General features: G+C 35.3%; 1 protein-coding gene across 1 annotated transcript; it reads right to left on the reverse strand.

Annotated features, from left to right (window-relative positions):
* Window positions 1–40528: 40528 nt before the first annotated feature.
* LOC110925984 lies at window positions 40529–42292 on the reverse strand. The gene is made up of 4 exons (XM_022169768.2): window positions 41770–42292; window positions 41330–41659; window positions 41059–41253; window positions 40529–40977 (listed from the first exon to the last, which is right to left on the reverse strand). The coding sequence occupies exons 1-4, from the start codon at window positions 41893–41895 to the stop codon at window positions 40774–40776; spliced, it is 855 nt and encodes a 284-aa protein (XP_022025460.1). The 5' UTR covers window positions 41896–42292; the 3' UTR covers window positions 40529–40773.
* Window positions 42293–72089: the final 29797 nt, after the last annotated feature.

Consider the following 72089-nt stretch of genomic DNA (forward strand, 5'->3'; position numbering starts at 1 on the left):
ATTGGGGTCGGGCAAACACATCTTGTAGCCATTTCGGTAATCGAGTTAATAACAACATCAAATCAAATTGTTAAACTGTTTTACACATGTATCTGGTAACTAAACTCGGTAACAAAACCTTGAACTCACTAGCGTTGTCTGACACACTTGTTTACATGCTTGTAGGTTGTTAGCTGTTTGCATTGGAACTTGCTATCTGGAGCAGCTGGAGAGGTTATGGGTCGACTGGGGGAATTAATGCTACTGATTTCTTGATACTATATATTGGGTTTTAAACTATTTAACTTCGTTTAATTTTGCTTCCGTTGAATACTTTGGTTTCCTTTGAACTTGGATGGTGTTTTATTAATAAACAAGAACTTTTCTTTAGAAACCTGTATGGGTTCTATGTATTTAGTGGCTCATTGCTGACACGTCACACGCCTATCAGGGACACTCCTTATGTGGTATTTTGGGGGTGTGACAGTTTGGCATCAGAGCCACTGGTTATAGTGAACTTGGTTTTAAAACATTTTTATAAAACCAGACTATAACCGAACAGTTCCGAAATCGACCATGACACTCAGCTCCAGACTGCAAGGTTCGTTTCTCGTTTACTATTGCATAGTATATCTAGTGTTTGCTTATGAATAACATCACACGTGAATGCACACTTAGCACTGCAATATGAACTTCTATGTTACCTATCCATTTTACGTGTTTTAAGAGTGCGACTCTTCTTGAACTTTCATGATCTATGTTGTGGTGTCATCTGTCTTATTGCTCGGATTCGGGGAAACTTTTAGCGCGGGTTAAGAGGCACTGAGATAAGCATGCAAATTGCCTTATTATTATGGGTGCACACATAATAATAATGTGGGGTGCATGCGAGTCCCAGTGAGGCTTAACAGGTGAAAAAGGGGTTCCGTTCCGTTATTTAATCGATGTGAAACATAACAGTCTATAGGAGTCATAGCCGTGATTGTCTCTTACTCGAACATGATCTTTTCACTCATTTCTGAACCCTTACGAATCTCGATGCTATCGAGTATTACTTGAACACATATCTGAACGCCTAGCGAAACGTGTAGAATGTTAGGTGCTTGCACGAACGCCCTTGAGCTGGTTTATACCTTTATCGCTTCTCTTCGTTTGATGAAACTCTGTGTATGACGCCTTAGATTCCGTAAGTGCGATCGTTTCTGCAACACCCTAGCAACGTACTGTGTATTACTCGACCAATTTGCAAGAACGATGGACAAGCGGATGAGCGCAGTACTTTACCGACTTTGGTAATTGGACGACCCTGACTATCAGCAACGAACATCAGCAATTTGACGCCAATCGAATCTTTAACTTTGGTAAGCGACTTATGGGAGTCGACTCGTACGAATCAATCGGGACATAAACGATGACAATTGACCACGATGTGGAATATGTAACTACCAGCGCAATGGGTAGCGCCTTAGAACGTGGCACAGAATGTGAAAGGATGGACATTTTTTGTGAAAGATCACAGGACTCCGTTTCGAGCAACGACATTAGAAGCAACAGCCACGATGACAACAAGGTACTCGCAAATCATGACTTTCGGTATGGAGAAGATGGTGGCCTCAACAGGGAATGGCCGATGTTAAGGCAAGTCGCCAACAACCCAGGGAGCAATGACAATTTTGGGCATTTAGGTATGGCGTGGGCGACGCCGGATTGTAACAACATGGTGGCCTACACGTTCTTAGTAACTAATCGCTTCGTCACTGTTTTGCTTAACCCTGATGCTTCTTGAAACCGAACCTGCTGTGGAATCTGTTGTTGGCAAGTCAACTGAAACCTCATATGATTGTTGGGATGCAAACTCAACCCTGTGGGACAAGTGTTCGACATCGACCTTCCTTCTACTACCCTTGATAGTTTTGATGCAGTGGTTAGGGTAGATTGGTTATTCAGATATCGCGCAGATATACCCGGTAAGAAGGTAGTTTTGCGTATCCTTCCCCCTAGCGGAGGACCGTTGTCTGTTCTAAAGCGTCAGAGTGGCACAAGGGTTAGCGCCATTTCAGCTATGAAGGCCCGGAAGTGTCTACGGAGGGATCACCCTGCTAGGTTAGCAACCGTTACTGATGTTAAGGCTAAGGGAAAGAAGATCGAGGATCCACCAATTGTTCGTGATTCCTCTTGGTGTGCTACCCGAGAAACTCTCAGGTTTACTTCTACAACTGATTGGGTAAAATCTCAATTTGTCACGCCAGAAGCATCCATGGTTACTCGTACTCATACCGTCTTGCACCAGGATGGTTGCAAGAATTGTCTAATTATGCTTCGGGAACTATTGGACAGGAGTTTTATCGGACCTAGTTTTTCGCTTTGGGGAGCCCCAGTTATATCCGTGAAGATAAGCCTTTTCGTATATTTACTGATTATCGAGAACTTAACAAGGTGAAAGTTAAGAACCGCTTGACTCGACCATGTAGTGACAACCTGTCGACCAGTTGCGAGGGACAAGCTCCCATTTGAGGATTGACTATCGAACAAACTATCATCAACTGAGAGTCCAAGGGGAGAATGCTCTTAGAACGACATATTGAACGCAATGCGGCCATTGCAACCTTGTACACCATGATCATTGAGATAATCAAAACACCAGCAGCTTATTGGACCACAAGAATCGACCGTGTTTGTTGATGACGTTTTGGACCATTTTCAGGAGAAAGGAGCAATATGGGCGGCGTATGTATCTTAGTTTAGAGCTCCTGAGGGAGGAGCCACTCCACGCGAAGTCTTGTTAAAGGTAACTTCTGGATTCGAGAGGTACCTTTTGGGCATATAAACAACGAAATGTGAATACGTGTGGATCTCGCCAAGATCCATTTTGTTAGAAACCGATCAACACCAAAGATCCCTTCGAGGATACAACAATCTCTTTAGAAAAGCATGGTGCAGTGTTCGTGGAACACAAAACAGGAGGACGTTTTTCAGCTTTCAAATCCCAACTCTGCAATGCACTGAGCATCGTCTTTACCTAAGAGTACGGGCGATCTAGTGGTATACCATGATGGTTCGAATCAGAGTGCCAGTTACACACTGATGCAAACACGAGAAAGTGATGGCGTACGTAATGGAGTTAGAACGAGGGACTGCACAACACACAACCTGCGATGGAAACCGTGGGCCTTGGATTTAAGTTGGAGGCATTACTTGAACGATACCGAATGCACTATTTAGACCGATCATAAGGGCCTCCCGTGTACCCTTGTTTCGAAAGAGCTAAAACACGTGATCGCATTGCTGGATGGAACTCTTGAGCGATTACGACTATGGAACTTAAACGCGTATGAGCGTGCGGCTCATCACCGACTCTAGCTTACCCAATCAGATTCACCATGTTCAAACTGAAGCGCTGAAGGAAGAAGATTTTTGAGTTAGGTCCATGCGGGGCATGGAGGAACAACTTTTGGCAAGGCAGACGGTACTCGCTACTTCATGGAAAAAAAATAAATATGGATTTTATTGTACAGCAATCCGAGGGAACTTGTGTTGAGCGAAGCACACCAGCCCCGATATGCTGGTCATCTGGATTTGATGGAATATTTTAGGATCAGAGGATCTTGTACTGGCAACTGGGCTTGAAGGCCTACACAACGAAGTATGCGAATGACGTTTGACTTGTGCGAAAGTCAAGATGGAACATTAGAAATCTTCTGGTTTGTGTCAGTAATCAGAAACACCTATTTGGAGATTGGAACGGACAACCATGGAGTTGTCACTGGTTTACCCAAGAACTCAGAACGGAAACAATATCACTTGGGCGATCGTTGACTGTCTCACGTAACCAGCACAACCTCTTGCAATCAAGGAAACTGACGAGTCTTCACAGCTTGTGGCTATTCCTCTGAAAGAGCCGGCCAGTTAGGAACGAGGTGCCAACTCCTTTTACCTTTGATTTTGAGCAATGCCTGATTTATGACAGGCACTACACAACACCCTCGACTCACCTCTAGACCTGAGCATTACTTGTCACTGTAGGACAACCGGGCAGAGTAATGAACCATCCTGACATGCGAAGACATGCTGCGGGCATGCGTGTGATTGACTTGGTAAAATTGGAAGGACGCATACCTTTGGTTGAGTTCTACAGCGGCAGTTACCTTTCTAGTATTCAGACAGCTCTGTTTGAGGCATTGCATGTCCAGTGACACCAACCTCTTTATTGGATTAAGGTGGGTGACAACCTAATCACAGATCCAGGATTTGTACTCGAACCCTTGGGAAGATTGTTTAGTTCGGAAATCGTTTGGCAGCAACGCATGACCGTCAGGAAAGCTGATAAGCTTAGGAAACACTGGGCGTTCGCTGTAAGCGAACGTGTCATAATCGAAAGGCTCACCCTGGGAGGGTGCGGTACGCTATAGGAAACGTGGAAAGTTTAGTTTACGATGCGTGGGGCATTCAGATTTCTGGAACGAATCAGTGGCACAGCTCACAAACTCGAGCTAACTGACGAATTAGGTAACGTTCACGATGTCTTTGGTGTCTCGAATCGAAAAGAAGCGGTTGTTCAATGTAACACTTGTGATACCCTAAGATTAACGACAAATTGCAGTTGGTTCAAGAACCATTGAAAACATGGATCAGGAAGTCAAGGTTCATTATCACAGTCGAATTTCAGTCGTGAGAGCTTGTTGGAACACAAGGCGTGAACCGGAGTTCACGTGGGAACGCAATGACCAGAGTAAGCTCTACTATCCTCAGTTTTTCAAACGGTTGTATCAACTTCTGATACCACTAGCGAATTTCGGGACGAAATTCCCTTTCAAGTTGGGGATGATGTGGCACCATGGAAAATATACAGTCTTCGTGATCTGGCGCCGTGCTATTTTTCCGTGCCATTTTGGTTTGCTTATCAAATTTCGGGACGAAATTTCTTTCAAGTTGGGGATGATGTGACAACCCGTGCTTTAGAGCCTTTCACCGCACCCTGATGTAACCTATACGAACTTTACATGACAAGTTAACGTATAATTTATATTGAGTATTTAGGAGTGGTTTATGAAATGTTTTATGAGTTGTTTATGAAATGTTAAATTTTGTACGAGATACATGAAATGTTAAATGTTTGTACGTGATACGTGAATGCCGTTGGTAATATAAATTGGTTGCATAAAGGTTCGGGTCACACACCTTATTCTTAATCGCACATCTATAACTTGGGCCTAATACTCTCTCCTTGTAAACTAAGCTATCCTCGGCCCCAGTTTCCCTTGGCCCAAAGCCAAGCCCAATCCTTTTTAATTAAAGGGAATGTACGTACACATGGGGGGGGGGGTACACGGCTTCATTGTTTTAATATCACACAAGAATAACAAACCCTAGCTCCCTCGAGTCGACGATCAACCTCCCCTTTCCGAAGTCTCTTGTGTTCGAACACCCCTCTCCTCCTCTCGGTTAGTGATGTTATATCTGTTTTGATTCTGTTAGTAGTGTTTGATTACTTGTTAATGGCTTGTATATGTAATCATAAATTGTGTAGGGCAAGGAAACCAAAATACACATGTTGTGATGTAAACAGACTAGATGTAATCTGCTAGGGATCTCGGTGTTGATTGATGTCGATAATTAGGGTTATATATGAAGTAAGGATTTAGTTGCTACTGTTCAACGCTGCTGTTCATGATTGTGATTTTTAATTGGTTAATGGCATAATGGTCATGATTATCTTGTTAGAAACATGTGTTATTATGAGGAGCATGCGAATGATTGCTAGTTTTGTTATCGTAGGATGTTAAACAAAAAAATATATATATACGAACTAGGATTGTGTTATACCTTCTGTTGAATGATTGATGATATGGTGTATTCAATTTTATAAGCGTGCAATGAATTGTTTGAGCATGTTCATGTTATTAATTTATAGTTAGGGTGATATGCAAATCATAATAGCCTAACCTAACAAATTAACTCTTGAAATAAATCACATGGACCACGTGAATGTTCAGAGAATAAATCAACTTGATTGGGCCGAGATGTTTTAGTGTATAGACAATTATCACCACATGCAATCTATTAAAAATTCTCACATTCAGATTATTAATGGCCGGTTCAAATTTCATTACGTTTTATAATCTATTGGACCACTCAAGTAACGATCCTCAAAGGGATTCACGTGATTACATATATTCATGTGACAAATCTGACAAACATCTTTGATTCCACATTGTAAATGGGCCGCTAATTTGTACTTTGAATTTTAAATTTCATCGATAGGGTCAGTCATTTAAAATACAATGTTGAATGAACATGCAAGGTATATAAAAGGAAAGCACTTGATGGCTAAGGAAATGGTTATAATATGTAAAAGTTGATGATGAAACTGATGAGAGGATTGAGTTAAATGAACGGATGTAAATGCTGTAATTGATTTCGTGATTTATGATTTAGAGAAACCGATTGCACACTTTCAGCTGGTCGCACAGTCCTTCGTGGGCCGCTGGATTGATTTGGGCCATGTATGATAACAGGTCGCACACCTAGGCCGGACCATTGGCATGGTGCCGTACACACACCTTACAATTTAATCAGTAACGTTGGACCGCACACTACGAAGAACAATAAGATAAATGCTTTGTGTGTTTGTGAAACATGAACCTGTGATGTGAATTACACATGACCTAAATACTTGCTAAGTGATTGTTACGACGCATGTTTTGGCCTCGTATTGTAAACTCGTGTGAGACACAAACACCTGTTACGTGAATGCATGATGACAATAGACTGATTAGCTACCTGTTACGTGAATGCATGTGAATTACACATGACCTAAATACTTGTGTAATGTGTGCGATGAATACGTGATTTGGATATATGTTTGCGAAACTGATAAATTTTGGTAACCACGGTAGGGTTTGGTTGACCAACTTGGAACGGGTAACGTAATGTAACATACCGAGCAAACCTAAGATGAGTTCACTGCTCTTTTCCAAGCATGCATCCCCGGAAGGGATATTGGGTAACGTTCCAGGGAGGAATGCAGGTTATTGGGATGTTGGTTATTACTCAGTTTCTATCATATAAGACCCCTTACATCTACCGACAGTTGCCGGGAAGGCAACGAGGTTATTAGTTGATAGCGCTATTAAGTTTGGCACCCTCACACCGTCCCAGGAAGGTCGGACGTGAACTAATTTCCTTAAAGCATGACCAATGTTTTGATAGAGACATTGGGGTCGGGCAAACACATCTTGTAGCCATTTCGGTAATCGAGTTAATAACAACATCAAATCAAATTGTTAAACTGTTTTACACATGTATCTGGTAACTAAACTCGGTAACAAAACCTTGAACTCACCAGCGTTGTCTGACACACTTGTTTGCATGCTTGTAGGTCGTTAGTTGTTTGCATTGGAACTTGCTATCTGGAGCAGCTGGAGAGGTCATGGGTCGACTGGGGGAATTAATGCTATTGACTTCTTGATACTATATATTGGGTTTTAAACTATTTAACTTCGTTTAATTTTGCTTCTGCTGAATACTTTGGTTTTCTTTGAACTTGGATGGTGTTTTATTAATAAACAAGAACTTTTCTTTAGAAACCTGTATGGGTTCTATGTATTTAGTGGCTCATTGCTGACACGTCACACGCCTATCAGGGACACTCCCTATGTGGTATTTCGGGGGTGTGACAAAAAAAGAAAGTACCATTTCCACAATTTAGAGCATTCACCTTCCTTCCATGCTTCCCCCATTTTTTATTGAATATCATTTTTTTTTACAAAATTTAACTCTTATTTTAAAAAAACTCTCATATTCCATCCATTATTGCACATCGTACATACCTTAACCTTTATATCTTTTTGGGCAAATGTTATAAAAAAAACTAACATAATTTCTGTTTTTTTTTTCTTATAAAAGGCCCTTAATTTTTTTTTTCACACAAAAAACCAATCAATATACTTCTTTTTTTTATCTCATGAAAATCACTTAACAACTTTTTACATATAAAAGTCACGCCAAATGTTAAATTTAAATAAAATTGTGAAAAACTTTTTTATCACGTCAGAAAAGAATTGAGATAAATTAATGTTTTACATTTGATATTTAGCAAACCAAAGTCTCTTCAATGTTTGTGTCTTCGTTTACATTTTGAATTCAATAAATTCATAACAATAAATATTATTCGGAACACAATATATGGATCGCATAACTCAACAAAATAGAATAAAAAACCAAATATATATATATATATATATATATATATAGGGGAAGGTTCATTTGAGAAGAAAATTTTATTAAGAACAAAAAGAACAAAAGGGTACAATTGTAAAACATTAAATAGTTTTTTTCTCATCTCATTTATTATTATGTTTGACTAATTAATTAGTCCTTAAGACCATCATCCTCCACACTAAAAAATTTTGCCTACACACATCAAAAGTTATCCTACACATTTCGAAATTTATCCTACACATATTGAAATTTATCCTACACAACTCGTAATTTGTCCTACACGCCTCGTATTTATCCTACACTATAAATGAATTTTTATTTTTATTTTTTGAGAAAAATATATATCTTAAAAATAAGTTACAAATTTAATATAGTTGGTTATTAAAGATGAAACTACCAATTAATGATATATGTAAGTTTACCAATATACCCTTATAGTTACATTAAGTACAAATATTAAATGAAGTCTAATGAAGCATTCCTATTGGTTGAATTTTCTTCTTTTTTCTTCTTACAAAGAATTTATTCTCATTTGAACTCTCCACTATATATAAGTGGGATTATTACAGGCCAATTCCCCTTTAAAATTTATGTATACCATTATATATATATATATATATGTATATATATATATATGTATATATATATATATATATATATATATATATATATATATATATATATATATATATATATATATATATATATATATATATATATATATATATATATATATATATATACATATATATATATATACATATATATATATATATATAATGGTATACATAAATTTTAAAGGGGAATTGGCCTGTAATAATCCCACTTAGACCTTATTGGCCATTAATAATCCCACCTCAGAATATTCCCCTTACGAGTCCCACCTTTCATCTATTTTTCCTACAATGGTCCTCCGTTAAAAAAACTTAACAGAGTTAAGCTTTTTTCAAAATTACAAACAGATTTTTAGGGCTTTTGATTAGAACGATGATGATACGAGTCCATTGATGTAAAACTTACTTCGAAATGGTGCTCCAAGTGACTTGATTTTGGTTAATTGGAAATTTAAACACCCGAATTGAAGCGTCGTTTTCATCGTTTGGAGCACCGTTTCGAGGCAAGTTTTACATCAATGGACTAGTATTGTCATTCTAATCAAAAGCCCTAAAATCTGTTTGTAATTTGGAAAAAAAAGCTTAACTCCGTTAAGGTTTTTTAACAGGGGACCATTGTAGGAAAAATAGGTGAAATGTGGGACTGGTGGGGGGAATATTCTGAGGTGGGATTATTAATGGCCAATAAGGTCTGGGTGGGATTATTACAGGCCAATTTCCCAATTTTAAAACGTTAAAAATTTAATTAATAAAAATCCTTCTTCGCAAGTATAAACAAATCATTTTTCACAAGTATAATATAATTCATAAAATGTTGTTAAAGGGAACTTTATGACACAAAAAAGAAATTAGGCTAGTATTTTTTATGTGCAAAAAATGTTGAGAGACTTTTATTAAACAAAAAAGAAAGTATTTTGTTTTTTTATGTGTAAAAAAAAATTAAGTGACTTATAAGAAAAAAAGAAAGTACCATTACCACAATTTAGAGCATTCACCTTCCTTCCTTGCTTCCACCATCTTTTTATTGAATATCATTTTTTTTACAAAATTTAACTCTTATTTTAAAAAAACTCTCATATTCAATCCATCATTGCACATCGTACATACCTTAACCCTTATATTTTTTTGGACAAATGTTATAAAAAAAAAAACTAACATAATTTCTGTTTTTTTTTTCTTATAAAAGTCCCTTAATTTTTTTTTTTCACACAAAAAACCAATCAATATACTTCTTTTTTTTTTGTCTCCTGAAAATCACATAACAACTTTTTACATATAAAAGTCATGCCAAATGTTATATTTAAATAAAATTGTGAATTTTTTTTTTACTTACTCGTATCACATCAGAAAAGAATTGAGATAAATTAATGTTTTACATTTGATATTTAGCAAACCAAAGTCTCTTTAATGTTTGTTTTTCCTTTTACATTTTGAATTCAATAAATTCATAACAATAAATATTATTCGGAAAATAATACAATAAAATATATGAATGTGGGTCACATAACTCAACAAAATAGAATAAAAAACAAAAAAAAAAACATATAAAATGGTATACACAAATTTCAAATCGTTAAAAATTTAATTAACAAAAATCCTTCTTCGCAAGTATAAACAAATAATTTTTCGCAAGTATAATATAATTCATAAAAAGTTGTTAAAGGGAACTTTATGACACAAACAAGAAATTAGGCTAGTATTTTTTATGTGAAAAAAATGTTGAGAGACTTTTATTAAACAAAAAAGAAAGTATTTTGTTTTTTTATGTGTAAAAAAAATTAAGTGACTTATAAGAAAAAAAGAAAGTACCATTACCACAATTTAGAGCATTCACCTTCCTTCCATGCTTCCCCCATTTTTTATTGAATATCATTTTTTTTTTACAAAATTTAACTCTTATTTTAAAAAAACTCTCATATTCCATCCATCATTGCACATCGTACATTCCTTAACCCTTATATCTTTTTGGGCAAATGTTATAAAAAAAACTAACATAATTTCTGTTTTTTTTTTTCTTATAAAAGTCCCTTAATTTTTTTTTTCACACAAAAAACCAATCAATATACTTCTTTTTTTTGTCTCATGAAAATCACTTAACAACTTTTTACATATAAAAGTCACGCCAAATGTTAAATTTAAATAAAATTGTGAAAAACTTTTTTACTTACTCGTATCACGTCAGAAAAGAATTGAGATAAATTAATGTTTTACATTTGATATTTAGCAAACCAAAGTCTCTTCAATGTTTGTGTCACACCCCCAAAATACCATCTAGGCGATGTCCTTGGTAGGCGTGTGACATACCAATAACAGGCCACTAATTACATTGAACCCATACAAGTTTCCAAATGAAATCATCACTTATTAAATAAAAGTTTCAACAATAAGTTTAATTAACACCCAACATGTTCAGCGGAAGCAAATAGTAACCAAAGTTAAACCGTTTCAAAACCAATGTAAGCTATTCATAATTCGATCACATGAATCCATCCAGTACGACCCATGACCACTCCTGCTACTCCAGACAACAAGTTCCCAAATCCAAGATACCTAACGACCTGCGAGCATGCAACAAGTGTATTAGACAACGCTGGTGAGTTCATAGTTTTACGAACACGTTGGTTACCAAGTGTTTAGTTAATCCATTGAAGTTAATTCCGAAAGTAATGTTGATAATACCCCGAATACAAGACGGCTTCTGATTATTTTGCCCTTTCTCCAATGCTCCTATCAAAGCATTGGTCATGACTAGGTCATTAGTTCAACACCCGTCCTCCCAGGTACGGGGTGAGGTTGCCAAACCTAAGTAGAGCTACTAACTAATACCATGTTACCTCCCAGGTAACCAAACAACACGGAGGGACTTTAAAGGTGATAGGAAGAGTATATTATCCAACATTCCCGTTTTTACCCAAAAGACTTATCCCTCCCTGGGATACCCACTGACTGTCCCAACCACCGGGACGCATGCTCAAGAGAGATGAACTCACCTTAGATTGCTCGGTATGTTACATCGCATTACCCATTCCAGGTTGGTCAACCAAACCCTACCGTGGTTACCAAAGACTGTCAGTTTTGTATACACATAATTTACATATTCTTTACACAATACACAAGTGGCGTACACATAAATCACATATCATTATGCAGGTCGTAATAAGGGATCATGTAATGCAACAATCCATTGTAGCATACGTACGTCATCATACAGTTTGTGACAGTTAATCATACAATCCAAGTAGTAACATACTTCATGATATCACCTAGTTGGTGTTCTAAATCTTTCAGTATCCGTTAGTTTGTAAGACCACCTTTAGAAATCATAAGTCTTATCAGTGTGTGATCCCTAGAGTATGTCTACGGCCCAATTGAAACTACAATGCTTGAATGAAGTGTGCGGCCAGTCAATAAGTAAAGCCCATCCAGTGGCTAGTGCATAGAGCGTGTGATTGGGTTAAGTTTGTGCGACACGTGAACATTACAGGCCCAAACACCCCTTTACAGCCCAAGTATTGTGCGTTTGAAGTGAAAGTGTGTGACCAATCCATCCCTTGTGCGACCCAGTTAAGTCACTCGTGTAATTCAACATGACCGGCACACTTGCATTTATGCGATCAGGTTTTGAGTTGTGTGATTGACATGTGCGGCCCAACAGACTTCACGGCCCAGCTAACCTATGCGAGCACACCCCTTTATGCTAGCAGTTAGTGCAGCCCAATCCAGTTAGCCCATTGTATCCCTTATTTTTTTTCTTAATTACCGCAAGCAATAATCATCAGCAAACCAATGCTCGGTTCGGATTAATCAACACGAAAGTTTTCAAGACAAAATAATAGTTCATCTAATACCCACCTAATATCACTGTTAGTTTCAATAAAAATCACAGTTAACAAGTTGAGTGATTAATCGCACCCACACATCAGGTTCTTGCACAACAACATAAAAAAATCCATTTATCCTACCATCACATGACCGTCTACCTGCATGAGCATATTATATATCATCACCGACGAAATACACAGTAACCTAAACAATCAGCAAGACCCATTTAATAGTGTATGTCATTTTTTTGTGTTGGCCCAATTAAAATATTAGAATCAATATTAATGGTCCAATGACCTTTGAATGTGATTAATTGTGTCAGCCAAGTTCATGTGATTGTTCAGTCATTCACATGAACTTTTCAGATCATATGTCAAACATTGTAATCATGCACACATACCTATAGCACCTCTCATACAATCATTACTAGCCAAACAAGATTGAAATCATTATGATCATTCATAAACTTCATTCAGTAATTCATCATTCAAACCGTTTATAACAATACTCAAGGTCCAGATTTCTTAACTCATATACATAATATAACACACATAAATCAAGAATACTAAGTAATGCACATCGAGTAAGGAGGGAATATACTAACTGGAGAAAATTACGATGGAGTTGAGTAAATCACACGAGATGGGGGAGGGTTTAGTCGTCGGTTTCCAAGAGATGAGAGAAGATGAGACTATGTTAGGGTTTGTGAAACTTGATTCCTGATTGTACGTAACATAATGTTCCCTAATATGAAAGCATAATTCACACGGGTTCAAGGGATTTAATTCGGGCCAGGTTTGAGGTGTGTGGGCCATGATGTGGATGGGAGGCCCACTTTGCTAAGGAGTTTGTAAAACGACCAAGTCTGCGGCCCAAACTTAGTTAACATAGTCTTTTAAACTAACTAACCCACACATATAAACACTTAACTATTTCATGTATGAATAACCAATATACACCCATAGGTATTTAGTGGTGCACGAGTGTAATCCCACATGTTTCACATGGTCGCACAAAATAAGCAATCAACGTAAAGGCATACACCAAAGGTTGTGGAATTTAAGTAATGCGAACCTTAAATATTCAGGTTGTCACATCATCCCTAACTTGAAAGAAATTTCGTCCCGAAATTTGTCAAGTAAGCACAGAGGAGTGACGTGAAAAAAAAATCAAGATTGCTGCAGATTTTCCCCATGTGCCACATCATCCCCAACTTGAAAGGAATTTCGTCCCGAAATTCACCAGTAGTACCAGAATTAGATTGGTCATCAGGAAAAGTTGAGGATACTTGAGTTTCATCTGATCCTCGCGCTCCCACGTGAACTCCGGTCCACGTCTTGAGTTCCAACGAACTCTCACAGTCGGGATACGACTATGTTTACGCACCTTGACTTCCTGGTCCATGTTTTCGATTGATTCCTCAACATCTGCAACTTGTCTTTAACCTCAGACGCTAATAAAGGTATCACAAGCGTTCCATCGAACAAGCACCGCCTTAGATTCGAGGCATAAATGATATCATGTACGTTACCCAATTCGTCGGGTAACTCGAGTTTGTAGGCGACGTGAACGATTCTTGCCAGAATTCTGAATAACCCAGTGTAACATAAATTAGGCTTGCCACACTTCCCAAGCGTACCAATCAATATACTTCTTTTTATTGTCTCATGAAAATCACTTAACAAATTTTTACATATAAAATTCACGCCAAATGTTAAATTTAAATAAAATTGTGAAAACCTTTATTACTTACTCATATCACGTCAGACTAGAATTGGGATAAATTAATGTTTTACATTTGATATTTAGCAAACCAAAGTCTCTTCAATGTTTGTTTTTTCTTTTACATTTTGAATTCAATAAATTCATAACAATCAATATTATTCTGAAAATAATACAATAAAATACATGAATGTGGGTCACATAACTCAACAAAATAGAATAAAAAACCAAAAAAAAACATATAAAATGTATACACAAATTTCAAATCCTTAAAAATTTAATTAACAAAAATCCTTCTTCGCAAGTATAAACAAATAATTTTTCGCAAGTATAATATAATTCATAAAAAGTTGTTAAAGGGAACTTTATGACACAAACAAGAAATTAGGCTAGTATTTTTTATGTGCAAAAAATGTTGAGAGACTTTTATTAAACAAAAAAGAAAGTATTTTGTTTTTTTATGTGTAAAAAAATTTAAGTGACTTATAAGAAAAAAAGAAAGTACCATTACTACAATTTAGAGCATTCACCTTCCTTCCATGCTTCCACCATTTTTTATTGAATATCATTTTTTTTTTACAAAATTTAACTCTTATTTTAAAAAAAACTCTCATATTCCATCCATCATTGCACATCGTACATACCTTAACCCTTATATCTTTTTGGGCAAATGTTATAAAAAAAACTAACATAATTTCTGTTTTTTTTTTTCTTATAAAAGTCCCTTAATTTTTTTTTAAACAAAAAACCAATCAATATACTTCTTTTTTTTTGTCTCCTGAAAATCAATTAACAACTTTTTACATATAAAAGTCACGCCAAATGTTAAATTTAAATAAAATTGTGAAAATATTTTTTACTTACTCGTATCACATCAGAAAAGAATTGAGATAAATTAATGTTTTACATTTGATATTTAGCAAACCAAAGTCTCTTCAATGTTTGTTTTTTCTTTTACATTTTGAATTCAATAAATTCATAACAATAAATATTATTCGGAAAATAATACAATAAAATACATGAATGTAGGTCACATAACTCAACAAAATAGAATAAAAAACAAAAAAAACATATAAAATGGTATACACATATTTCAAATCGGTTAAGAATTTAATTAACAAAAATCCTTCTTCGCAAGTATAAACAAGTAATTTTTCGCAAGTATAATATAATTCATAAAAAGTTGTTAAAGGGAACTTTATGACACAGACAAGAAATTAGGCTAGTATTTTTTATGCGAAAAAAATGTTGAGAGACTTTTATTAAACAAAAAAGAAAGTATTTTGTTTTTTTATGTGTAAAAAAAATAAAGTGACTTATAAGAAAAATAGAAAGTACCATTACCACAATTTAGAGCATTCACATTCCTTCCATGCTTCCCCCATTTTTATTGAATATCATTTTGTTTTTACAAAATTTAACTCTTATTTTAAAAAAACTCTCATATTCCATCCATCATTGCACATCGTACATACCTTAACCCTTATATCTTTTTGGGCGAATGTTATAAAAAAAACTAACATAATTTCTGTTTTTTTTTTCTTATAAAAGTCCCTTAATTTTTTTTTTCACACAAAAAACCAATCAATATACTTCTTTTTTTTTTGTCTCATGAAAATCACTTAACAACTTTTTACATATAAAAGTCACGCCAAATGTTAAATTTAAATAAAATTGTGAAAAACTTTCTTACTTACTCATATCACGTTAGAAAAGAATTTAGATAAATTAGTGTTTTACATTTGATATTTAGCAAACCAAAGTCTCTTCAATGTTTGTGTCTTCGTTTACATATTGAATTCAATAAATTCATAACAATAAATATTATTCGGAACACAATATATGGATCACATAACTCAACAAAATAGAATAAAAAACCAAATATATATATATATATATATATATATAAAATGGTATACATAAATTTTAAAACGTTAAAAATTTAATTAATAAAAATCCTTCTTCGCAAGTATAAACAAATCATTTTTCACATGTATAATATAATTCATAAAAAGTTGTTAAAGGGAACTTTATGACACAAACAAGAAATTAGGCTAGTATTTTTTATGTGCAAAAAATGTTGAGAGACTTTTATGAAACAAAAAAGAAAGTATTTTATTTTTTTATGTGTAAAAAAATTAAGTGACTTATAAGAAAAAAGAAAATACCATTATCACAATTTAGAGCATTCACCTACCTTCCATGCTTCCACCATTTTTTATTGAATATCATTTTTCCTTTTACAAAATTTAACTCTTATTTTAAAAAACTCTCATATTCCTTCCATCATTTTACATCGTACATACCTTAACCCTTATATCTCTTTGGGCAAATGTTATAAAAAAACTAACATAATTTCTGGGTTTTTTTTTCTTATAAAAGTCCCTTAATTTTTTTTTTTCACTCAAAAAACCAATCAATACACTTCTTTTTTTTTTTGTATCATGAAAATCACTTAACAACTTTTTACATATAAAATCACGCCAAATGTTAAATTTGAATAAAATTGTGAAAAACTTTTTTACTTACTCATATCACGTCAGACTAGAATTGAGATAAATTAATGTTTTACATTTGATATTTAGCAAACCAAAGTCTCTTCAACGTTTATTTTTTCTTTTACATTTTGAATTCAATAAATTCATAACAATAAATATTATTCGGAAAATAATAAAATAAAATACATGAATGTGGGTCAGATAACTCAACAAAATAAAATAAAAAACCAAAAAAAAACATATAAAATGGTATACATAAATTTCAAATCGTTAAAAATTTAATTAACAAAAATCCTTCTTCGCAAGTATAAACAAATAATTTTTCGCAAGTATAATATAATTCATAAAAAGTTGTTAAAGGGAACTTTATGACACAAACAAGAAATTAGGCTAGTATTTTTTATGTGCAAAAAATGTTGAGAGACTTTTATTAAACAAAAAAGAAAGTTTTTTGTTTTTTTATGTGTAAAAAAAATTAAGTGACTTATAAGAAAAAAAGAAAATACCATTACCACAATTTAGAGCATTCAACTTCCTTCCATGTTTCCACCGTTTTTTATTGAATATCATATTTTTTTTTTATAAAATTTAACTCTTATTTTAAAAAAACTCTCATATTCCATCCATCATTGCACATCGTACATACCTTAACCCTTATAACTTTTTGGGCAAATGTTATATAAAAAAAACTAACATAATTTCTGTTTTTTTTTTTCTTATAAAAGTCCCTTAATTTTTTTTTTCACACAAAAAACCAATCAATATACTTCTTTTTTTTGTCTCATGAAAATCACTTAACAACGTTTTACATGTAAAAGTCACGCCAAATGTTAAATTTGAATAAAATTGTGTAAAACTTTTTAATTTACTCGTATCACGTCAGAAAAGAATTTAGATAAATTAATGTTTTATATTTGATATTTAACAAACCAAAGTCTCTTCAATGTTAGTGTTTTCTTTTACATTTTGAATTCAATAAATTCATAACAATAAATATTATTCGGAAAACAATACAATAAAATACATGAATGTGGGTCACATAACTCAACAAAATAGAATAAAAAACCAAAAAAAAAATATAAAATGGTATACATAAATTTCAAACCGTTAAAAATTTAATAAACAAAAATCCTTCTTCACAACTATAAACAAATCATTTTTCACAAGTATAATATAATTCATAAAAAGTTGTTAAAGGGAACTTTATGACACAAACAAGAAATTTGGCTAGTATTTTTTATGTGCAAAAAATGTTGAGAGACTTTTATTAAACAAAAAAGAAAGTATTTTGATTTTTTATGTGTAAAAAAAATTAAGTGACTTATAAGAAAAAAGAAAGTACCATTACCACAATTTAGAGCATTCACCTTGCTTCCATGCTTCCATACTTTTTTATTGAATATCATTTTTCTTTTTACAAAATTTAACTCTTATTTAAAAAAACTCTCATGTTCCATCCATCATTTTACATCGTACATACCTTAACCCTTATATCTTTTTGGGTAAATGTTATAAAAAAACTAACATTATTTCTTTTTTTTTTCTTATAAAAGTCCCTTAATTTTTTTTTTCACACAAAAAACCAATCAATATACTTCTTTTTTTTCTATCTCATGAAAATCACTTAATAACTTTTTACATATAAAAGTCACGCCAAATGTTAAATTTAAATAAAATTGTGAAAAACTTTTTTACTTACTCGTATCACGTCAGAAAAGACATGAGATAAATTAATGTTTTACATTTGATATTTAGCAAACCAAAGTCTCTTCAATGTTTGTGTTTTTTTTTTTTTTTTTTTTTACATTTTGAACTCAATAAATTCATAACAATAAATATTATTCGAAAAACAATACAATAAAAAACATAAATGTGGGTCACATAACTCAACAAAATAGAATAAAAAACCAAACAAAAACATATAAAATGGTATACATAAATTTCAAACCGTTAAAAATTTAATTAACAAAAATCCTTCTTCGCAAGTATAATATAATTCATAAAAAGTTGTTAAAGGGAACTTTATGACACAAACAAGAAATTAGGCTAGTATTTTTTATGTTCAAAAAATGTTGAGAGACTTTTATTAAACAAAAAAGAAAGTATTTTGTTTTTTTATGTGTAAAAAATTAAGTGACTTATAAGAAAAAAGAAAGTACCATTACCACAATTTAGTGCATTCACCTTCCTTCCATGCTTCCACCATTTTTTATCGAATATCATTTTTTTACAAAATTTAACTCTTATTTTAAAAAACTCTCATATTCCATCCATCATTTCACATCGTACATACCTTAACCCTTATATCTTTTTGGGCAAATGTTATAAAAAAAACTAACATAATTTCTGTTTTTTTTTTCTTATCAAGGTCCCTTAATTTTTTTTCACACAAAAAATCAATTAATATACTTCTTTTTTTTTTGTCTCATGAAAATCACTTAACAACTTTTTAGATATAAAAGTCACGCCAAATGTTAAATTTAAATAAAATTGTGAAAAACTTTTTTACTTACTCTTATCACGTCAGAAAAGAATTGAGATAATTAATGTTTTACATTTGATATTTAACGAACTAAAGTCTCTTCAATGTTTGTGTTTTCTTTTACATTTGAATTCAATAAATTCATAACAATAAATATTATTCGGAAAACAATACAATAAAAAACCAAAAAAAAAACATATAAAATGGTATACACAAATTTCAAATCGTTAAATATTTAATTAACAAAAATCCTTCTTCCCAAGTATAAACAAATAATTTTTCGCAAGTATAATATAATCCATAAAAAGTTGTTAAAGGGAACTTTATGACATAAACAAGAAATTAGGCTAGTATTTTTTATGTGCAAAAAATGTTGAGAGACTTTTATTAAACAAAAAAGAAGTGTTTTGTTTTTTTATGTGTAAAAAAATTTAAGTGACTTATAAGAAAAAAAGAAAGTACCATTACCACAATTTAGAGCATTCACCTTCCTTCCATGCTTCCACCATTTTTTATTGAATATCATTTTTTTTTACAAAATTTAACTCTTATTTTAAAAACCTCTCATATTCCATCCATCATTGCACATCGTACATACCTTAACCCTTATATCTTTTTGGGCAAATGTTATAAAAAAAAACTAACATAATTTCTTTTTTTTTTCTTATAAAAGTCCCTTAATTTTTTTTTCACACAAAAAACCAATCAATATACTTCTTTTTTTTTTGTCTCCTGAAAATCACTTAACAACTTTTTACATATAAAAGTCACGCCAAATGTTAAATTTAAATAAAATTGTGAAAATTTTTTTTACTTACTCGTATCACATCAGAAAAGAATTGAGATAAATTAATGTTTTACATTTGATATTTAGCAAACCAAAGTCTCTTCAATGTTTGTTTTTCCTTTTTATATTTTGAATTCAATAAATGCATAACAATAAATATTATTCGGAAAATAATACAATAAAATACATGAATGTGGGTCACATAACTCAACAAAATAGAATAAAAAACAAAAAAAAAAAACCATATAAAATGGTATACACAAATTTCAAATCGTTAAGAATTTAATTAACAAAAATCCTTCTTCGCAAGTATAAACAAATATTTTTTCGCAAGTATAATATAATTCATAAAAAGTTGTTAAACGGAACTTTATGACACAAACAAGAAATTAGGCTAGTATTTTTTATGTGAAAAAAATGTTGAGAGACTTTTATTAAACAAAAAAGAAAGTATTTTGTTTTTTTATGTGTAAAAAAAATTATGTGACTTATATGAAAAAAAGAAAGTACCATTACCACAATTTAGAGCATTCACCTTCCTTCCATGCTTCCCCCATTTTTATTGAATATCATTTTTTTTACAAAATTTAACTCTTATTTTAAAAAAACTCTCATATTCCATCCATCATTGCACATCGTACATACCTTAACCCTTATATCTTTTTGGGCAAATGTTATAAAAAAAACTAACATAATTTCTGTTTTTTTTCTTATAAAAGTCCCTTATTTTTTTTTCACACAAAAAACCAATCAATATACTTCTTTTTTTTTTGTCTCATGAAAATCACTTAACAACTTTTTACATATAAAAGTCACGCCAAATGTTAAATTTAAATAAAATTGTGAAAAACTTTTTTACTTACTCGTATCACGTCAGAAAAGAATTGAGATAAATTAATGTTTTACATTTGATATTTAGCAAACCAAAGTCTCTTCAATGTTTGTGTCTTGGTTTACATTTTGAATTCAATAAATTCATAACAATAAATATTATTCGGAACACAATATATGGATCACATAACTCAACAAAATAGAATAAAAAACCAAAAAAAAGTGTATATATATATATATATATAATGGTATACATAAATTTTAAAACGTTAAAAATTTAATTAATAAAAATCCTTCTTCGCAAGTATAAACAAATCATTTTTCACAAGTATAATATAATTCATAAAAAGTTGTTAAAGGGAACTTTATGACACAAACAAGAAATTAGGCTAGTATTTTTTATGTGCAAAAAATGTTGAGAGACTTTTATGAAACAAAAAAGAATGTATTTTATTTTTTTATGTGTAAAAAAAATTAAGTGACTTATAAGAAAAAAGAAAATACCATTATCACAATTTAGAGCATTCACCTACCTTCCATGCTTCCACCATTTTTTATTGAATATCATTTTTCCTTTTACAAAATTTAACTCTTATTTTAAAAAATCAAATATTCGTTCCATCATTTTACATCGTACATACCTTAACCCTTATATCTCTTTGGGCAAATGTTATAAAAAAACTAACATAATTTCTGGTTTTTTTTTTCTTATAAAAGTCCCTTAATTTTTTTTTTCACACAAAAAACCAATCAATACACTTTTTTTTTTTTTTGTATCATGAAAATCGCTTAACAACTTTTTACATATAAAATCACGCCAAATGTTAAATTTAAATAAAATTGTGAAAAACCTTTTTAATTACTCATATCACGTCAGACTAGAATTGAGATAAATTAATGTTTTACATTTGATATTTAGCAAACCAAAGTCGCTTCAACGTTTGTTTTTTCCTTTACATTTTGTTTTTCAATAAATTCATAACAAATAATATTATTCGGAAAATAATACAATAAAATACATGAATGTGGGTCAGATAACTCAACAAAATAAAATAAAAAACCAAAAAAATACATATAAAATGGTATACATAAATTTCAAATCGTTAAAAATTTAATTAACAAAAATCCTTCTTCGCAAGTATAATATAATTCATAAAAAGTTGTTAAAGGGAACTTTATGACACAAACAAGAAATTAGGCTAGTATTTTTTATGTGCAAAAAATGTTGAGAGACTTTTATTAAACAAAAAAGAAAGTATTTGTTTTTTTATGTGTAGAAAAAATTAAATGACTTATAAGAAAAAAGAAAGTACCATCACCACAATTTAGAGCATTCACCTTCCTTCCATGCTTCCTCCATTTTTTATTGAATATCAATTTTTTTACAAAATTTAACTCTTATTTTAAAAAAACTCTCATATTCCATCCATCATTGCACATCGTACATACCTTAACGCTTATATCTTTTTGGGCAAATGTTATATAAAAAAAAACTAACATAATTTCTGTTTTTTTTTTCTTATAAAAGTCCCTTAATTTTTTTTTCACACAAAAAACCAATCAATATACTTCTTTTTTTTTTGTCTCCTGAAAATCACTTAACAACGCTTTACATATAAAAGTCACGCCAAATGTTAAATTTGAATAAAATTTTGAAAAACTTTTTAATTTACTCGTATCACGTCAGAAAAGAATTTAGATAAATTAATGTTTTATATTTGATATTTAACAAACCAAAGACTCTTCAATGTTAGTGTTTTCTTTTACATTTTGAATTCAATAAATTCATAACAATAAATATTATTTGGAAAACAATACAATAAAATACATGAATGTGGGTCACATAACTCAACAAAATAGAATAAAAAACCAAAAAAAATATAAAATGGTATACATAAATTTCAAACCGTTAAAAATTTAATAAACAAAAATCCTTCTTCACAACTATAAACAAATCATTTTTCACAAGTATAATATAATTCATAAAAAGTTGTTAAAGGGAACTTTATGACACAAACAAGAAATTAGGCTAGTATTTTTTATGTGCAAAAAATGTTGAGAGAATTTTATTAAACAAAAAAGAAAATATTTTGATTTTTATATGTAAAAAAAATTAAGTGACTTATAAGAAAAAAGAAAGTACCATTACCACAATTTAGAGCATTCACCTTGCTTCCATCATTTTTTATTGAATATCATTATTCTTTTCACAAAACTTAACTCTTATTTAAAAAAAACACTCATATTCCATCCATCATTTTACATCCTACATACCTTAACCCTTATATCTTTTTGGGCAAATGTTATAAAAAAAAACTAACATAATTTGTTTCTTTTTCTTATAAAAGTCCCTTAATTTTTTTCACACAAAAAACCAATCAATATACTTCTTTTTTTTTATGTCTCATGAAAATCACTTAACAACTTTTTACAAATAAAAGTCACGCCAAATGTTAAATTTAAATAAAATTGTGAAAAACTTTTTTACTTACTCGTATCACGTCAGAAAAGAATTGAGATAATTTAATGTTTTACATTTGATATTTAGCAAACCAATGTCTCTTCAATGTTTGTGTTTTTTTTTTTTTTTACATTTTGAATTCAATAAATTCATAACAATAAATATTATTCGAAAAACAATACAATAAAATACATGAATGTGGGTCACATAACTCAACAAAATAGAATAAAAAACCAAACAAAAACATATAAAATGGTATACATAAATTTCAAACCGTTAAAAATTTAATTAACAAAAATCCTTCTTCGCAAGTATAAACATATATTATTCGCAAGTATAATATAATTCATAAAAAGTTGTTAAAGGGAACTTTATGACACAAACAAGAAATTAGGCTAGTATTTTTTATGTGAAAAAAATGTTGAGAGACTTTTATTAAACAAAAAAGAAAGTATTTTGTTTTTTTATGTGTAAAAAAAATTAAGTGACTTATAAGAAAAAAGAAAGTACCATTACCACAATTTAGTGCATTCACCTTCCTTCCTTGCTTCCACCATTTTTTATCGAATATCATTTTTTTTTACAAAATTTAACTCTTATTTTAAAAAACTCTCATATTCCATCCATCATTTCACATCGTACATACCTTAACCCTTATATCTTTTTGGGCAAATGTTATAAAAAAAACTAACATAATTTCTGTTTTTTTTCTTATCAAAGTCCCTTATTTTTTTTTCACACAAAAAACCAATCAATATACTTCTTTTTTTTTGTCTCATGAAAATCACTTAACAACTTTTTAAAAGTCACGCCAAATGTTAAATTTAAATAAAATTGTGAAAAACTTTTTTACTTACTCTTATCACATCAGAAAAGTATTGAGATAAATTAATGTTTTACATTTGATATTTAACAAACCAAAGTCTCTTCAATGTTTGTGTTTTCTTTTACATTTGAATTCAATAAATTCATAACAATAAATATTATTCGGAAAACAAAACAATAAAATACATGAATGTGGGTCACATAACTCAACAAAATAGAATAAAAAACCAAAAAAAAAAAACATATAAAATGGTATACATAAATTTCAAACCGTTAAAAATTTAATTAACAAAAATCCTTCTTCGCAAGTATAAACAAATCATTTTTCGCAAGTATAATATAATTCATAAAAAGTTGTTAAAGGGAAATTTATGACACAAACAAGAAGTAGGCGAGTTTTTTTTTTATGTGAAAAAAATGTTGAGAGACTTTTATTAAACAAAAAAGAAAGTATTTTGTTTTTTATGTGTAAAAAAAGTTAAGTGACTTGTAAGAAAAAAGAAAGTACCATTACCACAATTTAGAGCATTCACATTCCTTCCATGCTTCCACCATTTTTTATGGAATATCATTTTTTTTTTACAAAATTTGACTCTTATTTTAAAAAAGTCTCATATTCCATCCATCATTTTTATCTTTATCTTACTCATAAGCACTTATTTATTGTATTGCTCGTTTTTATTCATTGACAATAAATTAATGCATGATGAATAGTAGTTTTTTGTGATAAAAAGTTAATGTAGCATATTTTTATAATTTAGGGTTGGGGTAGAAAAATGCTAGTTGAGACGGCGTGAGTTGGTACATTTTTTTTAAATTCAAACATGGGTGACGTGATGATAGATGGAATGAGAATGCTCTTAGATGTTGTATTTAACATAAGGTGTGGAGATAAAATGATGTTTTTGATTACTGAGTTCATACTTGAATACAAATACATATACCTAATTTATAATAAACTGACAACAAAAATAAAAGGAAAGACAATAAATGGTTGAGCTGGAGCCTTGACTGTAAAACAGCTGTGATTGGGCTAGAAATCCTCCTAATATTCTTCACTTATTATCTTCTTTCCGACACTCCCCCTCAAGTTGAGTAGTGGGGTCACCAATACTTAACTTGCTCAAGCAGCTACTAAAAGCGTTTCCGTTTACGGCCTTTGCAAGAATATCTGCTAGTTGATCTTTTGACGATACATATGGGAGCTCTATGATTTTTTCCTCTAGTTTCTCTTTGATGAAATGCAGGTCTACCTCAACGTGTTTTGTTCGATCATGTTGTACTGGGTTTTGTGAGATTTGTATTGCAGCCATATTGTTACACATAACTTTATTGGGTTCCTTTTGGAAAAAACAATGTCTTCTAGTAGCTTCCTGATCCAAAGAACTTCGCTTAACCCTCGAGCTATACCCCTAAATTCTGCTTCTGCACTTGACAGAGCAACCACCTTCTATTTCTTACTTCTCCAGGTAACAAGGTTTCCACCGACCAAGGAGAAGTACCCTGATGTTGACCCTCGATTTACCTTATCTCCTGCCCAGTCTGCATCAGTGTAGAGCTCAACATTCAAATGTCCATTTGTTTTGAACAACACTCCAAGGCCTACGGTCCCCTTGAGATACCTTAAAATTCTCTGAGCAGCTTCCATGTGGGTAACTTGTGGTTGGTGCATGAACTGACTTACTACTCCAACCGCATATGTTATATTAGGACGAGTGTGAGAGAGATAAATTAGCTTGCGCACGAGCCGTTGATACCTTTCTTTGTCCGCAAGCTCCCCATTAAGTTCCATGTGAAGGTTGTGGTTCACCACCATTGGAGTATCTGCGGGTTTACAATCAATCAACCCGGTTTCCGCCAGAAGATCAAGGACATACATTCTTTGACAAATGAAGATACCCCAATTAGACCTGAGAACTTCAATCCCAAGGAAATACTTGAGATTCCCTAGATCTTTCATTTCAAATTTTGAAAACAGATTCTCTTTCAGCTTTGCTATTTCTTCTACATCATTTCCGGTAATAATCATGTTGTCTACATATATGATCAAGCAAGTTACAAGGTCGTTTCTTCTCTTGAGGAACATAGTATGATCAGCATTATTTTGGTGAAACCCGTATTCTTTTATGGCCAAAGTGAACGTTCCAAACCATGCCCGAGGAGATTGTTTTAACCCGTATAATGACTTTTTCAACCGACATACTTCCCTTTCTTTAAAACTCCCTGAAAAACCTGTAGGTGCTTCCATGTAGAACTCTTCCGTTAGGTCTCCATGGAGAAATGCGTTTGTAACATCAAACTGGTGGAGAGGCCACTCCTTATTGGCTGCCACAGAGAATAGGACTCTGATGGTGTCCATTTTTGCAACCGGAGAGAATGTTTCAGAGTAATCGATCCCACAAGTCTGAGTGTAACCCTTGGCTACGAGCCAAGCTTTGTATCTTCCAATGGAACCATCTGGTTTATATTTGATTGAATACACCCACCGACATCCAACAATTTTCTTTCCTTTAGGAAGAACGCACTTCTCCCACGTTTTGTTTTTCATAAGAGCACGCATCTTCATTTCCATTGCTTCCTTGTAGTTCTTTTTACCTTAGGCTCCCTTTACGAAACTCGTATTTTGTTTGGAGTATAGTGAGGTAACAAATGCTTTCGTACTGTTAGATAAGTTCCTGTCAACCATATTGGCTGTAGGATACCTTGAATTTCCGGTTTCCTTTTCTGGGGAGTACTGTTTTAGAGGAACCCCTCTATTGGCTCTAGGAGGTAAAATGTGTTGGTGCACTTCATCTGTCGACTTCGTCTTGGATCGAGTCATATGTTGTATTGTATAGATTAGGGCTCAATTTACGAGAAAATGGGCGAGTGTATGTTGTTAGTGAAATACTTTCACTTATGTGGTCATTTGTAAAAGTTTCGCTTATATGGTCCAAGGTAGTTTCGCTTATACGTACACAAGAGGTTCCGCTCTTGTGGACATGTACGTATAAGCGGAACCTTCATCTCTATATAAGCCACATAAGCGAACTCATTTGTAACGTTGATGATTTCCATACCGAGGTGCTGCCGGTGTGACGTTTGAACTGTTATCATTGTCAAATCAATAAAACAGTAGATTAAGTGAAGAACAAGCTATTTGTACCTACGTTTCTTGTTATTCCGCACCTGAAACATAGAAGAACACCTCTGAACGACTCGTTCGGGTCAATTCTCGATCCTACAAGTGGTATCAGAGATTGGGAGGAGGTTTTCTACAGAAATTAGCTGGATTTCATCATTGTTTCTTTCTTCTACACCTTCTATTTTCAATTCAGAAAGTTGTAACAGTCAGAACTGCCTCAAAATTTCTCAGACTGTGTGCAATAGAACAAAGATAAACCCTGGACAGTTTCATGCCAAAATATGGACTAAAAATGGACCAAATGACCTTCGAACTTAGTTCTGCTTATTTGGACATCTGATAGTTTCGCTTATCTGAATATCATAGGTCCGCTTATTTGGTAAACAATCAATAGTTCCGCTCCAAATTACTTGATAGTTCCGCTTCTGTGTCATCTTAAGAAAGGTTTCGCTTCAAAATCATCACGGTTCCGCTTGAAAGGTTCCACTTCAAGGGACATATTTGGAGTTTCGCTTATTCAAACATCAATCAGTTTCGCTTATAAACACATCAGAAGGTTTCGCTTTTCTGAACATCCTGGTTTCGCTTCAAAGGTTGCTTAAGGAATAGTTTCGCTTTTCTGGTCATCTGAGTTTCGTTTTTAGTGCACAGAACACTTAGTTTCGCTTATTTGTCACAGATATTGAAAAACGTGTCAAGTCATTATGGATACTGAGTTTTAAAACGCGTTTGCAACACCGTCTACTCCAGCTGCAATTGCTCAGGCCATGAACTTAGAAAATGAGACGGGAACCACCCAGAAACCCCCAAAATTGATGAGTATTGAAGAATACTGCGGGTGGAAAGACAGATTCGAGAACTGGGTTCAGGCAAACCATCTTAGGTCATGGGAATGTATTTTGAAGAAATACGTGTTGCCTCGAACAGAATTGCGGGTTATCAAAGAGTTATCAGAATTCACAGATCAAGAACGAGTTATGTACAAAGCAGAGAAAATGATGATCAGTCTTCTTCAACAAGCAATCAAAGAAGACATATTCATACTGCTTCAGCATGACAAAACTGCTAAATCAATCTGGGATGCAATTAAAGTCAAGTTTGAAGGTAGCGAGAATATGATTAAAAGCAAAAAAGGCATTGCTAAAAAAGGAGTTTGATCTGTTCAGCAGTCTACAGGGTGAAGACACAAAGAAGCTGATTGAGAGATACTGCCACTTGGTGCGATCTATGTCTTTGTTGAGCATTACTAAAGATCGTGAAGAGTGGGTGGATAAGTTGGCTAATGCACTACCGCAGAAAGAGTGGGGAACTTATCTGATGATTCTGAAAAACACGGGTGTTTATGATGGGTTGACAATCTCACAGTTCATCGAAAAGATCGAGAGTCAGGATCTGGAACAGTAGAAGATCGCTAGGATGAACAGTCCGAGTGGTCAACAGGACGTGAAGATGTACTATAAAGGTAGCATTCCAGATCCTGAAGCTGAGAGAAGTCCGAAAATCCAAACTGTTTTCAGTGCTGATGATTCAACGGAAAAAGCTGATCAGAGTTCAACCAAAAGCAGCAGCGGATTCTCATCATATCCAAGTGTCAATCCTAATGAATCAAACACAAGCTTTCAGTCTCAAAGCACGAAAACTGGAAATGGCTACGTGATTCAGTGTAACATAGCTCTAAATCTTCCAGAAGGTCAAAGCTTCTCAGTAGACACTGCTAAAGACCACATGGCTCTTCTTGGTTTAGTGTTGTTATCATATGAGGGTCTAGTCGCTGGTCAGATTGGAAATCCCATGCTTACCAATGAAGATTACGACCAAATAGACGCCGAAGAGATGGAATTAATGGATATCAAATGGTGTCTTGCAAGTGTTCTTCGACGTGCTGAAAAGTTCAAAACAATCACCGGGAGAAATGACTTTCTTGATGCTCATGTATCTACTTTAGGTTTTGATAAATCTAAAGTTACTTGTTTTCGTTGCAGGGAGAAATGCCATTTCAAACGGGAGTGCAAGGGTAGAGAAGCTAGTGGAGCTCAGAATCCGTTCGGAAAAGATGATTACTACCGGAAAGCCATTTATCAGCAGGTTGGTCAATCACAAGATTCACAGATGGCTCATGGTAGAAAGATTGAAGATTCTAAGAGAGCGTGTTTAGTGGACTTCAGCTGGGACAAATACATATCTCTTGACAGCAAAGCCTGTATAGTTAATCAAGATGATGAGAGATTACCTGAAGGTTTCAGCTGGGATATGTTCGTTGATGAAAAAGGAGAGTTCAAAGCATTCATTGCCAAGATTGTCAGAGAGCCAGACATGTTTGCTATATGGATGAAATCTATCGGAGTGAATGTGACGAGTGAGGATGAAAAATCTATTACGTCTGATGAAAATTCAGAAAGTGTTGATGAACTTTCGGAAAGTGTTGAGGAAAGTTTAGAGAGTTCAGATGAGAGTGTTCAAAATGTTGCTAGTTCTGAAAAAGAATTTGTATTTGATCAAACACCATCTGATTCTAGTTTGTCAGATGCTGATTCTGAAAAGTCAGTACAATTTGATCAGTCACCAGTTGATAGTAGCAGTGATGATGAGGAAGAGAAACATATAAATGTAGCAAAATCTCATCTTTCTCCTGAAAGTTTTCATTTCTATTTTGCAGATCGCTTGGAGAAACTGAAGGAGAAAAGAGCTGCTAAAGAACAACAAAAGAAATCTGAAGATGATGTTCAGAATGTTGAAAGTGTTGCTGAGAAGATTACTGAAGTTGAGAATGTAATTGAAGGAGAGAAGGTGAAAGAAGAAGAAAAGGTGATTGAAGTTGTGAAAACAATCGAGGTTGAGAAGATTGTTGGAGTAGTCAAGCCTTGCATGAAATGTTTGGAAAGTTGCAAGGAATGTGCAGCAAAAGATGACATCATTGCTGAGTATGAGAAGAAGAAGGAGCAGTTACTGTTCAACCTCAACTACGTGAAAGAATCATACGATGTCTTGAACAAAACAGTAACTGGTCTCCAAAAGACAAACTCAGAAAGAGAACAAGCACTGAAAATGATGAATGCAGTCATGATGTCAAAGCAAAAAGCCATAAACTTCTACATCGAAGAAAGTGCTAAATGGAAGCAAGAGTTGGAGACAGAGAAAATCGAGAATGAGAGGATTAGACGTTTATTACAAAGTTATTCAAGTTCTGATTATCTCATTGATCGTATTTACCCAACTGTTGCAGGAATGGAAGCTTTTCAAGACGAGAAGCAAAAGAAGAAGAAAGATTGTGGTAAGAAATCGATTGTTAGCTATAACAAATGTCCGCCTCCAATTTGGGAAGGGTACTCTCCTAGAAAACCAAACGAGGAGAAATTGGAAAAAGTAGTCAATATAAAGCTAAAAACCGACACAACTGATGTATTACCAGATAACATTGATGTCACATTTTCCTCGTCCGATACTGATCATGAGTCTGAGTTAATCAAAAAGGTGGTCGATCAAGTGTTGGATACTGATGAGGAGTCCGAGTCAAAGTCTGAGTCTGGAAAGTCAAATTCGTTAGTCAACAGGGAAAATTCGTCAGTTAAACGGTCTTACAGTAAAGAATTTTTGTTATCAAAAGCAAATTTGAATGATGAAACATTCGAAGTTGTTTATACTTTGAATGGTTCTGACAAATTATATTACAATAAAGAGTTTCCAATAATGAGTATTAAAACAGAATTGATTAACAAAACTTTCAAACTAATAGAAATTAATATTCCTGAATTGAAAGTTTTGAAAAAACTAAAAAATATACTTCAAGAGTTCAACAACGACTAAACAAGAAAAAAGGTTACAATTCTGGTTTCGGTTTTCAAAAGAAACCTAACCAAAATCGTAGCTACAAAAAGAAAGGACTTGGTTTTATTCCACCAGAAAATTGTAAAAATGATAAAAATACTAAAACAAAAACAAAATTTGTGTCAGGTGGAAGTTCAGATGAGGAACAGAAGAAACCATTTTGGAGACAATCAAACCAAGAGTTTCTTGCTGAGAAGAGAAAGAATGGAACTGAAGTGTTGTATCAAAGAGAGACTCGTATCTGTTACAAGTGCAATGAAGCTGGTCACATTGCATGGAATTGTTCAAAGAATGCAAAAACAAAACAGGGAGTTTCTCAGAAATTAAAAGAAAAAGTTGTTGATGTTGAACCACCAACCAATAGACTTAAAATTTTTGAAAACTCAACGTATGAGGTTGGTGAATGTTCGAAGAGGAATTTGTATGAAAAGAAAGGAAAAGACAACCAAATGTGGGTTGTTAAGAAGGTAGATGTGATTGTCGGCGATGAATCTGGTTCCACAAAGCCAGAAGAGCCACAAGTTGAGAAGAAAATTTCAATGAATGATGATGAATTTCCATCATTGAAATTTGAAGAAGTTAAAAGGAAAATTGGAAAAGTTGACATCTCGAAACAGTTTTACACAGAGAAAAATGAATTTGATGTTGAGAAAACTTTTAATGGAAGTGTAAAGAAAATTTTTGGGAAAATGTTGAACGGGAAAGCAAAAGGGGTTAAAGATTTCTATGCAACTAAAAAGGCAACATACAACCCCACTGCTCAAGAGTTGAAAGCCATCAAGTCTGAGAAGACTTGGATGGAAGTCCGTTTTCCTTAAAGTCTAAGGACTACGCCGGAGATCCCAAGTTTATATCGTGGATCATGAATCGACATCATTCATGTTTTGATGATTGTGTATGAAAATTTTTGATAAGTGTTTGAATGTTTACAGGTTGAATGACTATGCCAGAGCTTCCAGGTTGGTAAGTGCGAAGCAGGAATCAGCACTTTGATGGGTAAAATGTAGATGATTCATTCCTACAATTGGAATTGATTGGTTATATCTACAAGTGGTTATTTTTACAAGTGGTACAGGTTGCTTAATTGCAAAACAGTGAATCAAGGACATTAAGTTGTATTTGATTTACTACATTGGATAAAGCTGACAAGATGATGAACCATATCCCCATGCTTAAACAAGTGGTAAACTTACAAGTGATAAAAACAAACTCATTTTCTGGAAAAATCATTTTGATTAAAACAAACTTAAGTGTTTTGAGATCTAAATGAGAAAATGGTTTGTGATAGGGGGAGTTCAGATTGCTTTTTGCCGAGTGAATGGCGATTTGATGTGATTCGATGTCAGTTGTCAAGTTTCTGTACAATTTGTGTTGTTTTCTATGTTTTCAAGTGGGTCAAGAGTCTAGTAGTTTTCAAATTTCCTTTGAAATGTGTTTGCATTTTAGGGGGAGTAGGGAAATTTCAGAAAATCCAAAAACATTAGAAAATTTGAAAAAGCCAAAAACATGATAAAATTCAAAAATAAAGTTTCGTTGTGAAAAGAGGAAATGATAGTATATCAGTGGACTGTCACAACACGCTAAAGAATTGGAAAGTAAAAATGTGATAAACAATCTCACTGCAGATGTGCCAGTAGGTTTTCGCACATTTAATAGATTGTGACGAGATATAAACTAAATTTCAAACTTGCTTGTTCTGTGGGTTAACACAAACTTGGATATATAGGTAACCCCTGAAATCTTGTTTGAAAGATCCCGTATTCTGAGATACTAGGTCTTTATGCTCAGTGATATCTGGGGTATTATCCCGGGACTTTTGCTGTATGGAAGTACTGACCTAGTCCCCGGATAATGCTTTCCGCAAAAAGTTTGAAACATAGCTTCGCCCTCAGCATGCTGATGAAACAATAAAATTGATAGTCGCTGCTGTTGAAATCTAATAGATCCTCTAAAGGGGACACACCGAAAAGTCGAAGCCGTCATCTCTCTGCGTATACGGAAGTATCGACCTGAGCTCTCACGGCCCTCGCATATAACCCCTATACAGATATCAGCTGTGCTATACTCACCTGTAAGACTGAATATTGGGATCTGGATGCGGGAGTATATTCAAGTAGTGAGACACACGAATAAGTTAGTATATAAGACATTAACATCGTATCTCGGATCAATTGAACATTGTGTGAAAATTTCAGTGGACCGATATACTGACAATCTAAGTAAATTGTTTAGAACTTAAAATGTAACAAGCTTAACGGTGTTAATGACATGTCTCATAAACTGATATGATCCTCTTACACGAACTCACAAAAATACTGTCTGTATATAATTCATTTCTGCTTCATTCTGTTTTTACAAGTGGTGTCATTTACTTTCCTTTAGAAAAAATCCAAAAAGATTTTCAGTGTGTTTTAGCATAAAGTTTAAAAAATCCAAAAAGATTTTTGACAACTGATATTGGAAAGCTGATTTTCAAAATTCCGAGTGCTAGACATGATGATCTTGTTGTGAGGGGGAGTGTGTTATTGAACAATCAAATGTACTTTGAAAATCAACAAGTGGTTCATTATGTGTGAATGTTTTGAGGGACAGTGTTTGTTGGTGCATGTGATATGAGAGGAAGTTATCTGATTGTATCAGATCGTTGGTGAATTAAATTTGTTAAATCTAGAAATTTTATTTCTGGGTTGAGTCTTTGCAGGTTAATCTGTGTCAGGTGGATTCAGAGACTCAAGCTAGATGATAGCCAAGTTTTGATCTCGAAACTGAACGAAAGTCAGGATGCGATACATGAGGATTTTGAAATATGAAAAGCCAGACAACGATCCTGAAGATGTGCTGAAGAACAAAGGAATACCAGCAAATCGTGAGGGGGAGTCTGAAGATAGAGAGAGAGAAAAGCCCAGAGACTGATCAAGATTGAAGATGTGAAGACACAGTATTTTCGTGACTCAATGGATGACTCCGTCAACATTTGAGGGGGAGTCTGTTGGTGCACTTCATCTGTCGACTTCGTCTTGGATCGAGTCATATGTTGTATTGTATAGATTAGGGCTCAATTTACGAGAAAATAGGCGAGTGTATGTTGTTAGTGAAATAGTTTCGCTTATGTGGTCATTTGTAAAAGTTTTGCTTATATGGTCCAAGGTAGTTTCGCGTATACGTACACAAGAGGTTCCGCTCTTGTGGACATGTATGTATAAGCGGAACCTTCATCTCTATATAAGCCACATAAGCGAACTCATTTGTAACGTTGATGATTTCCATACCGAGGTGCTGCCGGTGTGACGTTTGAACTGTTATCATTGTCAAATCAATAAAACAGTAGATTAAGTGAAGAACAAGCTATTTCTACCTACGTTTCTTGTTATTCCGCACCTGAAACATAGAAGAACACCTCTGAACGACTCGTTCGGGTCAATTCTCGATCCTACAAAATGTATGTTCCCGGTGTTGTTCCAGAGCCTCCATCATGTTGTTCATTAGATTTGACTTCTCCTTGGACTACGTTGTTTTGCTCAGCAATCTCCACCTATTCCATTGTCTCGGGACTTTCCTGATTGTTAGTGGTATCTGGATCAGATTCAGGCACATTTCCAAGGTTTGGAGAGTCACTTACCTCGAACACCAGTCTGGATGATTCTTGGGTGAGACTTTCGACAGGTTTAGTATGTGTGGATGTATGAGATGACTCATCTTCGCTTGCAGATGGTATCCACTTCAACCAGCTCAGTGAGTCTTCATGTTCTATCTCCCCCTGACCACTGAGATAGGACTGATACTAATATTCTGTTTCAAGAAAGTCGCAATGGACAGTGGTAATCACACGACATCGTGATGGGTTATAACATCGGTATCCTTTCTGATTCACCTCATAACCAACAAAGACACATTTTTTGGCACATGGATCAAGTTTGGATAGTTCGGTTTTGGGTATATGGGGAAAAACGGTACACCTAAAGACATGAGGTGGTAAGGTAAGAGGTGGGGGTAGTTTGGTGAATGTGGATAAGGTATCTAGGGGAGTTTTTAAGTCAATGGCTTTGGTTGGTAAACGATTAAGGAGATACACAGCTGTGTTTATAGCTTCGGGCCAAAACGATTTAGGGACTTTCCATTCAAGCATAAGGGCTCGGGCCATTTCTACCAAAATGCCATTTTTCGCTCAACTACACCATTCTGTTCTGGGTGTTTCGGGCAAGTGGTTCGGTGAATCATTCCCTTCTCTTGAATAAATTGTTTCATGGAGGTATTAACGTACTCCCCTCCATTATCAGATCGTAAGATCTGAATGTTGGTTTTGAATTGAGTTTGGACCATGGTGTAAAACAGTCTAAATATGTCAAAGACTTCAGATTTGTGTTTTAAAAAATATACCCATGTCATCCGGGTACAGTCAACAACAAATAATAGGAAGAAACGAAGATTTTGACCTCCATTCGTTTCAGCTAGACCCCAAACACCGGAATGTATTAGTGAAAAGGGTTCACTGACCCTAGTGTTACTTGGTTTGAAAGGTTTTTTATGGCTTTTGGCTAAGGCACATGTTTCATAGTCTAATTTACTATTGGACGGGAAGAGTTTAAGGAGTAAAAGATGTAGATACCCGGCGCAAGGATGCCCTAATCTCCAATGCCAAAGCCAAGCTTTTCTACTCTTTGTTCCGTGAGCAAGCGTCGCAGTCCCTGATTGAGTCACCTCATCCACATAGTATAAGCCCTGTCTTTCAGTGCCACGCCCAATTATCTTTCCAGTTCTGATGTCCTGTAAGATACAAAAATGAGGATGCATTAGAACTGTGCAATTGATTTCCTTTATAACATGACTTATTTGCAACAATTTGTGTGCTAACGAAGGAACATATAAACAATTTGACAATCTCAGATTAGGAAATATTTCGACAGTTCCTCGTCCCTTTACTAAAGCATTTTCGCCATTTGCAGTCTTGATGTGGGTTCTGTTTGGTTTCTTTGTAGACAAGAAGTCCGACAGCTTGTGCGTCATCGTATCAGTGGCTCCTCAATCAAAAATCCAAGAACTGACTTGATCACCGCTTGTCTTTGTTGTTAAATAGGCTTCCCCACTTGTTGACGGATAGTCTTTCCGCAACTCATAGTTCCTGTGATTAATCATTTGCAATTTTTTTAAATATTGTCTTAAAAAAAACCTTTAGGTTTAAACAAAAAAGGTTACAATCCCCTTTTATGTTCCTTCCTTCACGTGCTATCTCACCCACCACACCTTTTAGTTTTTCTTTCCTCTTTCTTCTTTCCACTGTTTGTCTTGTTCTTGGTAGCCACACAAAGAAAAAATTCCCTCTCAAACACAGAACCAAAAAACTCCCCCAAGACTTTCTTCTCTACACAACACTTCTGCACATTTTAGAGCGAGAGAGAGGGAGAGAGGAGAGAGAGGCGAGATGGAGGCCTGTGGTTTACAGGGTTGAGAAGTAGCGGTGCTGATGTAGATCTGGTCTGGATCTGGTGGGATCTTGTAGTGGTCACAAGTAGTGTTCGGTGGGTGTACGGTTGTGAAGTATGGCCGAACCAAACAACAAAACCCTAAGAACCTTTCTGTTCCTACAGGGATGATGGTCGAAGACGGAAGATGCGGCGAAGGCACTGGATGCAGCGGTTGTTTGTTTGATTTTTTCGGAGTTTGATTTTCATTTTTGAGTTATTCTAGTTTGAGGTTGGATTGGCTGGGATAGATTCTAGATGATAAGCGAAGTGTTTAAGAATCAGAAAAACTACTCTGATACCATAACATAAGGTATGGAGATAAAATGATGTTTTTGATTACTGAGTTCATACTTGAATACACATACATATGCCTAATTTATAATAAACTGACAACAAGAATAAAAGGAAAGACAATAAATGGTTGAGTTGGAGTCTTGGCTGTAAAACAACTGTGATTGGGCTAGAAATCCTCCTGATATTCTTTACTTATTCTCTTCTTTCCGACAATATTTGAGTATGTTTTCTTTATAACTATCCTTTTTAAAGGAAAATTTCATTAAACCATCGAACACGAACCCGAAAAACCGGGCCGCCCAAAGAAAGACAACACACAACATAATTACAAAATTAGACCAAGATTCCCAATTGATATTCTTGAGTTTGGGTATATTTTTAAACCACAGGAACGCAACCGTCTTGACATCGCTAATCACATTTTCGACTCTCGCCTTTTTATTTGAGAAAATAAGCTCGTTCCTAGCTCAGTATCATTCTGGCCTCTAAAATAGTATATCCCTGAACGAGAAGATAAAAAAATTTGAAACCTGCACCAAGAGCTTATATCTAGCCATAGATCCGAAGCAAAGGCACAATTTGTGAAGATTTGCTCCACTGTCTCTTCTACCCTTCTGCAAAGCAGGCAAGTTGTCTCTTCTACGATAATGTTTCTATCTTTTAGAACTACTAACGTAGGAAGTCTTCCAATATCCACCCTTAGAGCAAAGATATTACACTTAATCAGAATCCTTTTGCATCACTTCATAACAAAATTATTATTATTATCGACCCTTTTTGTCAATAGTCTCTTCACTGCCCCAACACTGAAATCGCCAAAGGACTCTCCGATCCAAGTCCATTCGTCGTCTTTGTTGATCAATTGAACTTATTCCAAAACGGTAAAAATTCTTCCCAAGTCTTCGAGCTCCTGCTTCGCGGACGACGTTCTCTTCCATACCATCGCAACTTGTTGCTCACCGCCTGGGATTCGCTCTATAACCCTGCACTTTTTATTACTTTCAAGCTAAAATAAATAAGGAAACAAATATTTAAGAGGAACACTCGAAACCCAAGGATCCAACCAAAAGTTGGGGTGCAAACGAGCCGAGTCGAGCTGAGCCAGAGCTCGACCTGGCTCGAACTCTGGCTCGACCTGGCTCGAGCTCGAGCTCATTTAACATATGAAAGCTCGAGCTCGGCTCGGGCTCGACTGGTTTAGTATTTAATATTTAATTTATATTAATTATAATTATTATTATACATATAGTTTAGTGATTTTTTATATTTATATAAATGGTAATTATTATGATATAAATATATGCTTGATATATTAATAAAAAATATATAAACAGAAAGCCCGTTTAGGCTCGCGAGCCGGCTCGAGCTCGATAAGCGAAGCTCGGGCTCGTTTACTAAATGAGCTTGTTTTTAGGCTCGGGCTCGAGCTCAAGCTCGTTTAAGCTCGGCTCATTCGAGCTCTTTTTTCGAGCCGAGTTCGAGTAGCTCGTGAGTAGCTCAGCTCGTTTGCACCCCTAATGTAATAACCGATAATTTTCGTCCAATTGTGTGATGACATGTGTCCCGAGTCTCCAACTATGGAGAAGAAATTTATCGTTCAACTATGTAACAATACGTGTCCAATCCTCCAACTAATCCCAACCATGTGGAAAGAGTAAACTCCAATTAATTCCGACTATGTGGAAGGATGAAGGACTATTATTATGCATTAGCTAAAACGTATTCTAAGTTCTTTGAATAATCCCAACTATGTGAAAAGAGAAGGACAAAAAATGTCCAAATGAGAATTTATCAAAGTCCAAGGACTAAAATATAAAAATCTCAAAACTTTACTCCTAAAGTTCCCTTACAGACCGCAAGGCTTAGCCCTTACGGTCCGCAAGGGTGTTTGAATAATTTGTGTGCCTAAGGTCCTTACGGACCGTAAGGCATCACTTTTACGGCCTGTAAGAGTGTGCCAGTGACAGATTGTTGGCAGTTGGCTGCCACCTTGCTCCAAATTGTGCCACTTCTTTTCTCCTTGTGACACCTTGAGGACACTAATCAGTCACTAAACAACCTTGTGGACACTTGGCATGATCTTAGGACAATTTGATTAGTATCAATAGCACAACATAGCACTCGTTCAACTTGCACCTTCTTATTTCACTCTTATCTTTCACTTTGAGCAATCCTTGAGTTTGGAGCTATTCCTTGAGTGATTCTTCTTTCTAGTAAGTCTTCTTCTTGACTTATTTCTTTATTCTAGGCTAGAAATCAACTAAAAGTCAAACAGTTTGATTTTCTGTTTGACTTTCGGTTATGACCAATATGGTTAAGTCAAAGTTCAATCTGAACATTCCTACGTGATCATACCCTTGGATTATTACGTTTACTAGTTGTATTAACAAGTCAAGCATGCTACTTAAAAAGTAAAAAATGCAACACTTTGCGTAAATTGCATAAACGACTTTCTAAACATATCACTCATATGTTTTGACACTTAAACATAATATATAACTTATATAAAAGTATATTACATGCTTAACTCGTTTAATTCAGTTTAGAACCTCAGTCTATGTCAAAAGTCAAGTAGTTTGACTTTTGTTTTGACTTTTAATTCTGACCCGTTTGGTCAATATTAAGACCTATTTTAAAATTATTTTGAGACCATATTTTGAGTCCTAAAAATATTGTTAAAAATAACCGCAATCCCTTATGTGGTCAAAATAACTAATTAAATGGTTTTTAGCTATAATCGGACATTAGAACAGAATATATATAAACTAAAAATATATATTTAATATTTGGACTTGTCATAATCCCATCCGACCTTCTGAACTCGCTTATACGCGCATAACTAGTTATACGAACTTAGTTCGTATAATTTAGGCGTGATGGGTCTAAATACTTCAAAATCACTTCAAAAGAGAATGTTTGGTTAATTGACCTTTATCCAAAGAGTCGTACTCGGATAGGCATAAACCACATTTCTTCTGATCTACGCTTAATCTAGAGAATCTATTCTTAAGTAACGTGTCATGTCTAAAGGAACTAACTTTTGACCTGTATACATTCTAACAGATAAGTAACTCTGTTCATTCCACACTATAGAACCCCGCAGATAATCCGACTTCAATCAATAATACTTTTACTTGCGGCTTTTGCAAAATTATAATCATATTTTTGATTGGAAGCTAGAAAAAGGTAAATCCTCATAACTTATTTTAGATTTAAAATTTGAGGTTTGGCGAATACGCCACTTGGAGCGGGTATACATAAATGAGCCACCTATGATTGCTCATAAATGTAAGAAGTCGGATTAATCCGTTTTACTTGATAACTGAAACAATTAGGGGTTATTGGTATCGTGTCCGGGCGTCCCGACTCATTAACTCTTATGGCCATATGGAATAGCGTGTAGGGGTAGGCATACCGACTGGTTTGCAGAGTATATTAGATTGTTGAGTTTAATTGATTTTCTTGTTACCATAGTGAAATTATACAGATGGTAAGTGTATGTTCATGAAACGTGCAATTCAAATGATTGTAAATCCATATGTACATAGTATGTAAATTGAAAATTACAAGATAGGAATAATAAAAAAAAATACATTTCCAACATAAAAACATCAATTCGAAGAACATGTAACAATATATCATAATGAAAGGTCACCATGTTGTATTCTATGTAACTTGTTTACAAATTTTATTTGCTTTGTATTAAATAGTTCAATTACCTCATGGACCCATCAAACCAAACATTCACAAGTCACAACCATCGAAGATCACATCTTGATTGTTACTTCTAAAATCAATTATGTTTTCCAAAATGGAAAAAAGGATATTTACGATACCAACTCTTTCTTTTGGTCTCGAAGCTCGTTGCGGTGTTTATAGGCTTTGAGTATCTTTGAATCAACATTTTCAAGCTGGTTGTTTAAATAATTGGTCTTCTTTCTCACATATTGCAACTCGGCTTTAAGTCTTTTAGCTTTTGCTTGACGTTCGTGTTGTTCCCTCTTTAGTGTGTCAGCGTCTTCCAACAAAATCTAATCAAAGAAAATGTATAACTCAAAAAACTAGTAAAAATAAAAGACAGATCACTAATAACCAAAGAAGAAAAGTCTTACACTTAGTTTATGATGCCTTCTATATAGATTATAATCGGTATCTCGCTTTGATCTTCCTGGTGACCACTGAGGGTGGGATTCTGGTTCAGTGAAACTTTCTTTGGTCTCCAAGAAGTTGCTTATTTTTTTAAAAATTTTCATTTCGTCTGCACGTTTCTTGTTTCCATGTTGGATCCTTTGCGCCATGCACTCCATCTTTAATTTGTAAATGAAACAAAGGTTTATTTTTTTGAAATCAAATATATCTATGATAATGATTGACAAAACATACCATATCGCTAAGTTCTAGCGTGCCAGTATATGTCATGTCACTCGATTTCATTGAACATATATGTTCTTCTAGAACTTCTTCCAAATAATTGATGTCCATCCTCCCTTTCTTGACAAGCAGTTTCCGGCAATGTTTCAGATCTGGTCTTACTGTTGTTTTAACATCTTTTCCACCTGTTCTTCTTGATGCCAAACGAAATGGAACACCAAGCCTGAGTTTATAATCTGGATTCCAATGTTCAATATTCTCAATTTCCAACATCTTCCATTCTATTAGCTTATCAAGGTACGAAAACCTCGTTAGTTTCTGGTTTATTTGTTCTTCATCTGCCTGTTTTCAATTTGGTGACCGAAAACAACAGACATATATATGTAAGATTTAGAATTGGGTAATATGCACAAAAGATTTATGAACAGTGAACACTAAAATCTAAAAGTTACCTTCTCCTGTGCTAATTCTTCATTGATACGTGATCGTTCATGATTCAATAACTGATATTGTTCTTCGATCTCTTTCATTTGATGAACATGGATTCCTGGAATGTTGCATTCATTTTGTTTATCCATTTAACTCAATTTGAGGAAGTATGAATACATAGGGAAATAGAATTTATATAAATGCTTCACTTTGATATGCATTTAAATATATGTATAGATGGTTGTTGGTTATCAGGCCCAAAGATCAAACAATTAAACACTCACGAACCCTAGGAATTCTTGCAAACTTTCTTTATGAAATTGAGAGTACAAAAAAACAATGAAGTCCTGATAACCTATTTATACATAAACTTAACAAATAAAACCACATGCATAATATATCACGTGCTCCTACTTTCAAGCTAACAGATTCCAACGTTCACCTCTCCTCAACTCCACCTCCAACAAACTCGGTCAACCATATACCAAGTCTAACACCGTAACCCGTTGCCGACTTGACCCGTATCCGACCCGAAATAACACGAAACATCAAGATTAAACCCAACATTGGTTATGGTTATTTAGGGACTTGCACCCCACGGCAAGATAGTCAACTTTGCATATGACATCCTCATTTCAATTTTTTTAATTTTGGTGTTTGTTTCAACCTAATATCTACATGACTGCAGCAAGCCTTCCTGTCCAAGGTCACCGAAGACTGATTTTTTATTATTTTACAGATCAATCATCAATTCTTATCAAACCCGACACTTCTGGACAAAACAACATTAAAAAAATCGACAAAGGACAATACATTCTTTGACATTAGTTATGTGAAGCTTTGTGGATAGTATTCACACGGCTTTATTTTTTATTACCCTGAAGGAAGGATATAAGACTTGGCTATCATGAAATTCTTTCAACAAAACAGAGATAACACACTTTTCACATGGTACATACCTTAACCCTTGTACAAATATCATAAAAAACCAAAATAATTTCTGTTTTTTCTTATAAAAGTCCCTTCATTTTTTTTTCACACAAAAAAACCAATCAACATACTTTTTTTGTCTTATAAAATCAATTAACAACTTTTTACATATAAAAGTCACTCAAAGTTAAATTTAACAAAATTGTGAAAACTTTTTTACTTATTAGTATTACGTCAAAAAGAATTAAGATAAATTAATGAATTACATAGTTATTCCATATGGTTTGCACAAAATAACATATTTAGATACTAATAGTTTAAAATCATCTTCTAGAGTATTAACTTTTCATTTTGTAACGTTTCGAGGTATTAATGTTAATTATTAGTACCTAATTATGTTATTTTGTGAAAACCATATGGACTAAGTATTTTAATACCCTAGAAGTTAATACCTCTAAACGTTACAAAATGAGAACTTAATACCTAGAAGATGATTTTAAACTATTGGTATCTAAGTATGTTATTTTGTACAAACCACAAGTACTAATTATGTAATTAACTCTTTACATTGAATTTAATAAATTTATAACAACTAGAATTACGACCCGCCGCAATGCGGCGGGGATTCTTTAGTTATAACTAAGTCCATTTAAGACGCGCACGTTATGTTGAACCTGTCAAACGGGAAAAAATAGACGATGTAAAAACGTTCACCCACACACGCACGTTGCGTCGTGTTAACTCGTAAAATTTAGAACGGAACGTAAAAAACGTTCAACCAAAGACGCACGTTCCGATGTGTTAACTCACAAAATTTAGAACGAAGTATATAGCGAAAAATTTGCGGAAAACAAAAACTATAAAAGACCAAAGCTGAAAATAAAAAAAAAAGTTGTGAGTATAGATTGCAAAAGATAAAAAACTTTGTGTTAAAAGTAAAAAAAAAAATAAATAGTTTTTGGTTAAAAGTAATTTATGAAATACTTTTGGGTGAAAAGTAAAAAAATTATTTTTTTAAAAAACCCCCCAAAGCCAAGGTTTTAACAACCATATGCATAACCATTTTTTGTTTAAAAAACCCCTAAAGCCAAGATTACTACACATAAGTAAAAAAAATCAAAGTGGTTAAATTGCAAAAGATGGAAACTTTTGAATTAGAAGTGAAAAATCAAATTAATCAAAGTGGTTAAATCGTATAAGATAGAAACTTTTGAATTAAAAATGAAAAAATCAAATTAATCAAAAGGGTTAAATTACCAAAGATTAAAACTTTAAACTTAAATTGTCAAATATTAAAACTTTAGGGTTAAAAGAAAACAAAGATTAAACTTTAAACTTAAATTGTTAAAGATAAAAACTTTAGGGTTAAAAAGAAAAATTCTAATTTTTTTTTTGAAAAACTCCCTAAGCATATGTTACAACACATGTATGCATATTCAAGTTGCTTATTTATATGTTAATAATAATAAAGATTATTTGGAAAACAATACAATAAAATACATGATTGTGGATCACATAACTCATTAAAATAGAATAAAAAACAAATAAAAAACATATTGAATGGTATATATAAATTTTAAACCCTTAAAAATTTAATTAAAAAATCCTTTTTTTTCAAGTACAAACAAATAATTTTTTTTTCACAAGTTTAACATAATGTACAAAAAGTTGTTAAAGGGAATTTTATGACAATAAAAGAAAGTAGGCTAGTATTTTTTATTTGCAAAAAAAGTTAGAGACTTTTATGAAACAAAAAATTTAGTATTTTAGTTTTTATGTGTAAAAAAAGGGAAGTGACTTATAAGAAAAAAGAAAGTATCATTACCACAATTTAGAGTATTCATATTCCTTCCAAGCTTCCACCATTTTTTTATCTTGTAATTTAACTGAATATATATTTTTTTTTCCAAAATTTATCTCTTACTTTAGAAAACTCTCATATCGCATCTACTATTTTTATCTTTATATTACTCATAAGCACTTATTAATTATATTTCTCATTTTTATTCATTGTCAATAAATTGATGCATGAGGAATAGTAACTTTTTATGATAAAAAGTTACCATAGCATATTTTTATAATTTAAGGTTGGGGTAGAAAAATGCTAGATGAGACGACGTGAGTTGGTACATTTTTTATTAAATTCAAAGATGGGTGACGCGATGATAGATGGAATGGGAATGCTTAGATGATGTATTTGAGTATGTTTTCTTTATAGTTATCCTTTTTAAAGGAAAATTTCATTAAACCATCAAACACGAACCCGAGAAACCGGGCCGCCCAAAGAAAGACAACACACTACATAATTACAAAAGTACACCAAGACTCCCAATTGATATTTTTGAATTTGGATCTATGTTTAAATCACAGGAACCCAACCGTCTTGACATCGCTAATCACATCTTCGACTCTCGCCTTTTTATTTGAGAAAATAATCTCGTTCGTAGCTCAGTATCATTCAGGCCTTTAAAATTGTATATTTCCATCCAAACCCTCCGTGAACGAGAAGATAAAAAAATTTTGAACCTTGCACCAAGAGCTTATATGCTGCCATAGATCCGAAGCAAACACACAATTTGTGAAGATATGCTCCACCGTCTCTTCTACCCTTCTGCAAAGCGGGAAAGTTGTCTCTTCTACCATAATGTTTCGGTCTTTTAGAGCTACTAACGCAAGAAGTCTTCCGATCTCCGCCCTCCGAGCGAAGACATTACACTTAATCGGAATCCATTTGCATCACTTCATAACAAAATTATTATTCTTATCGACCGCTTTTGTCAATAGTCTCTTCACTGGCCCAACATTGAAATCGCTAGAAGACTCTCTTATCCAAGTCCATTCGTCCTCTTTGTTGATCAATCGAACTTATTCCAAAACGGTAACAATTCTTCCCTACTCTTCGAGCTCCTGCTCCACGGACGACGTTCTCTTCCATGCCATCGCAACTTGTTGCTCACCGCCCTGAATCCGCTCTATAACCCTGCACTTTTTATTACTTTCAAGCTCAAATAAATAAGGAAACAAATCTTTAAGAGGAACATTAGAAACCCAAGGATCCAACCAAATGGATATATGATATCTACGGCCTACATTTCCTTTGCAAAATCTTCTCAAAGGAATATCTTCTATCATGGTTCTGGATAAGACCTTGATGATATTGCTCCATGTTTCGCTAATATTTTTTCTACTCGGGATGAGTCCCAATTGTTCCTACACATGTGTATCGCTTCAATCACCCGACTCCACAAGTTACTTCTTTCATACTTGAAACGACACCCTCTTTTCCTTAAAAGAGCAATATTGATGTTCCTCAGTTTGCACAATCCAAGACCTCCTTCCTTTTTCGGAATCAAAACCCACTCCCAAGACACCCAATGCATTTTCTTATTAACAACCGACCGCCCCAAAGGAACCTCCTAATCAAAGTTTCAAGATCACATAGAACTTTAACAAGCGCCTTATAAAGGGAAAAATAATACGTGGGGAGGCTTTCAAGCACAAATTTAATGAGGGTTAACCTTCCACCGATTGATAGCGATTCTGCCTTCCAAGAAGAGAGGCGGGATTCGACAATGTCATATACCGGCTTCCAATTGTTGATTTTTTTCATGTTCGCCCCCACCATCAACCACAACTATTTGAATGAATCATACCCGCTTTGCATCCTACCAAGTTTGCCTTATCATTCACCTGCAACTACCCCACCCCGACCCATAAAGGTTGAATCTTGGTATGTTTATAATTATCCTTGTTGTACTTATATATACATACATACATATATATATATATATACATACATACATATATATATATATATATATATAGGAGAAGGATCCGTTAGGAACCACCCTTTATTACGAGAACCGCGAGAACCAGTGTGAACACATGGCAAAATTGTAATTATGTGATATTTATTATAAAAACACGCGCCCTCTGTTTCACAACTCTGTTCAGATCCACAGTTAGGGTTTCATTCATCGGATCAGAACTTTGTATACATCGAAGACGGTGGCCGACGGCGTTCACGTAACATACTGGAGTTCATGGCGACGGCATCCTGTCACAGTGTTTCCAGCGGCATTCACAATGACAACCCACCATTTACACCCTCTACATGGCATCCTCAGATTCATCAAGTGTTGATTCTCACACATCATCTGATGTTCCTCCTCATACATTCTCTGATAATCCTCCTCATATCTCCATGGCATCCTCTGATTCATCAAGTGTCGATTCTCACGCATCTGATGTTCCTCCTCATACATTCTCTGATAATCCTCCTCAAACATCTGATGCTGACATTGTTGGTGCCATTGTTGGTCCATCTGCTGATAATACAGTTAACAGTCACAACGCATCTATAAATACAGAACATCAAGAGTTGCAGTTCATTCGATTTGTGACCAAAGGTATTATGTTGGCTGTAAATGATGTATATACTTTGTAAATGATATTATATTAAATGATATACACATGTGCATTGTATTTACTGTAATGATGTTGTATTAAATTATATGCACATGTGCATTATGTTGATTGTAAATGATATTGTATTAAATTATATGCACATGTGCATTATGTTGAAAATTAGATTATGTCGTTGATGTATGGATTCTGAACAAGTGCCTTATGGATGACTATCCAATTATGTACAGGATGGCAGCAAACAAAGGGGCTTGTGTGGCGGACAACTAGAAAAAAAAATAGGGGAGGTGACTGTGTGGGATTGGCAATGGAAGAACAATCCGACAACCGGGGAGGCATTGGTGGAGTTTATGTAGCTTTTGAGGTTGCTGAGAGACACCAGAATGAAGACGGGTCAATATGGGTGGGGTTGGCACTCGGAAAAATAAGTCGAATTTCAATGTTAAAACCGTTAGAGAGTATTTCTGTGTCACAATCGGGGACCCGTTGAGTGGCTTTGTAATGACCTGGAACTGCTAGGCAACACCTAAAGCCAATATGTTAGCATGGAAAGGCGTCGAAGGCAGGTTACCGACAAAGACGGATCTGGAAAAAAAGGGGAATTCAGATCAGCAACACATTGTGCCCGGGTTGCGGATACGAGCAAGAAACTGTTGAACACATCCTCATTACGCGTTTGACTTATACGATTACTCAGTTGAATACATCATTTATCCGGTAATCACAACAAATTACATCCTTTTTTTGTCCGATTATATTGTTTTTTGTCATCCATATACAAATAAACATAATTTTACTCGTAACCCCTTTGTAATACAGATGGCATCCTCTGATTCATCACATATATACCCTCCTCGTCAATCTGATAATGACATTAACAAAGTTAGGTCAACTTCAGCTTATAAAAAGACCTATTTTTGATATCCATACTATTGAATCTATGTCTACATCAGAAAATGTCGTTGTAGCCAGAAAATGTTATTGTAGCCGAACACTTAATTTCCACTGAATACTCAATTTCCGATGATTCAACATCGACTGCTACATCACCCACAAATCTGGACCAACAACAATTGCAATTTATACCAACAATTACAATTTATACGATAGGAGACTAAAGGTAGTATACAGAAATAGTTTTTACATGCTTGATAACTCAATGTTCCTATATCAGTGTTTATTTATCTTTGTTCATTGTTTGTTTTTCTAGTTTTATATGAATTACTATACTATATCATTGTTTATTTAACATTTGCTTGGTTACTCTATGTTCCTGTATCATTGTTTATATAAATTGTTCACTTTTTTTGTTCATCTGCTTGATCAATATAACGATCATGCACATGAGCATTATGTTGATAACACCATACTCGTCACCGATCATGCACATGTGCATTATGTTGATAACACCCATACTCGTCATCCGTAAACTGTTAACCATCATTAACATGAACATGCACATGTGCCAACAATCCATAATCATCACAAATAAACTGTTAACCATCAGTACATAATTATGCACATGTGATGTGTGTAAAAAGCAACATCTAAATTACATCAAATGAGGCATTAAACTAACCCTTTTTAGTACTAATGTTGGAAAAAGCGTGCTTTTGTCTTCCTTTTGTATTTTCAGGGTTAAATGAGCTTAAATGAACAAAAGAAGCAAAATGCAGCCAAATCTAACACAAATACAAGAAAAGGAACGAAAGTGGCATGCCCGACCCCTCGACAGCATCTTCCCAAGCAAAAAACAAGACATCAGAAGGCTGAACACGCACCGTGCCCATCGGACATGGGGGCGTGCCCAAGTGCCTGCAGAAAAGACAAAGTTGTAGAAGCTTCTATTTCCCAACACGGGGGCGTGCCCAGCGGACACGGGGCCGTGGTCAACGCTAAGATTCGCAGAATCTAAGCAAATCTTGATAGAACAGATACGCTTCTGCACACGGGGCCGTGCCCAGCGGACATGGGTGCGTGGTCAACTAATGGAGACAAACTGCATTTAATGAAGAAAGAGAAAGTGGATGGACACGGGGCTGTGCCCAATGGACACGGGGCCATATCCGGGCTTCTATGCAGGCTATAAATAGAGGTGCTTGGTTCACTTCAAAGACATCCCTTGGCAAACCACATCTCTCACACTTCACCCACACTCCACCACCATCACAACCCACATCCACCACCATCATCCATCATCCATCATCCATCATCCATCATCCATCATAGAGTGTGTATAGTAGTCTCGGGATCCAAGATTGATACTAAGAGTTCTTGACAATCAAAGGCCATGTTTGCCTAAGTCTCTTACATCACTTGGTGAAGACAAGCATTTAGTATAATACTTTTGTTTTTTAATCTTTTTAGACTTTTTATTTGGTTTTGTATTATTGACATTAATAACTAGTTTCTTATGTTGAAGGTGAAACTTCTTTATCATTTGTCCGTGGTGTCTTGGTGTTATTTTACTGTCTATATAAAATAAAAGATTTACACCATTCATATCTCTACGGTCTATATAGAGATATGTTGGCTACCTGGTTGGGGGTTAAGGGAATGGTTTGGTAAGGTTCTTTCCTTGTTCAGTGTATAGATCCTGCAAGGACCTGGGTCAAGCTTACTAGGACCTCCTTCAATACACACTGGTATTGGATGGCGGGGGTGCGAATGGCTTGATCTCCTCATATGTAAACTACTATTATTACATTAACCCGGCTACATGGGATTGTATCCCTGCTGACTCAAACCACTTAGCCGAGGGTAACGTCACCTTCAAAAGAGGGGCCTACCACATTACGCATTAATAACTTAATTAATTATCTTTCAATAATCCAACCCTTTAGGATTGTATCCTTGCTGACTCAAACTACTGGGTTGAGGGTAACGTCACCTTCAAAAGAGGGGCCTACTACTATAACTAAGATAATCTCTTAAAAATTGTAAAAATGCAGAAAACATCAAAGGTTACACTAAAGGCGAGTCGGATCGAAGTGATTCATCTTGTCTATCTATTTTTATTTTTATTTTTATTTTCATCATTTTTTAGTTTTTATTTTTATGTTTAAACCTTTTTCTAAACTTTTGATTTGATTAGATGTTGAGGATAAAACGGTACTAAAAGCTCTTGTGTCTTTGGACGACCTCGGTATCTTACCAACGCTATACTACGCTCACGATGGGTGCACTTGCCCATATGTGTGTGTAGTGTTGGTAAAATATTGTGTTTCATAAATTTAAAACTTGACTAAAGTGTTAAAAAGGGCTAAAAATATATATAAAAATATATAACACTACACACGCATCAAGTTTTTGGCGACGTTGCCGGGACACAAGGATTTTAATAAAGTTAGGAATCAACGGCCTAATCGTGTTTCTTATTTTTTCTGTTTTTTAGGATTTTTCTTAAATTTTCAGTTTCTACAGAGCTTAGCACGAGCCGTGCCCGCTGAACACGCCCCGTGCCCAATCTTTGGTACTAGCAATCCTGTTTTAAGTCAGACAGTAGCTGAACACGGGGCCGTGCCCAATCAACACGTAGCTGAACACGGGGCCGTGCCCAATCAACACGCCTCGTACCCAAGTATCAGTTACTGAAAACATAACCATAAGATCCCGACGGTTGGTAATTTCTAACACAAACATGAGTGATACTGATTTTTTTTTTACTTCCGGCCCTCTTATGGTACGTGCTATCAAATATGTGGTGGAACTCACGAAGATTTAAAATGTTATTTTTTAAATTACAAGCCCCACTATATAGACCCATTGTTTTCCTGTAGCCTTAAGAAGGGCGAAAGTAAAAATAATCCCTATCTCTCCCTCGAATGCTCTCAATCGTCCCTTCTAGATGAAATGATTCTTGATGAATTATTTCAAATGGAAGATCTAATTCTTGATTGGATAAAAGAGCTTGAGATAGACATAACTAATTCATCTCCGGACGATACCCAAGAAGAATTATTGAGATCGCATTCGGATAAAAACAACTTCGTTGTTCCCGAAATCACCTCTAACTCTCGTGAAGACTTGAGCGATAGTCGTCCCTGTGTCGATTGTGCCTTGAAGGACTCCTCATCAATTTCCGTTGATCCATACATAGACCTGAGCGATTCGACATACACCTTCTTTAACGAGAGCCCGGATAAGGGTTTGACTTGTCCACCTACATTTAGCATAAGAATCACCCTTTCTGATAACCTCTTGCGTTCTCGTATAAATCTAGAGCAACTAAGGTATCTCAGGCACTTCGGTGTTGTTCCGACTAGTAAGGAACCATCCGATCCAGATAAATTCCTTAGAAATAGACAAAAATTCATAAACAGCCTCTAGGCACGGGACCGTGTCCAGGTCAGCACGCCCCCGTGTCCACCAAAAGATTCTCGTCTGACTTTCGGTCAAAATACGAACAAAAAGTGTCAGAATCTTGTCTGCACGTCCAGCGTGCTGTCGTTTTCTATAAATGCAACCAAGATTCCTACACATTTGGACCATTCCAAAGACAGAGATTTGGTGAGATCTTCACACATACCATCCTAGGTATTTTCTAAAGAAAGTTCTCAACAACCATCTTGTCCTTTCCTCTTTTGTCCATTACCTTCTTCTTCATTTTTTTACCTCAACACCTCCATTAGAGCTTGAAATCACCATGGTTTCAAGGTTTATTGTGATGTTTGTTAGATTTTTATTCAAAGAATCTTGTTAAAAATAAGTTTCATAACACTGTTTTAAGTTATTTCTGCTTAAAAAAATGCTTCAAAAATCAGAAAAATAATTTGAAACTCGAAGATTCCTTGTTTCAAAAATCTGCAGACAGGTGAACATGGGGCCGTGCTCATTGAGCACGGGGCCATGTCCGAGGTACTGTTGCACTAAAATGAACTCTTTTCGGTTTGTTTTCTTAGAATGTCAAGCAGAAACAATGGAACATCTTCGTCACACTCCAGGAACAACCGTCAAGGGAGAAGGTCATCGGTGGAAGACTCCATTGTCAATTATGTATACGCCTTAAGAGAGGCTATAGATGAGATGACGGGGCTTGAGGAAGCTCTGGTCGACCGTATCAATCATTTGTCGGTGGGGCTAGAAGGATGTCTTAGAGAGGTCAACCTTTTGCACCAAAGGTTAAATATTCTCGGTTCTCCTCCTTTAGTACCAATCATTACCCAAAGGGCATAGAATGTGGTGCCAGAAGTTATCATACCGGCCGAGTGGTACGCCATGAATACGGGCCCCCCTCAAGACGTACTACATGGGGTCCCGGTTGCCACCGTTCCTCCCCCACAAGATGTTGAGGAAAATGAGCCCGCATTCTTCCTCCCGAAAGAGATAGAGGAGTCGCTCAACGACATCTAGAGGACACCTCTGGGCTCCGAGTTCTACAAAACCTATAAAATACCGGGAAGCTATTTCCGGGCTTTTGATGTTCCTATAATAAGGATAGAACTCGTTAGGATAATTCATGTATCACTTGACCTAACTATCTTAGGAACTTTTTAGCTTTCTATTTTTCTAGGACCTATTGTAACTCTCTATTTAATGAATGATGGTTTTCAAGTTACTTGGTGTTTGGATGATGTTGTAATGGGTAAAACACACTCGGGATGGTGAAGGATACTTATGGAAGCTTGAACCAACACCCCATGCACGAAAACAGAGCCTCCCGCCAATTTTTCTTCATTACAGCAAGTTCAGCACGAGCCCTGCCCAGCCAACACTGCCCCGTGCTCAAGGATCTACAAAAAAATGCCTAGTTCAGGTACCTGGACACGGGGCGTGTTCACTGAACACGCCCCCGTGCCCAGCCTTCTGTTACTTTCTGTTACTTTCTATTACTGGCAATCTGAACACAGGGCCGTGCCCGGACACCACGGGGCCGTGTCCAGATGCCTAGTAACATAAATTTTTGTTTTAACACACCTTTTTACACATTCAATCAACCTAAAAACTTATTTTTGGGACACATTGAGGACAATGTGTAATTTTAGTGTGGGGGGATGCTAAAACCTTGAATTTTGCAAGTCCTAATTACAAGCCTTACACAAAACCCTGTTGGAACCGCTAAACACCCCAAATTTTTTTCAAAAACTTTTCATTTTTTTTACTTGTCTTGGTTTAATTTGGGAATAACAAGTTCTAAAAAGGTTATATTTTTATGAATTTACAACCGATAGCGTCATCATAAAAAGAACCAACATAAGAAAATTATGAAACAACATGACAAATCTAGTTAAAAGTTGATTATATATACTTGATCACATTAAAAACCCATTCCCACAAAAAGTGAGTTTTAAGCCTTTATTGAGCATACAAATACACATCTTTAAACTAAATGCCCATTTTTCGTTTCTTGTGTGAATAGCCGCTTGGTTTCTTACGACTCTAGAACTTGCCATGACATGCATTCCCGGTCCTTACTAACTTAAACCCAAGTAAGTAAATGATAGTGGCATTAGGACTAACCCTTTTTCTTTCAACACCATTATTTTTCTTCTTTACCACCTACCCAAAAAATCCCCTTAGTTAACCCCTTTGAGCCTAAACCTTTTCATTTCTAAACCCATAAAATAAACACCCTTCACCCTTCACCCACCAAAAACCTTTTTCATTTTAAACCCTTTTATTTTAGTAAAAAGCTCGGTTTTTCTTGTGACATCCCATATCATTTGAAAAAAAAATATGATGCAGTCAAGCAATAAACAAACAAGTTAATAAAAAAGAACTTTGTTTGAAAAATGCTTCATTAGAATAAAAAGTCACAAAAATAAAAAGTTTTTACGAAAACCGACGCTTTTTACGCTTTTCGCCCTTTTCTACTAATCACTAACCCAAAACCACCTACCTTTAACCCAAGCCTAACCCTTCCCCAAAGTCCTCTTGATATTTACAAAGGTTTATAGTTAAAAAGGAGAAGGATTGATTGCTTGGCAAGCATATGGTAGAAGTAAGTTCCATACCGGTCCCGAGTGTTTCACAAAAATACATCTTCGGCCGAGTGTTGAGTGATCTCCCGTGAGGTATGTGAACTTGTATATAAATGGAATTTTAAAGAGGCATGTTATGCCCAAATAAGTAATTTCTCCTATGTAAAGTTCTAAATAAATCATAACTAATAGGATTGTAAATAACATAAAAATAAAGCCTAATAAAGATCTTGGAATCCCGACACTCAAGACAAGCCCAAAACCTTCTCTTCTACCCATTCCATTTGGGAGTGTAAGCCACATTATAAAGAGTTTTGCTTGAGGATAAGCAAAGATTCAAGTGTGGGGGTATTTGATATGTGTAAAAAGCAACATATAAATTACATCAAATGAGGCATTAAACTAACCCTTTTTAGTACTAATGTTGGGAAAAGTGTGCTTTTGTCTTCCTTTTGTATTTTCAGGGTTAAATGAGCTTAAATGAACAAAAGAAGCAAAAATGCAGCCAAATCTAACAATAATACAAGAAAAGGAACGAAAGTGGCATGCCCGACCCCTCGACAACATCTTCCCAAGCAAAAACAAGACATCAGAAGGCTGAACACGTCCCGTGCCCATCGGACACGGGGTGTGCCCAAGTGCCTGCAGAAAAGACAAAGTTGTAGAAGCTTCTATTTCCCAACACGGGGGCATGCCCAGCGGACACGGGGCCATGGTCAACGCTAAGATTCGCAGAATCCAAGCAAATCTTGATAGAACATATACGCTTCTGCACACGGGGCCGTGCCCAGCGGACATGGGGACGTGGTCAACTAATGGAGACAAACTGCATTTAATGAATAAAGAGAGAGTGGATGGACACGGGGCTGTGGCCAATGGACACGGGGCCGTGTCCAGGCTTCTATGCAGGCTATAAATAGAGGTGCTTGGTTCACTTCAAAGGCATCCCTAGCAAACCACCTCTCTCAGACTTCACCCACACTCCACCACCATCACAACCCACATCCACCACCATCATCCATCATCCATCATAGAGTGTGTGTAGTAGTCACGGGATCCAAGATTGATAGTAAGAGTTCTTGACAATCAAAGGCCATGTTTGCCTAAGTCTCTTACATCACTTGGTGAAGACAAGCATTTAGTGTAATACTTTTTTTTAATCTTTTCACACTTTTTATTTGGTTTTGTATTAATGACATTAATAACTAGCTTCTTATGTTGAAGGTGTAACTTCCTTATCATTTGTCCGTGGTGTCTTGGCGTTATTTTACTGTCTATATAAAATAAAAGATTTACACCATTCATATCTCTACGGTCTATATAGAGATATGTTGGCTACCTGGTCCGGGGTTAAGGGAATGGTTTGGTAAGGTTCTTGCCTTGTTCAGTGTATAGATCCTGCAAGGACCTGGGTCAAGCTTACTAGGACCTCTTTCAATACCCACTAGTATTGGATGGCGGGGGTGCGAATGACTTGATCCCCTCATATGTAAACTACTATTATTACATTAACCCGACTACTTGGGATTGTATCCCTGCTGACTCAAACCACTTAGCCGAGGGTAACGTCACCTTCATAAGAGGGGCCTACCACATTACGCATTAATAACTTAATTAATTATCTTTCAATAATTCAACCTTTTAGGATTGTATCCTTGTTGACTTAAACTACTGGGTTGAGGGTAACGTCACCTTCAAAAGAGGGGCCTACTACTATAACTAAGATAATCTCTTAAAAAGTGCAAAAGTGCGGAAAACATCAATGGTTACACTAAAGGCGAGTCGGATCCAAGTGATTCATCTTATCTATCTGTTTTTATTTTTATTTTTATTTTCAGCATTTTTTAGTTTTTATTTTTTATGTTTAAACCTTTTTCTAAACTTTTGATTTGATTAGACGTTGAGCATAAACGGGTACTAAAAGCTCTTGTGTCCTTGGACGACCTCGGTATCTTACCAACGCTATACTACGCTCATGATGGGTGCACTTGCCCATATGTGTGTTTAGTGTTAGTAAAATATCGTGTTTTATAAATTTAAAACTTGACTAAAGTGTTAAAAAGGGCTTAAAATATATACAAAAATATATAACACTACACACGCATCAACATGTGCATCACATTACCAACACCCCATACTCATCAACAAAAAAAATTGTTAAACATTTATACATCATGCGTATACACACCATATACCATAAACCATATTAATCACACCATATACCATATACCATATTAATCACAATCTTATATGTTTTTCTTTTTATTTATACAGGAACAATTACGACTTCTACACCTAATGGCACACCATATTGGATACCCGATGTTGATGTTGAATACATCCCTATTATAAATAGTACGTTGATGCTGAATACATCCCTATTATAAACAGAACGATTAACAGTTAGGAGGACGTTGATTCCAATGATACTGATGAAGATGTTGATGATGATGCCAAAGTCCCTGCATATATATATGAACCTGAGCAACCTCGTAGACATTCATCTAGGTGTGTAGACATTCATCCAGACGTCATAAAACATTCAACGATTCTTGATTATCCTATATATAATGACAAACAGTTTCTAAGCATTATTCTTTTTGTTTACAATCATTTTGCACTGTCTGTATACGTATTCATAGTTTATGATTGTGATCATGATACTTTGATATCAATTACTTATTATACATAAGCGTATGTAATTTCATTATTGACCACCTAACATATATTACCAACATGGTTACTCTTTTGGAAAATGCACGTATGTATACATGTTTACTGTTTCACCCACATGGTAATTGTTTCAAACAATGCACATGTGCATACATGTTTAATGTTTCACTACATATTGTTATTTTTTCGACCAATGCACATGTGCATACATGAATATCTTAACTACATGTAATTCGTTTTCCTTTACATATACATCATCATATGCAATGTGGTACCCCATACGTAATAGGGTACCACATACATATGATACGCTATATCAAACTTTGCACATGTGCAATACCAACATTTTCTATACCAAACAACATAATACATCAAATATTAACAAACATACCAATATACCTGAACAATCAAATAGAATTTTAACCCATCAACCACCATATAAAACATCGTATACGTCAAACTTCTTATATCAACCGTTATTGTAAAAACTGCCCACATATTACAATCAAAAGACATCAAGAAAACAAAAAAGAAATTTTCTTTATAAATTGCATATCCACAAACTACCTACATAACATTCGCATTATTTCACAACCTCACACCTTCTGATCTTCTTTCCATTTCATAACTATCTTGCAACACTCCTCCTGTTTCAACGCTTCTTCGTCCATCATTTTCCCTGGTATTTTTTCATCCGTCAACCTATTAATCAAATACATCCTTGTTGTCAATCCGTGAGTAGTTTCGAATAATTTTTTCCTGCATACATTACATATATTACATCAATTATTTCATGTATGCACATGTGAAGTAAACATATTACATACAATATGTACAATGTTTATGTTTTAAGGTAATAATGCACATGTGCATATGCTGTAATACATTCATATTAACTTAATCTGACAAAATATGCATATGTGCATAACAATGCACATGTGTATTAACATGACTGACCTTATCAACAGGTTTGTTTCAATAAGAAAACTTAACCCTTACCAAATCAAATTTCGTAATACCACCAATCATATTTAATATTAATAAGTAACAAAACTATTATGACAAACTATGCACATGCGCATAAGTTTTTTTTTAAATGTAAATGTTATTCACAGAAGCCAACCTCCAAAACAGAGGCGGCCGAACCAACCACTACAGCAAAACGAAAAACAACTCAACACAAGAACCTAAAACCGAAAACTAGCAGCTACCTTATATCGAAACTGCACCATTTTTCCCAACTCACGGACCTATTTTTGAACCGATTCTTATACCATAAAAAAACCGACGAACTTAATATTACGGATAATATCTCCAGGTTTAACTTGAGTCTCTAAGAACCTTTTATTGTTCCTGGCTAACCATATAAACCAACTTGTCACGAACATAATGCCATGTAAATCTTCTTTCACTTCTCTATCCAGATTGAAAAACTCAGAGGCAATTACGATATCTTTAGCCGAAAACAGAATACAAGGACTCACGTTGCACCACTGACTGATGTGATAACAAACAGTCGACGCTACCCTGCATGAACAAAGAAGGTGTTCAGCTGTATCATCGCCATCTTCACACAGACAACATTTCACGTCTCTGCCCCAACAGTTCCAATCTCGGAGTGCAGTCGGCATGGGAATACGTTCTAAAACCGCCCTCCAAGCAAAAAATATTTCATTTTTTGGGACCCATTTCAACCATTTCACAACGTGCCTGCTGCTGAAATCGGAGCAGCTATACAAGAAGTTCTTGACAGTCTTGACCGAAAAATCAGAGTCATTATGTTGGTGCACTACGTCTGTCGACTACGTCTTATATCGAGTCTAGTGTTGTATAGGCTAGAACATGGCACGAGAATCAAGAAAATTGTGTTAGTACAGGTTTCGCTTATGTGGCATAGACTAGGTTTCGCTCTTGTGTCAATAGCCAGGTTTCGCTCATATGGCAGTCATGTAGTTTCGCTTATATGTCAGGTACGTATGAGCGAAACCATGTCTCCTATATATAGGGTCGAAAAAGCTAAACCACAGGAATAGTTGTAGGTGTTGTCTTCCGGTAAGCCACGAAGTGCTGCCAAAGTGTTGTCAGGACTTGTAACTGCTTTCGTAATCAATTCAACAACAGTTTAAAGTGAATACAGCTGTAATCGCACCAAAGCATTAGTTTCCGTCTCTTGTTTTGGATAGGAATTCTTCTGATCGACTCAAACAGGGCCGAATACGATCCTACAAGTGGTATCAGAGCTCAGTAGGAAGGGTTCTTGCCATTTCAGTTGCATTTATTCTGATTTTCTACACTTTCTTCAAAATTCTAAAATTTTTCTCGGTAAAACTGGCTCAAATTCACACACAGCACTCGTAATCATGTGTTAGTAAATCCTTAAAAGTTTCAGAACTAAAATCGAATTAAAAACTTGAATTTTGAGGGTTTCGCTTTTACGGACTCGTGCAGATGACATCATCAGCTGGTTTCGCTCATCTGATCATTTGATTTCGCTCATAAGGTCACTTTTCAGTTAGGGTTTCGCTCCAAGGATCAAGCTAGTTTCGCTCTTGTGACCATCAAGAGTAGTTTCGCTTTTGTGACCACCTTGAGGTTCCGCTCCAGTGACATTGAGGTTTCGCTCCAAGGATTAAGATAGTTTCGCTCATTTGGTCAAACCTGGTTTCGCTTATTTGTTCAACAGAGGTTTCGCTCCAAGGAACAACTAGTGGTTTCGCTCTTGTGATCAATCAAGGTTTCGCTTTTAGTAACAACAAAGATTTCGTTTTTGTGACACTAGGGATTTAGCTCAAAAGGTCAATTTTTACCTAAGCTTGGAAATTTGTGAATTTGTGAAATTTGAACAATGGACAACGAATTCTATAACGCCTTTGCTTGTCCGATCACAATCACACAGAATGCTTTACTTGAAAATGAAACCGGAACGTCACAGAAACCGCCTAAACTCATGGATATTGACGATTATAATGCGTGGTCTGAACGGTTTGGAAACTGGGTCGAGGCTTATCATTTGGATGCGTGGGAACACACTGAGGAACCATATGTTAGACCCATAACAAATGGTGTGCAGTTAACAATTCGAAAAATGAGTACGAAAGATAAAAAGAAATATCGAGATGAGAAATTGATGGTGAGTCTGCTTCAGCAAGCGATAAAAGAAGATATCTTGATACTGCTTCAACATGATGGAACTGCTTATTCAATCTGGACAGAATTGGAAGCAAAATTTGTTGGAAGTGATGATATGCTCAAAAACAAAATGTCTCTCATGAAGAAAGAGTTTGATCTGTTTCGGGGATTAAAATCTGAAAACACCAAGAAAATAATTGATAGATATTGTAATTTGGTGAGAAATATGACAAAACTTGGGATTAAGAAAGATATGATGAATTGATTGAAAAACTTGCAGATGCGCTACCACATGAAACATGGGGAACATTTCTGATGATGCTGAGATCCAACAGAAAAGATTATAAAAATATGACACTGGGAGATTTCATCAAACACCTGGAAGCACAAGAGATGGAGCAGAGGAAGATCGCCAGGATGAAGAATTATGATGGAGAACAGGACATCAGCTTGTACTACAAGAGTGGTGTTACTGGAACAACAAATCATTCTCCAAAAATTGAAACTGCTTACAGTGTGAAAGATTCTTCTGAAAAGAAATCATCCCAGGGATCAAGCAGCACAAGATTTTCATCATTCGATCTAAACATTTCTGCAACAAAGAATGGAAGAAAACTTCAATGTAACATTGTATTAAATCTTGAAAGTGATCAAGATTATTCTGAAGAAGTTGCTAAAAATCAAATGTCTTTGTTGGGAATGGTACTGGAATCCTATAGTAGTTTTGTGGCCGGAAAGATCGGTAATCCAATGCTCACGAAAGAAGATTACGATCAAATAGATGCTGAGGAGATGGAATTAATGGACATTAAATGGGGCATGGCCAGTGTGATGAGATGAGCTGAGAAGTTTAAACAAATTATAGGCCGAGATGATTTTCGTGATGCAAATGTTTCAACTTTAGGCTTTGATAAATCTAAAGTTACATGTTTTCGTTGCAGGGAAAAGGGGCATTTCAAGAGAGAGTGCAAAAATCGTGAAGCTAGTAGAGCCCAGAATCCTTTTGGAAACAACGATTATCACAAAAGGCGACTTATCATCAAGTCACACCTCCAGGACCGCATCAGGCACAAACTGCTCACGGGAGAGATGTGATTGACGGGTCAAAAAGAGCATGTCTAGGTAAATACGATAATTTTACCTGGGATAAATATCTTCCAAGAAACAGTAAAGTGTGTTTGGCAGAACAAGATGATGAAAAATTGGCTGAAGGTTTCTGTTGGGACAATTTTTGCCCAGATCAAGAACTTATGGCCAAAGAGATGTCCAAAAACACTTCAAATGTTAACGCTTTCATTGCTAATGCTTACGATTTGAAATGTGCCGAAAAGTGCAGGAAAGTAATGGAAGCTGCTGAAGCAAGACGGAGAAAGCTTGAAGAAGAAGAAGAAGAGGAAGAGAGGTTAAAAGCTGAAGCTGAAGCTGAGAAAAAGAGAAGAGCTGAATTTTTACGATCAAACAGAACAGTCAAAGAGGTTCCTGAATTTGAAGTTAAAGTTGATGCAGAACCAGTCAAAGTTCCTGAAAAGTGCATGAATTGTGATTCTTTAATCAAGCAGAACAATGAGTTGCTGCACAATATAAACAGATTAAAAGAATCCTATGATACAATGAATAGAGAAATTAACAAGTATACTGATTCAAACGGTGAACAAGCTATGGCAATGAATACACTGAAGATAGCGTACCTGAGACAGCTTGATGATGCCAATTTTCATATAAAGAAATGTGCTGATCTGGAGTTGAAGTTAGCAACACAAAAGATAGAAACTGAGAAAGTTAAAAAGTTATTAGAAAGTTATTCATGTTCTACTTTTGTTGTTGACAGGATTTATCCGATCGTGGAAGAATTGAAGACGTTTGAAGAAGTGAAGACGTCCAAAGAGAAGAAATCTGTGACAAAAGAAGAAGATAAAGTGAAAAGTTCTGGTAAGAAACCAAGTGTGGTCTACAATAGATGTCCGCCCTCGGTCGAAAATGGATATTCACCTCGAAATCCAAATTCAGAAAGAGTCGAAAAGCCAATAAACTTACAATGGGAGTCTGGGCCGTCGGATAACTTGCCAGAAAATATTGATGTCACATAGACATCATCTGACACTGATCATGAGTCAAAGTTGATAAAAAGTGTGGTCGATCAGGTGTTAGATAAAGATGACATAGAGGAGTCAAAACCGGAGTCCAAATCCAAGTCAAAGTCTGAGTCCGATACGTCAAAGTCAACAATCAAAAAGGACAAACGAGTTTATGATAAAGAGTTTTTGCTATCAAATCTAATTTGAATGATGAATCATTCAAAGTGGCATATACTTTGAAAGATTCTGACAAATTATATTCTGATGAAGTCTTTCCAATAAGAAGTGTCAGATTTGAAATAATTCAAAAGGTTTTCAAAATTACAGAAATTAATATTTCTGAAATAAAAGATTTAAATCTTATCGGAAAACCTAAACAAAACACTTCAAGAGAACAACAAAGAATTAACAAGAAAATGGGTTACAATTGTGGTTATAGTTTCCAAAAGAAACCAAACCATAATCATAATTTCAAAAAGAAAGGATTAGGATTTAATCAACCGAACAACTATAAAAATGAAAAAGTTTATAAACCAAAAACTGTGTTTGTTTCAGGGAAAACGTCAGAGGCTGAGAAAGAACAATCATTCAGAAAGCAGACAAATCAGGAATTCCTTGCCAAGAAGCAAGAAAAGTTAAAGAAGAATGTTGTTCAGGAGAAGATTGAAAAGAGAACCTGTTTTCAGTGTAAAACTGTTAGTCATGTTGCTAAAGATTGTCCTAAGACATTCAAACCAAAACAGGAAGTCTCTGGTAAAATGAGAGAAAAGGTTGTCGAGAAAACTGAACTTTCAACCCGAAAGTTTACTGGTTTTGAAAATTCAACTTTTGAAAAAGGAGAATGTTCAAAGAGTGCTTTAAAAAGTAAAGAAAATGTGAAAAATCAAAAATGGGTTGTGAAAGGTTCAGGTAACAATTCTGGTGATCAATATGATTCCACAAAATTAGAGGAGCCACGTGTTGAGAAAAAGATTGAAAAATCAGTTCCAACTATGAACGATGAAAAAATTCCACCATTGCGTGCTGAAAATTTTATGAAAAAAATTTGAAAAGTTGAAATTTCAAATCAATTTTATTCCGACAAGAAGAAATTTGATGTTGAAAAGACTTTCAATGGAAATGTGAAACACATTTTTGGCAAAATGGTCAATGGTAAGGCAAAAAGTGTCAAAGATTTTTATGCTTCTAAACGACGTGTTCACAAGTCTGTTGAAAGAAAAGATAATGAGATTGTTACACCCAAGGAAGGTCAGGCTTGGGTGGATATATTTTTCAATGAGTAAAAACCTGACTTGCCGGAGATCCCAAGTTGGTAATCGTGGATCATGAATCGGCATCATTCTTTATCATGTTTGTATAATGTGTTTGAGAAGTTTTTGCAGGACTTGCCGGAACTCCCAGGGTTGTAAGCGAGGAGTAGGAATCACCACCTTGAGTATTCAATCAACAGATGGTAATTGGTTGAAAAACAGGTTTGAAAAGGTTTGAAATGCGTAATTGTTAATTCTTCAAGTGGTTTGCAAGATTGTGGTTTTTACAAGTGGTTCAGAATTTGAATCAGATTGATCCTACAAGTGGTTAATCAAGGACATTAAATTGAACTTGAGTTAACTATTATTCAAAAGAAAAAGAAACAAAGTGATGATCTTGCCCCAATTTTACAAGTGGTAAAATCGACAAAACTTATTTTCCGGAAAATCCATTCTAATTAAAACAAACTTGAGTGTTTTGAAATCATTATGGGAAAATAGTTTGTTGTGAGGGGGAGTTCTGATTGTTTATGCCAAACGGATGAAGAATTGAAGCGATTCGATATCAGTTGTCATGTTCTGTATAGTTTGTTTTAAATTTTCTTAAATGTTTTTGCATTTTAGGGGGAGTAAGAAAATTTTAGAAAATCCAAAAACATCAGAAAATTTGAAAAAGACAAAACCATGATAAAACTGAAAAATGAGTTTTGATTGCATATAAGAAGAAATGATAGTACATCAGTGGACTATCACAGTATGCTAAAGAAATGTAAAGTTAAATGTGATAAACAATCTTACTGTGGATATGTCTGTAGGTTTTTACACATTCAGTAAACTGTAACGAGATATAAACCTAAATTCAAACTTGCTTATTCTGTGGGTAAACAACTTCTTGGATATATAGGTAACCCCTGAAATCTTGTTTAAAAGGTCCCTTATTCTGAGATACTAGGTCTTTATACTCAGTGATATCTGGGGTATTATCCCGGGACTTCTGCTGTATGGAAATACTGACCTAGTCCCCAGATAATGCTTTCCGCAAATGCTTGAAACATAGCATCGCCCTCAGCAAGCTGATGAAACAATAAAATTGATAGTCGCTGCTGTTGTAATAAAAGATCCTCTAAAGGGGACCCACCGAAAGTCGAAGCCGTCATCTCTTTGCGTATACGGAAGTATCGACCTGAGCTCTCACGGCCCTCGCTCATAACCCCTTGACAGATATCATCTGTAGTATACTCACCTGTAAGATTGAATATTGGGATCTGGATACGGGAGTATATTCAAGTAGTGGGACACACGAATAAGTTTAAGTAATTAAGACACTAATTGCGTATCTCGAAACAGTTGAACTTTGTGTGAAAATTTAAGAGGACAAACATACTGACAATCTAGGTAAATTGTTTAGAACTTAAAATGAAATCTAGCTTAACGGTGTTGGTGATATGTCTTAGAAACTGATATGATCCTCTTGCACGAACTCGCAAAAATATTGTTTGTAAATATTTTATTTCTGCATTATTTTGTTTTCAAGTGGTGTCATTTACTTTTGTTCAGAAAATCAAAAAGATTTTAGTGTGTTTTAGCATAAATTTTGAAAAATCCAAAAAGATTTTCCACAACTGATGTTGAGTAGCTGATTTTCAAAATTCTAAAGTGCTACACATGAAGAACAGGTTTGGGAAGAGAGTGTGAAAATGTTTTGTATCTACAAGAGGTTTTCAGAGATCAAATCTTTTATGAAATGTCTGACATAGTTTCTAAATAGTTGAAAGTTTAATTTTTTAAAAGAAACTTTGGTGTGGGTAGAGATTGTGCAGGTAAATGTGTACCAGGTGATGATCCTGAACCAGATGAGAGCCTGATCATGATTTCAGAGTAAATGAGAGGATTCCAGACTACGATCCCAGCAGATTGAGAGGGGGAGTCTGAAGACACCGTGTCAACATCCGAGAGAGAGGAGTTTGTTGATGATGAAGATAGAGATTGAGGATTCTTGCAATGACAAATACTTCAGAGGAAGATCGAAGACTGATAAAGACTGTAGGTTGACAATCAAAGACTCGACACTGAAGACTCCGTCAACATCCGAGGGGGAGTTTGTTGGTGCACTACGTCCGTCGACTACGTCTTATATCGAGTCTAGTGTTGTATAGGCTAGAACATGGCACGAGAATCAAGAAAATTGTGTTAGTATAGGTTTCGCTTATGTGGCATAGACTAGGTTTCGCTCTTGTGTCAATAGCCAGGTTTCGCTCATATGGTAGTCATGTAGTTTCGCTTATATGTCAGGAACGTATGAGCGAAACCATGTCTCCTATATATAGGGTCGTAAAAGCTAAACCACAGGAGCAGTTGTAGGTGTTGTCTTCCAGTAAGCCACGAAGTTGTCACACCCCTATTTTCCACGTGTCACCGGTGGGCCCGGTGGGGAGTATCGTGATGTCATTGATATCATCATAGTCAAACAACACAACATATAAAATGCACAGCGGAAGCAAAAGATATAGATTTATTTCAACTGAACAAAATGTAATGTTTGAGTGTTACAACACAGTCGAAACAGATCCACAGGCGGATCGAATAAAAAGGAAAACTGTTCAACAGACTTTGACATCCAAAGCTTGCGAGACTTGAGTAATGATGCCTGGAGTACCCAGCCTATTTCGTCTAGCACCTGCACTTAGCCTTTTTGGAAAATACATCAGTTTGCACTGGTAAATACAACTTAACTGACTCATTTTGAAAAGAGTTTGAAAATTGATTTAAATGCACTTCGGCAAAAATATTTTATAACTTGGGACAATTATTCAAAATAATCTTGTATACAGTTTTACTCATTTGTCGTCCATTAGGGCCGGTTTGTAGGGCCGGACTTAAGTTAACTGACACGCCACAGGTATAATGCCCACAAGGTCGATTCCTTATAGTGGGATACCAGTTTTTACATAATGCAGCTGTCAGGTGTACGCCTACACCCCGTGCTTAGGTCGTGGCCAATTCATGAATGATGCTAAGGATATCCGGGACATGGTCATTTAACCCCCAAGGGCCATACACCAAATAATACATATCAAACAGGTTATGTAAATACATCAATCACAATCCGATTTAAATGACTACATACACCCGACCAAGCGGTACTTTTATAGCACCGTATCCCAAGCCCGTATAGGGAAAATAAGTTAAGAGTATTTACCTGAGCTGAATATAAATTCAATCCCAGCCGTATATCAAATCAGAAAGTACAGATAGCTTTTACTGGGCTCCTAATCTGGAACGAAGGTTTTTAATAACCTATTAGAATCCTAACGGGTCTTTAATTAAGCTTAGACTTAGACCGGTTAGTTTTCAAAAGGAATACACGGTTCAAACGCATCGGCTTAGAATGTGGTTTTGACCCAACAAGCTTGAATACTTGTTTAATATGGGTAACTTAATCACATTCTGAATATTGAGACAAAAACGATTTGGTTTGACCCGTTTCGGCTTATATATGCAAACTAGTCACATAGGCCGATCCGCACGCGAAACATGCGTAACGGGTAACCATCAGAGTCATGAACATGTTCCACAAGTTAATATGCCTTTGATATGTTGTGATATCAGTAGGATATCTTCCATTATGCCCAAAACGAGTTTAAAACCAATTTATGCCCCTTAGGGGTATTTTGGTCATTTTTAAGGTTATAAAAGAGGTTAAATAGTAATCTGAGTTTCGGGTCTGATTATATCAGTAAAAATACTTAATTTACTAAGTTACATCAGTAGGGTATAACCTATATGTGAAATTTATCACTTATAACCAAACTATGCATCTTAAGGGCATTTTGGTAATTTCACATAGGCTTAAAAGGTCAAAACTGGGATTCTGAGCTTAAGACTTTTGCTTACTGCTAAAGTATGAAAGTTTACTTAGGTATCAAGTCTTATACACCTAAAATGGTTTTAATACATACTACGCGCTGGAAACGCGTAAAAACGCTTAAAATGGCGATTTGAGCTATTTCCGGGTTCCTAAAGGGAAGCTGATATTTTTACTGTTCCAGAAGGCTTAACATATTCTATTTATCATATTATATTAATAGAAAAAGATTTGGTATCAAAAGGTTGGGTAAAACTCCTTTTATGGCTTAAAGGGTAAAACCGACAACTACCGAATTAAGCTTAGAACTCTGGGTTATGATCAGCCTAAAAATAAATAAAAATCTTCAAAAATCCTAAAATATTACATTTACATCAGTGGGTAAAATGTTTGGTATTAAAATTGGGTTTAGATAGGCTATATGCTAAACGTACGGTTTATTTACCGAAAAGCTTCTTAATTACGCTAATGAGCATATCTCCTAATCTAGACCTCAAACTGATGTGAAACTTTGTGGACATGCTTATAGATCAGTAATAAAGGTTTTAGTCCTTTCACATCTTCAAAAATATTGTTTTAACATTAAAGGGCATTATGGTCACATTTAGGCATTATGGAAACATGCGATGGTCTTTAATTATAAAGAACCAAGTAGTATAACTTTGGGGGGTTATACCATCATATAACATGATCACAAAGGACCCTAAGGCATAAATAAACTCAAGCTAATTCGGGTCAGAACTGAAAGTCAAAGCAAAGGTCAAACCTTGCGACTTTCGGTCGCGAACCGAGCCTATACTTAGAATTGTCGGGTTGAATCATGCTTAGACATGTTCAACTAATATTTACCAAGTCATTAAGTGACAAAACTAATTTTTATAGCTTTTATATCATTAGTTATAAATTTTATTTAAAACAAACCCGATTAACTTTAATTTGACCCGACAATTAAACTAAGTAAACGTGGGAATTAGGAGGTGCCCTTTAGAGGGTTAATTACCTACCTAATTACGATCACGCTTGACTTTTCGGTTTAAATGCTAAACAAATAACTAAGCATGAAAGGAATCACTTACATAAGTCCAAAGGACTTGGAAGAGGTTCTCAAGAAGCTCAAGACCCTCAAGAATGCAGAGAATTCAGAATGGAAGGAAGGTGCAAGTGAAACCCAAAACAAAGGGGGGTATATATAGGTTTTTGAGAGCCGTTAGGATCGTTCATCGATAAACGTGATTCGATCTTGGCCTTACAAGTGTGCCCCCTGATTTAGGAAACCATGGGTGCACAAAAACCAGCCCCTAGAATCAAGGATTGAGAGACAAGAGCAAAACCAAAGCTGGTTTTCAAAATCTGGTTAGTGGCAATGCTTTACGGACCGTAAGGTCCTTCATACGGTCCGTAAGGACCTGACCTGCACATGATAGTTGTCACTTTTGGCCCCTACACTTGATAGTTGTCATTCCCGACACGTTTGAGGCCCGTTAAGCCATTTTTAAGGCTCTACAATGATGACTAAGCATAGGGAACATGAAACATGCTCAAAAATATGCTAGATGTCGGTTCGTTTGGTCGTACGGTCCCGTTGTTCGGCTAATTACGACGAAACACGGACGGACGCTAAAAACAATCCAAATTACGCGACGAATGGAATTTTATCAAGCCAAACACTAAAATAAAATATTTTAGTGCTTACATAAATTTTTGGGTGTCCGGGGATATTCAGAATGCAAGATATGCGCGAAAGTGCAAACTTGTGCACTTTTTGACACTTTTAGTCCCTCCATGACATAAAAGTTTATTTTTGCGCACCAAACACCTCTAAGCCTATATCTAAGCTATCTAAAGGTTAATTAGAGTATACTAAACTCATGGTCATATTCCGGAAGGTCCGAAACCTTACGAATGGACATACTTTTGCAGTTTGACGCTTTTAACCCCTCACATACGAATATTGTCATAACTTTCTCATACTTTATCGAAACCTTGTGAAATTTTTATCACGCATTCTTGTGAGTATAATTAACCATTAAAAAGCTTTGGGTCTGCTAAAAGATCACTCAGAGGTATACTTTAAACATGTTGACACATTTAGCCCCTGTAGTTTGTAATTCCTCACTTTCTTTCACAATTGGCTTCGTATGATCCATGATTTATTCGTTTAAGGGTATAAACATCATGTAGGGTTATTGAAAGTTATATTTATCCGATGTTGACATCTTGAACCCTTACGTTCACATACTTTCCTTGTTTGTCAACTTTAGTCCTTCATACGTAATCTTTCACACGTTCAAAGCTTATGACACGTGTCAATACATTATTGGACATGAATTTTCGAGGTGTTACATCCTCACCCCCTTAAAAGAAATCTCGACCTCGAGATTTACTGAAACAAATGAGGGTACTTTTCTTTCATTGTGGACTCTACCTCCCACGTATACTCGGGTCCTCTGCGGGCATCCCATTTGACCTTTACAATAGGCACATGCTTTCTCCGAAGCTTCTTAACCTGTCGATCCTCAATCGACAAAGGTTTCTCCACAAATTTCAAGCTCTCATCTATATGCACATCCGTATGTGGTATGACTAGCGACTCATCAGCTAGACATTTCTTCAGATTGCAGATGTGGAAGACATTATGAATGCCACTGAGCTCTTCAGGTAAGTTTAACTTGTAAGCCACTGATCCAACACATTCGATGATCTCGAATGGTCCTATATATCTTGGGCTTAACTTACCTTTCTTGCCAAATCGCATTACCCCTTTCCAAGGTGATACTTTAAGCAAAACCTTATCACCAACCTCGAACTTGAGGGGTTTTCGCCTTTCATCAGCATAGCTCTTCTGCCTATCTCTGGCAGCTTTTAGGCGATCACGAATCTGGACAATCTTGTCCGTCGTTTCCAAGACTATATCTGGTCCTGATAATTGAGCTTCTCCTACTTCTGCCCAACAAATGGGTGTTCTGCACTTTCTACCATATAGTGCCTCAAAAGGCGCAGCCTTAATGCTGGTATGGTAGCTGTTATTGTAGGAGAACTCGATCAAAGGCAGGTGCCTATCCCAGCTACCCCCCTAAATCAATCACACATGCACGTAGCATGTCTTCCAGGGTTTGAATGGTACGCTTACTTTGCCCATCCGTCTGAGGATGGTAAGCCGTACTGAAATTTAATCGCGTGCCCAAAGACTATTGGAAACTTTTCCAAAAATGAGATGTGTATCTGGTATCTCTGTCCGAGATAATAGCCACTGGTACTCCATGCAGAGACACAATCTTATCAACATATAACTGGGCCAACATGTCGGAACTGTAAGTTTCCTCAATAGGTAGGAAATGTGCTGACTTAGTCAGTCTATCTACTATCACCCAAATAGTATCATTTCCTTTCTTAGTCTTAGGCAATTTGGTGATGAAATCCATCATCACCATTTCCCATTTCCAAGTGGGAATTTCAGGTTGTTGCAGTAATCCTGACGGTTTCTGATGCTCAGCTTTAACTTGAGCACACGTCAAGCATTTAGCTACATAAGTGGCTATAGACTTTTTCAAGCCTATCCACCAATAATTAGCCCTTAGATCCTGGTACATCTTATCGGCTCCAGGATGAACGGAATATTTGGAACTGTGGGCTTCCTGGAGGATAACATCCCGAAGTCCTCCATAAACAGGAACCCATATTCGTCCATTTAATCTTAGGATTCCGTCCTTTCCGCAGGATAACTGCTCCTCAGTTACTCCTAGCTTCTCATCAGGATAGTTAGCTTCCAGCACTGCTTCCTTCTGTGCTGCTAACAATCTTTCATTCAAACTTTTCTTGATCTCAATGCTCTTGGCATTGATTCTTATAGGCTTCACTCTTTCCTTTCTGCTTAAGGCATCAGCAACCACATTTACCTTACCTGGATGGTATCTTATCTCACAATCATAATCATTCAGAGTTTCCATCCAGCGTCGCTGCCTCATGTTCAAATCCTTCTGGTTGAACAGGTGTTGAAGGCTCTTGTGATCTGAATAGATCACACACTTGGTTCCATACAAGTAATGCCTCCACAGTTTTAGTGCAAACACAACGGCACCCAGCTCCAAGTCATGGGTGGTGTAATTCCTTTCGTGCACCTTTAACTGACGTGAAGCATAGGCAATGACCTTGCCTTTCTGCATAAGCACACACCCCATCCCGGCGTGTGATGCATCACAATATACTACAAACTCATCAATTCCATCAGGCAACGTCAGAACAGGAGCGTTGCTTAACTTTTGCTTCAATATATCGAAGGATTCTTGCTGCTTAGGCCCCCAATTGAACTTACTATTCTTGCAAGTCAGCAAAGTCAGGGGTGCTGCAATTCTTAAGAAGTTCTCGATAAATCGTCTGTAGTACCCGGCCAATCCTAAGAAACTGCGGATCTCTATGGACGTCTTTGGCTCTTGCCAGTTCATGACAGCTTCAACTTTAGCGGGATCTACTTGGATACCACGCTCACTCACAACATGTCCAAGGAATTGGACTTCACGAAGCCAAAATTCACACTTCGAGAACTTGGCATAAAGTCTCTCCTGCTGAAGTAGCTTCAGAATGCAACAGAGGTGCTTCTCATGGTCAGCTTGACTCTTTGAGTATATGAGAATGTCATCGATGAAGACAATGACAAATTTATCCAAGTAAGGCTTGCAGACGCGATTCATGAGATCCATGAATGCGGCAGGTGCATTAGTGAGCCCAAAAGGCATCACTAAGAACTCATAATGACCGTAGCGAGTCCTAAACGCAGTCTTGTGTACGTCTTCATCTTTAACCTTCAATTGATGGTAGCCTGACCTCAAATCAATCTTGGAGAAGTAGCTTGCCCCTTGAAGCTGATCGAATAGATCATCGATCCTGGGCAAAGGGTACCTATTCTTGATAGTAACCTTATTAAGCTCGCGGTAATCAATGCATAGACGCATTGATCCATCCTTCTTCTTAACAAATAAGATTGGCGCTCCCCAAGGGGACGAACTAGGTCTTATAAAACCCTTGGCTAGCAAATCATCTAGCTGCGTCCTCAATTCCTTCATCTCTGTTGGTGCCAAC

This window comes from Helianthus annuus, chromosome 17, assembly GCF_002127325.2.
Source record: "Helianthus annuus cultivar XRQ/B chromosome 17, HanXRQr2.0-SUNRISE, whole genome shotgun sequence".
Classification (NCBI taxonomy): domain Eukaryota; kingdom Viridiplantae; phylum Streptophyta; class Magnoliopsida; order Asterales; family Asteraceae; genus Helianthus; species Helianthus annuus.

Bases quoted from the DNA above. Each gene is read 5' to 3' on its own strand.
- LOC110925984 (XM_022169768.2), bottom strand. From the start codon at position 41,895: ATGGATAAACAAAATGAATGCAACATTCCAGGAATCCATGTTCATCAA. The intron at 41,660-41,769 runs GTAACTTTTAGA...AATTGAAAACAG, and splicing joins AAGAATTAGCACAGGAGAAG to GCAGATGAAGAACAAATAAA. The intron at 41,254-41,329 runs GTATGTTTTGTC...TACAAATTAAAG, and splicing joins CGCTAGAACTTAGCGATATG to ATGGAGTGCATGGCGCAAAG.